At 34.9% G+C, this 72,089-nt stretch overlaps 2 protein-coding genes and 1 pseudogene across 2 annotated transcripts; all 3 read left to right on the forward strand.

Annotated features, from left to right (window-relative positions):
- Positions 1–22,892: 22,892 nt before the first annotated feature.
- On the forward strand, positions 22,893–24,997 carry LOC142531911 (caffeic acid 3-O-methyltransferase 2-like; annotated as a pseudogene).
- A 19,884-nt stretch (positions 24,998–44,881) lies between these two features.
- LOC142530484 (caffeic acid 3-O-methyltransferase 1-like) lies at positions 44,882–45,655 on the forward strand. Its single transcript, XM_075636318.1, has 2 exons — positions 44,882–45,285; positions 45,364–45,655. The coding sequence occupies exons 1-2, from the start codon at positions 44,882–44,884 to the stop codon at positions 45,653–45,655; spliced, it is 696 nt and encodes a 231-aa protein (XP_075492433.1).
- Positions 45,656–63,960: 18,305 nt separating this feature from the next.
- On the forward strand, positions 63,961–65,931 carry LOC142531910 (caffeic acid 3-O-methyltransferase 2-like). Its single transcript, XM_075638181.1, has 4 exons — positions 63,961–64,427; positions 64,504–64,814; positions 64,957–65,021; positions 65,504–65,931. The coding sequence occupies exons 1-4, from the start codon at positions 64,024–64,026 to the stop codon at positions 65,792–65,794; spliced, it is 1,071 nt and encodes a 356-aa protein (XP_075494296.1). The 5' UTR covers positions 63,961–64,023; the 3' UTR covers positions 65,795–65,931.
- Positions 65,932–72,089: the final 6,158 nt, after the last annotated feature.

The following is a 72,089-nucleotide window of genomic DNA, read 5'->3' on the forward strand; positions in this document are numbered from 1 at the left end:
TTAAATTTAAGTTAGAATCTTTCATGGCATTCATGACCTCAAATTTAAATATTCAAATGCTATGATTAATTTCTTGAATGTATTATAATTAGATTAATTTATCCCCTTTTGTTTACATATTTTAATTTAAGCTTTAATTAATATAACCTAAAGAAATTATTTACCAACTTAGCTCTAATTAATTTATTAAATCCCAAGGACATTCTTTTTCTTTAAATTAAATTATTCCTTGACTTAGATTAAATTTAGAGATATTTTTCTTATTAATAATCTTATTTCTAATTTTCAAACTCCGGTCCGTCCTCGCGTATTTAACTGAAAAAATAAAACTAAACTTTTCTTTTAACAATAACTAGTTATGACTTGCAAATATCAAATGAATTAGACACTTCATATATATATATATTAAAATGGGAGTTACAAGTGAAGAAGGAGTTGAAGGAATTTGAATTGTTTCTCATCCTTGGCTGCAGCTTTTCTTATTCTTATTCTTGCTGTACGTTTCAAGCTAATTTCCTAGGCTAGTGGTTGAGGAGGAATTAAGTGGATAATAGTATTTGAATTAGTGAATTAAAGGTAAAGGAATGTATACACTATAAAGCCATTTAGAAGTGCCTTGAATGGGGGGTTAGTAACCATTTGAATTTGTCTAGAGAAGTTGACCGAAAGTTGATGCTATTGCATGGTATAATATTGTTTAATCCTTGTATCTTAATGTTTAAGCTTTTTAATACCACTATGTTTATTTTAGTGAATTAAACCCATTAATTTAGGATAACTCTTGCATGACATTGCATGTTTTTAAAATATTTAATTATTTAAATGCTATGTAAATTTCTTGAATATATTATATTTAAATTAATTCATCCTCCATTGTTTACACATTTTACTTTAAGCTTTAATTAAATATTCACCTAAAGAACTTCTTTAACAACCTAGCTCTAATTAATTTAATAAATCCTAAAACATTCTTTTTGAATTGTTAATCTTATCTCTAATCTCCAAACTCCGGTCTGGCCTCGCGTATTTATCTTGAAAAGATAAACTAAACATCTATCTTTAAAATGAATAATCATGACTTAAAATTATTAAAATAATCAACCACTTCATATTTATATAACTATTCATTTTTAATTTAAATAGTAGCAATTATGCATGGTTTATACGTAATCTGTTTTTCGGGTTCACAACTCTCCCCCCCTTAAAAGAATTCGTCCCCGAAATTAAAAAACTTACCGAATAACCCGGGATATCGACTCTTCATCTCTGGCTCAGATTCCCATGTAGCTTCCTCCTCCGAATGATTGAGCCATTTGACTTTCACTAGCTTGACCATTTGTTCCGAAGCTTTTTTTCCTGCCGGGTCTAAGATTTGCACTGTTCTTTCCTCATAAGACAAGTTCGGGAGTGAGCTGCAAAGGTTCAAAGTTCAAGACATGCGATGGATTCGCCATATACTTCCTCAACATGGAGACGTGAACACACGTTGTGTACTCCGGCCAGATTCGGCGGAAAGAGCAACACGATAAGCTAAAGTCCCAACTCTGTCGAGGATCTCAAATGGTCCAATGAATCTCGGACTGAGCTTTCCTTTCTTTCCGAACCGCAAGACACCTTTCATCGGTGCTATCTCACGAAACACTGGTCACCAACAGCAAACTCCAGATCTCTCCTCCTCTGATCCGCATAACTCTTCTGTCTACTCTGAGCAGTCCTCATCCTATCACGATCTTGACCACTACATCAGCAGGCCTACAGCACAATCTCCGGACCCAATTCTGCTCTCTCCCATACTTCATCCCAATGAATAGGCGATCTACACTTACGACCGTACAGTGCTTCATATGGAGCCCATACCTATAGACGACTGAAAACTGTTGTTATAGGTAAACTCCACCAATGGTAATTTGATTCCCAACTCCCGGAGAAATCAAGAACACATGCACGAAGAAGATCCTCCAAAAATCTGGATAACTCTCTCGGACTGACCATCTATCTGTGGATGAAAAGCCGTGCTAAACAACAACTTCGTACCCATAGCTGAATGTAGACTCTTCCAAAATGATGAAGTGAATCTAGGATCTCGGTCAGACACGATAGAAACGGGAATACCATGAAGCCTGACGATCTCTCGGATATATACATCTGCATACTGGATCATGGAGAAAGTCGTCTTAATAGGCAAGAAGTGAGCTGACTTCGTAAGACGATCAACAATCACCCATAATACATTCGACCCTCTGACTGACTTCGGCAGACCGACAACGAAGTCCATGGTGACATTCTCCACTTCCACTCGGGAATAGGAAGAGGCTTGAGCAAACCTGCTGGTCTCTGATGTTCCGCTTTCACTAGCTGACACGTCAGACACTCGGATACAAAACGTCTGATATCCCTCTTCATTCCTGGCCACCAATATAATAACTACAGGTCTTTGTACATCTTCGTACTCCTGGATGAATAGAGTACGACGACATATGGGCCTCAGATAAAATATCTGCTCAAATAGAATCGCTGTTAGGAACCCATATTCTGTCTCGATATCTGACAATACCGTCTCTAACTGGTACAAGATACTGCCCTTGGCTTCATCTCTCTGTCTCCACTTAGCCAACTGCTCGTCTGCTAACTGTCCACTGCGAATACGGTCTAGGAGAGAAGACTGGATCATCAAAGTAGATAGACGAGGAACTCTACCTCGAGGATATGTCTCTAAATCAAACCTCTGCATCTCAAACTGAGGAGGTCTCGAAACCACCAAATGAGCCATCCCTGCGACTTTCCTGCTCAACGCGTCTGCAACTACATAGCTTTGCCAGGATGATAGCTAATGTCACAGCCATAGTCCTTCACTAGCTCCAACCAACGCCTCTGCCGCATATTCAACTCTTTCTGTGTAAAGAAGTATTTGAGACTTTTGTGGTCGGTGAAGATCTGACACTTCTCTCCGTACAAATAGTGCCTCCAAATCTTCAATGCAAATACTACGGCTGCCAACTCTAGATCATGGGTAGGATAATTCTTTTCATGAATCTTCAACTGACGGGAAGCATATGCTATCACCTTCCCATGTTGCATCAATACTGCGCCTAACCCGAGTTTCGAAGCATCGGTATACAGAACAAAATCTCCGGGTCCTGAAGGCATGGCCTACACTGGTGCTGAAATAAGAGCTTGCTTCAATGTATCGAAGCTCTTCTGACATTCCTCGCTCCACACATACTTAACATTCTTCTTCGTCAATGATGTGAGTGGAACTGCGATGGAAGAGAATCCCCGAATAAACTTCCGATAGTATCCTGCTAATCCAAGGAAACTACGGATCTCTGATGCATTTTGCGGCACAACCCAATCTCTGATGCTGCAACTTTCGTCGGGTCTACCTCAATACCACTGCTAGAAACGACGTGGCCAAAGAACGCCACTTTCTCTGGCCAGAACTCGCATTTGCTGAACTTCACGAATAGCTTATGCTTTTGTAAAGTCTTCAGTACTGTGGTTAGATGTCGGCTGTGATCCTCTTGATTCTTTAAGTAGATGAGAATATCATCTATGAATACTATCACGAACTGATCAAGATATGGCTGAAATACACGATTCATGAGATCCATGAAAATCGCTGGCGCATTCGTCAAACCGAACGGCATCACAAGAAACTCGAAGTGGCCATACCGAGTCCTAAAAGCAGTCTTGAGAACATTGGCATCTTTCACTCTCAGCTGATGATAACCAGAACGAAGATCAATCTTGGAGAATACTGAAGCTCCCTGGAACTGGTCAAATAAATCTTCAATCCTCGGGAGTGGGTATTTGTTCTTCACTGTAACACTGTTCAACTCCCGTAGGAACATCGGATGCTGACTATTGGGCGTCTCGGGAACAGATACAAGAGTAGCTAAAATGCTCGGCAACCCCTATTAATGAGCTTCCTAGCCTGGACACAAGATATCATACGCGGTAAATTAAAATACCTGTCTGGCTCGAATAAGAATTGTTCCATTCCAGGCGGTCGGAATAGAACAGATCTCCGCTGGAAGTCAATCAAAACTCTATTCCTCAATAGCCAGTCCATCCCTAGAATGATATCAAATTCTGGCATCGGCAGAACGATAAGATCCGCATACACAAGATTACCATGAAGTTCAAGGTCTATATCTCGGATCACATTAGTAGCTGTCATCTCCTCTCCAGAAGGAAATGCTACTGAATACGCTATGTCTAGCCCAATTGATTTGATCTTGAGAGAATTTGCAAAGGTTCTGAAATCAACGAATGAGTAGCCCCTGAATCTATCAAAGCTTTCGTAGCTGAACCGGCTATAAAGATTTCTCCCTGAAAGATTGGAATATCATGATAAACCCAATAGTTTTACAAGAACTATGCTTATAGACATGCAAAGGTCGAAGTTCTTCTATCCTAAATTCCCGTAAATAACACTGATTAGAACATGCAATCCTATCATAAATTCTAAGTTCAAAATCTTAACCCAAAACATTAAACTTCGAATAAAACTTAAGGATTTAGGATACCTATAATGAGCATCATCTCCGGATTAGTCTCCGCAGCACGGAGAGCAAAAACTCTGCCTTGGGTAGGCAGATTCTTCTGAGGACAATTCTTCAATATGTTGTCAGTACTACCACATTTGTAACACTTTCCCGAACCTTACATACAAGTCCAGCATGAAGACGTGAACACTTGGCACAGACTGGGTACTCCACGTCCTCGGGACTGCTCGTCCTTGCTGTTGCTGCTGCGGCCCTCTGTTCTTGGGTGGATCGTGGAACTGTCTCTTATTCTGGTGCTGCGGTTGAGGGGGACGGTGTGGTGCCTGAAATGGTCGTTCACCCTGGCGATCGCGCTCAATATCATTCTGGTCTTGCTCTGCCGCTAGCGCTCTGGAAACAGCAACATCATAGGTAGTAGGGCCAGCCACCCTAACATCACGGCGTAAGATCGGCCGTAGACCATTTAGGAAATGCCTCAATTTGGCTCCAGCATCGTTAGCAATTAGGGGTACAAAATGACATCACCTCTCGAACTTACGGATGAACTCCGTAACAGTCAAGTCTCCCTGCCTCTGGTCATGAACTCCGTGGTCAACCACGAACGCACCTCTTCAGTAAAATATTTAGAGTAGAATACCTCTGTGAAGCGTGCCCAGCTAAAAGTAATCAAATCCAAAGCCACGGATGCTCCTTCCCACCATAGGCGAGCGTCTTCTCCGAACAGATAGGTTGCACATCGAACCCTATCTCCATCTTCAAGCCCCATAAACTCGAAAATAACCTCAAGGGACTTAATCCAGCCCTCGGCAGCCATTTGATCGGACGTCCCTAAGAACTCCTTTGGTCGCATCTTCATGAACCGCTCATAGATAGCCTCCGGTCCCGTCTGTCTGGCTCCCACTGCATTGTTCCCCGCAAACTGTGCGAAGAACTGAGTCATCCCAGCTAGCATCTGAGCATTCATGTCTGGTGGAGGGGGTGGTGGTAAATCTCTCTTCTCGTTCTCCCCTTGTCTCTGATCCTCACCCGCCCTCATGACGGCGCTCATCATCACCTCTCGGGCGTCCAACACGGCGTCTAGGAGGCATGTTGTTCCATAATTATAACCCATACGTAACCAATATGCATAATTCCACTATTTCTTTAAATTTAATAAATAATGCATAATCGTATTCTTGACATAAAATCTTTCATGCAATCATGATGTAAAAATATTTCAAGCTTTAAAATAAATGCGTAATCGTAAAACTTACAGACCGAAGACGTGCCTTTTATGAGCTTCTCGAGAGCAGTAGTAGTACAACCCTTTACAAGATCATATGCTCAGATACCAACTGTAAAGGCCCGTATTTCGTATTCATAATTTTTCGGAATTATTAAAATTTTTCTAAATAAATAAATAACTCGCCCAATTTATAAAATAAACATGTAAATAACTTAACTTTAAAATAACAGCGGTAGTCAACACAGTATTTCAAACAGAAATTTAAAAATAATCCAACATGTTAAAATAGAGTTTGAATGATAAAAGGTGCATAAACTAAATCATGAGGTCCTCGGGTTTACTACTGCTGTCCCAAGCCAACTCACTGGTCTCCGCCCTCGGCCTCGACCTCATCAGTGCCTACAACAATCAAGTCTAGTGAGTCTAAAGACTCAACATGTATATATCATGAATAACAAGTAAATATAACATAAAATCGCATGCAACGTAAAAATAAAGTAACGTAAAGCGTACTGTGAAAATCGTATCATGAATAGTTATAACTACGTGCATATCTGAAAATCATACGTAAAAGCTTTGCTCAATAGGGCTCTGTCAAACATATCATAATTTTCTGGTAGAGATAATGTTTCTAAGCAAGTGGCCCATAACATAGCGTAAGCGCCTGATCAGACTAAACCACAGTATACTGGGCGGTAGAATCAATCACAGCCCTTAGACTGGATGTTCGTACCCATACATAATCATAACCGGTCGTAAGTCACTGGGCGGAGAGGTCCTCGGTTGCGCCTACCGACTTCCAAACCCATAAACATAAGGTGGCCACAATACATATAGCATATATCTCAAAAATAAACATTTTATATTTTTATGCACGTAATATAATTATAACCTTATTTTTACCGGATGAGTTGGATCGCTCCCAGGCTTGCTGCGACTTAATTCTAATATGTGACACATGCAATAAATCTTAACTTGACAAAAACTTAACAATCGAACTAAAAAGAGACGAATAGAACCAATAACTTGATTTTTAATCATGGCTTCGTACCAACCCGAACCAACATTAAACCGACGTTTAACCATGATTAAAAATACCCCAAACATACTGAAAAACATGCATAATGACTGTAAAACACGAAAATGGGTGAAAGAAATCCAAAAACATAAAACACTCTTTCGATAGTCATTTTGGCACCTTTCACCGTAAATTCTCGTATGACCTCTAAACTCGATCAAATCACAAACGGCCAAAAACACGACTTTCCTAACTCATTAAGGTACTGTCCAGTCCAAGGCCATTGGCAAAAAGCCAACCAAGAACTCAAACAATCACCCAAAACCGTGACTCAAAGTTGCTGTCAAAAGTGCAGCAGTAGAAGCTTGCTTGTTTTGCTCAATTTATGAATCTCCTGGCCATTGGGGCTTGAACCACCGAGCAGAGACCCTTACCAACATCCTAAGGTATGGTTTGAACCATGGCTAAGGGCTGAAAGACAACCACAACCCAAGTAGCCACCTAGAACAACTCAAAGTTGCTGCCGAGACAACCCTTTATGCGTAGTATGCTGTAATAATTTGTTTTAATGTCTTGTGTCGTTCCAGTGGTCATTTGATCAAACATGGCTTGATCTAGACATGATGGAGTGTTGTATGAACCATGGCTATGGGCTAGAAACCAACCATAATCCAAACAACACCCAAAAACCGAAAGTGTACACACACAGAAAATGGAGAACACCGAAATGCACTTATGTTGTATTGGTGAACTTTTGATGGACCCATGAACCAATCTTTGAAATGATGATTTGGTCACGTCCTAGACATGTTAAGGTAGGGTTCTAACCATGGCTACAGACCATAGGACAGCCAGGGTTTGAACACTCCTTAAACAACTCAATGACAAAAAAAAAATCGTAAACCAAATATGTAGTTGGTAGAAAACGTTTGTTGTCATGCCTTTGTTTAAAATGTTTGGACTCAACCTGTGGCGCCCCAAACCTCGCCACGTAATCATGCAACATGTGACGTCATATGCATAAAATTTTTTCTTTTCGACGACGTAATAATATAATGCATATACGACAAAATAGTGCAATCACCACACTATCTACGTCAGTGTAGCAGAAACAGTATAATAAATACACACATACAACTCAAATAAGACAATAAGCTATACTGCCTCTATCTACTATCAACTACAAGACTGTTTGACTAGACACACCTAGTCCTTCACCACTATCATATCTCACGCATAGTCCTGTAACCTGCCCAACAGAAACAGCCCTCAAAGGGTGAGCATATACAACAATCATCATCACAATACATAAAAGTTATATTAACAACATAAAATATAACTGAAATCATAATAGAAATACCCCATTTGCCGTTTCTGGACAATCAGCCACAACAACCTCAACAACATCACAATGCAACAACATCGACGATACGTCGCACCCCAACACCGGCGACAGCAATATCGTCGAAAGAACAACAACATCGACGATACGTCGCACCCCAACATCGGTGACAGCAATATCGTCGAACGAACAACAACATCGACGATACGTCGCACCCCAACACCGGCGACAGCAATATCGCCGAACGGATAACAACATCAACGATACGTCTCACCCCAACACCGACGACAGCAATATCGTTGAACGAACAACATCAACGTGACAACATCAATGAGACGTCTCCCAACAACGATAGTCAACAATATCAACAATAATAAACAACAACAAATATAATACCAAATCACCCAATTCCGGTGATTTATCATCGTTCAACACAATAGTATTCATCAATACTAAACAATAACAACATATGCTCGTACGTCAACACGTACCTGATAATCGAGTATATATACAATCTGGCTATTTCTTTGATCCTGAGGCTTGTGATGTATCTAAATAATTCAACAATAATTATCAGATCATTGTCATCGTATCAACACAGTTATAACAGCCTCAATATATAACATCAAATAGCCCAACAACAATTAATTCAAAGAAACATAAAACTCGATTATAAATTTGTATTGTTCAATAATTTAATATTCTGGTGTATTTAATTCACAATACTACCATCAAATACACCCTAATTAATTAACTTCAAATAATAGGCTATTTACAACATCCGTCAAATTACGAAAACTTTATATCAACGTGTAGCCTATACTTCGTAGACTCCGAATATATAATCAGAATTAATAACAACTGACAAACAACTCTCAAATCTCAATCCAACGATTAAAAATCCCTAATTATAATAAATTGGGAATAATTCAAAATAACACCACTATAATCTTCTCTTCTTCGTTAAAATCATACACTACTCAACAATCTTCAATATCAGTATGATTTAACAATTTATCAGATTTATTCCAAAAATCGACGAATTTCAAACATCACCAAAACTATAAAATTTATACCTCAAATCGAAGACCTCGTGTCAACGATCTCAAAACTGAAGTCGGTTCGTCGATTGGATAAACCGATAAGTCACAAGATCGAAAAGAAAATCTCAAAATATTATTTCCTCTCTCCTTCTCACCTGTTCGTGCGTCTGTTGGTTTTGGTGGATTGATTCATTTCAATCCACCGCCTCAACTGAGAATTGGGATCAAGATGAGGAATCTGATATGTGGCTTTGTTTTAACAAACTTTTCCATATACCATATTCAACACTGATTGAGCTAATAAATGAAAAATTTAAATCTCAGAATAATAATGAATATAAGATTCATATTTGGAACTTTTACAAAACATAAAAGGATTTATAAAAGATATACCAAAGAAATTAAACAACAGAGGATTTTACCGAGGTCCAGTCAAACGACCAAATTTTCCAAAACTCAAAACATGCAACTTCTATATATTTCGGTGTTCTACGTTCTATCCAAATTTCAAATTATTTGGACTTCATATGACCAAGATATCACATATTTCTATCGTTAAAAATCATTAATTATTTAGTAATATCCTATTACTAAATCCATAACTTCTGATATTTACTTCAGGCATTATATTTCTACCCCCCTTAAATGAATTTCGACCCCGAAATTAATCAACAACAGTAATAACATGCATAAATAAAGATACGTCATACCATCAAAATAAGTAGGGGTAGAGCTCTCTCATATGCCGCTCTTTCTCCCAAGTGGCCTCTTCGACACCTCTATGCTCCCACTGAACCTTCACCATCGGTATAAGCTTACTACGAAGCTTTCGTTCAGATCGATTCAAATACAAACTGGTCTCTCAACATAAGACACGTCAGGATCTAACTGAACCTCAGAAATATCCAACACATGTGAAGGATCCGGCTCATACTTCCGCAACATCGATACATGAAACACATCATGAATACCAGATAAAGATGGAGGTAGAGCCAATCGGTAAGCCAAAGTGCCTATCCGCTGCAATATCTCATACGGGCCAACATACCTCGGTGCCAACTTTCCTTTCATGCCAAATCGCACTGTGCCACGAAAAGGAGAAACTTTCAAAAATACTCGATCGCCCTGCTGAAACTCTAAAGGTCTTCGTCTTTTATTGGCATAGGCGGCCTGTCTATCTTGAGCTGCTTTCAATCGTTGCTGTATCAACTTTACTTTCTGTTCCATCTCATGAATCATATCAGGACTGGTAACTGCAGCTCGATCAACATCATCCCAGTATAACGGAGATCTACAACGTCTCCCGTACAATGCCTCAAATGGAGCCATCTGAATACTACTCTGATAACTATTGTTATACGCAAACTCTACCAATGGAATAGATGACTGCCAAACAGATTTAAAATCCATAACATACGCACGCAACATATCCTCCAGCGTCTGAATAGTACGCTCAGTTTGACCATCTGTCTGGGGATGATAAGCCGTACTCAATCTCAACTCTGTCCCCATCGCAGTCTGCAATCCTTCCCAAAAATGAGAAGTAAATCGAGGATCTCTATCAGAAATAATAGACACTGGAATCCCATGCAACCGTACAATCTCTCGTATATACAACTGTGCCATCGTCAAGTACGTACTACTCATGCTATAGGGTATAAAATGTGCAACTTTCGTCAATCGATCAACAATCACCCAAATAGCATCAATAGTTCCAGTGCTTCTTGGCAAATGAGTCACAAAATCTATCGATATGTGCTCCCATTTCCAAGTCGGCACTTCTAAACTCCTCAATTCACCTCCCGACCTTCTCCTCTCAGCTTTGATCTGTTGACAATTAAGACATCGACGTACAAAATCAATCACATCACGTTTCATTCCCTTCCACCAAAACTGAGATCGTAGATCCTTATACATCTTCTTGCCACCAGGGTGGATAGAATATCGACTACAATGTGCACGCCGCAACAGGCTCTGGCGCAACTCAGATATATCAAGAACTACCCATCTATCATTCATCCTCAAACTGCCATCATCAGCCACTCTAAAACGAGTATCTTGTTTCTGAGAAACTAACTCCCTCCATCGCTGAACTCTCTCGTCTGTCATCTGTGCATCACGAATACAACCATATATATCAGGTTCAGCTAATAAGGTAGATACCTGGATAGGAGTCGTCGAGATATCAAAATCATATCCCAAGGAACAACAAGACATCATCATAGCTGATAAACGACTCACATCCTCTGCAGTACAACTCACTCTACGGCTCAATGCATCTGCTGTAAGATTGGCTCGACCAGGATGATATTCAATCTCACAATCATAATCCTTCAGCAAATCTAACCATCGTCTCTGTCTCATATTCAACTCTGTCTGGGTAAACAAAAATCTCAAGCTCTTATGATCAGTATAAATCGTAAACGAGGTACCATATAAATAGTGTCACCATATCTTCAAGGAAAAGATAATCGCTGCCAACTCCAAGTCATGCACAGGGTACCTTGTTTCGTGTGGTTTCAGCTGTCTCGAGGCATATGCCACAACATGTCGATCCTGCATCAAAACACATCCCAAACCATGTAATGATGCATCAGTATAAACAACAAACCTCTCATTTTCTGTAGGAATTGATAACACCGATGCAGTCATCAGTCGGTGCTTCAACTCCTGAAAACTCCTCTCACATGCTTCAGACCACTGAAATCGCACACCTTTCTGAGTCAACTGTGTCAAAGGCCTAGCAATCTTTGAAAATCCCTCGATAAATCGACGATAATAACCTGCTAAACCCAAGAAACTACGAATCTCAGGTACAGATGTAGGTGCAGACCACTGTAACACGGCTTCGACCTTCGTTGGATCAACAGAAATCCCATCTCTCGATATAACATGACCCAAGAAGACCACTCGATCCAACCAAAACTCACACTTACTGAGTTTGGCATACAACTGTCTATCTCGCAACACCTGTAACACTGAACGCAAGTGCCCTGCATGCTCAGCCTCACTCCTGTATATATCATATATTATCAATAAGCACAATAACAAATCGATCGAGATAAGGCTGAAATACCCTATTAATCAAACTCATGAACACAGCTGGAGCATTCGTCAACCCAAACGGCATAACAAAAAACTCGTAATGCCCATATCTGGTCCTGAATGCTGTCTTCTGAATATCCTCCTCTCTAACTCGTATCTGATGATATCCTGACCTCAAATCAATCTTCGAATATACTGAGGTTCCCTGTAACTGATCAAACAAATCATCAATACGAGGGAGGGGATATTTATTCTTAATCATTACCTTATTCAGCTGTCGATAGTCGATACAAAGCCGCATAGTTCCATCTTTCTTTCTCACAAATAAGACTGGGGCACCCCAAGGCGATACACTAGGGCGAATGTATCCCTTGTCCAGCAAGTCCTGCAACTGGGCTTTCAACTCTCTCAACTCTGCTGGTGCCATTCTATAAGGAGTACGAGAAATAGGGGAAGTATCTGGCATCAACTCGATCCCAAAATCCACCTCACGGGCTGGTGGGAGCCTGGAATCTCATCAGGAAATACATCTGCAAACTCAGCAACTATAGGTATCTCCTCTATTCCCACCTCCTTCTTCTTTTCTGTCACATCTACAGCATAAATAAGATAACTCTCATGCCCATGCTCCAATAACCGAGACATCCGGATGGCAGATACCAACGGAACACGGGGACGAGAACCCTTCCCACAAAATTTCCAACGCTCTTTCTCATCTGTATAAAAATATACCACCCGCTGATAACAATCAACTGTCGCACAATATCTCCTCAGCACATTAATTCCCACAATACAATCAAAATCAGTCATCTCTAGAATAATCGTATCAGATCTCAGCTCATAGCCCTCATAAGAAATAATACCATCTGATATCATAGATACAACTGATATATCAACTCTAGAAGGTGTCGAAACAGAAAGAGGCATAGACAATGGAGACGAGCGCATATGATGCTCAACCACAAACCTCTTCGATATAAAAGTATGCGAGGCACCAGTATCAACAAGAATATAAGCAGGATAAGAACATAAATAACACTTACCCGCTATCATCTCCTCTCGTGCCTCCTCTGCTTGCTCTCGTGTCAAAGCATACACCTGTGCCTGAGGCAGACCAGCTCCCTGCATAGGTGGCTGTCCTCCAGAAAGTCGTGGTGTAAACTGCTGAGGCTGTCGTCCTCCTCTCTCTGAGGATCTACCTCTAGCACTCCTAGGCTCTCGCTGTCCCTCACGACTAGGACACTGTCTCGCCAGATGACCAACACCGCCACACTCAAAACAGGTGATCTCGGTCTGTGTACACTCTCTGATCAGATGAGGAACCCCACAACGATAACATCTCACTGCTCTGGACTCTCTTCTCTGCCCTTGAACAGACTGAGAACTGCCCCCACGACTCTCAACACGTCGTGAATCAAATCGACGCTTGCCAGATGATGCCGAAGAAGAAGATGAACCCTTCTGATATTTTAAAGATTGTCCCTGTGGTCGCAATGACTCCCTAGTCGGCTCTGATAATCGTCCCTGAGCCCCATACTCCTGCATCACCAACTCAGCCATCTCAGCTCTCGTCACTGCATCCTCAAATGATACTAGGTTGTTCGATTGCACACGGTCAAATAACTCTAACTTCAACCCTTTCAAGAAATGCCTCATCTTAGCATGAACATTCGTAGCAATATGTGGCACATATTTCAGCAATGCAGAATATCGAGTCTCATACTCAGCAACAGACATACTACCATGTCTCAAATCCTCAAATTCTTTCTCTTTCTTTTGTCTGGCTGCTATAGAAAAATATTTATCAAGAAAACGAGACCGAAACACATCCCAATCAACAGTACGGCCCTGAGCTCTCAATCCGGCCTCAGTCGTCTGCCACCACAATAATACATTCCTCGAAAGCTGAAATGTAGCCAATCGTTACCAAGCAGACCTAGCACACGGAGCGGTCACAAATATCTGCTCTATCCTTTCAATCTACTCTTCGGCTCGCTCACCAGTCTCAGAACTATCAAATCTCGGCGGAAGATAACTGCTGAACTGTGCCAAAGTCAACTCACCAGGCAATAAAGGCTGATCTGCAGGTGCCTGTCCAATAGGAGGAGGTGGCAATGGATTCATCTGTCCAAACCCACTGTCAACCTCATCTTTTTCCTCGTGTGGATGTACCTGTTCTCTAGCTTCCATCACTAGAAATCAAATTGTTAATCATAACATTTAACAATTACAATCCAGTAATCATCATCACACCTTTGGCACGAAAGTACACGCAACTAAAGAACAATCAATCATATCGAGAAATCATCAATAACAAGTCAAATGCACAGACACACGCAGATAATATCGTCACCCAACTCCCTCATCACAAACTTAACTCTTAACCATCCCAGACATCTAACATATGCTCTGATACCACCAAATGTGGCGCCCCAAACCTCGCCACGTAATCATGCAACATGTGACGTCATATGCATAAAATTTTTTTCTTTTCGACGACTTAATAATATAATGCATATACGACAAAATAGTGCAATCACCACGCTATCTACATCAGTGTAGCAGAAACAGTATAATAAATACACACATACAACTCAAATAAGACAATAAGCTATACTGTCTCTATCTACTATCAACTACAAGACTGTTTGACTAGACACACCTAGTCCTTCAACACTATCATGTCTCACGCATAGTCCTGTAACCTGCCCAACAGAAACAGCCCTCAAAGGGTGAGCATATACAACAATCATCATCGCAATACATAACAGTTATATTAACAACATAAAATATAACTGAAATCATAATAGAAATACCCTTTTTGCCGTTTCTGGACAATCAGCCAACAACAACCTCAACAACATCACAATGCAACAACATCGACGATACGTCGCACCCCAACACCTGCGACAGCAATATCGTCGAACGAACAACAACATCGAGGATACGTCGCACCCCAACACCGGCGACAGCAATATCGTCGAACGAACAACAACATCGACGATACGTCGCACCCCAACACCGACGACAGCAATATCGTCGAACGAATAACAACATCAACGATACGTCTCACCCCAACACCGGCGACAGCAATATCGTTGAACGAACAACATCAACGTGACAACATCAACGAGACGTCTCCCAACAACGATAGTCAACAATATCAACAATAATAAACAACAAATATAATACCAAATCACCCAATTCCGGTGATTTATCATCCTTCAACACAATAGTATTCATCAATACTAAACAATAACAACATATGCTCGTACGTCAACACGTACCTGATAATCGAGTATATATACAATCTGGCTATTTCTTTGATCCTTAGGCTTGTGATGTATCTAAATAATTCAACAATAATTATCAGATCATTGTCATTGTATCAACACATTTATAACAGCCTCAATATATAACATCAAATAGCCCAACAACAATTAATTCAACAAAACATAAAACTCGATTATAAATTTGTATTGTTCAACAATTTAATATTCTGGTGTATTTAATTCACAATACTACCATCAAATACACCCTAATTAATTAACTTCAAATAATAGGCTATTTTACAACATCCGTCAAATTACGAAAACTTTATATCAACGTGTAGCCTATACTTCGTAGACTCCGAATATATAATCAGAATTAATAACAACTGACAAACAACTCTCAAATCTCAATCCAACGATTAAAAATCCCTAATTATAATAAATTGGGAATAATTCAAAATAACAGCACTATAATCTTCTCTTCTTCGTTAAAATCATACACTACTCAACAATCTTCAATATCAGTATGATTTAACAATTTATCAGATTTATTCCAAAAATCGACGAATTTCAAACATCACCAAAACTATAAAATTTATACCTCAAATCGAAGACCTCGTGTCAACGATCTCAAAACTGAAGTCGGTTCGTCGATTGGATAAACCGATAAGTCACAAGATCGAAAGGAAAATCTCAAAATATTATTTCCTCTCTCCTTCTCACCTGTTCGTGCGTCTGTTGGTTTTGGTGGATGGATTGATTCATTTCAATCCACCGCCTCAACTGAGACTTGGGATCAAGATGAGGAATCTGATATGTGGCTTTGTTTTAACAAACTTTTCCATATACCATATTCAACTCTGATTGAGCTAATAAAATGAAAAATTTAAATCTCAGAATAATAATGAATATAAGATTCATATTTGGAACTTTTACAAAACATAAAAGGATTTATAAAAGATATACCAAAGAAATTAAACAACAGAGGATTTTACCGAGGTCGAGTCAAACGACCAAATTTTCCAAAACTCAAAACATGCAACTTCTAATCTTTCGGTGTTCTACGTTCTATCCAAATTTCAAGTCATTTGGACTTCATAATACCAAAACTATAAAATTTATACCTCAAATCGAAGAACTCGTGTCAACGATCTCAAAACTGAAGTCGGTTCGTCGATTGGATAAACGGATAAGTCACAAGATCGAAAAGAAAATCTCAAAATATTATTTCCTCTCTCCTTCTCACCTGTTCGTGCGTCTATTGGTTTTGGTGGATTGATTCATTTCAATCCACCGCCTCAATTTTCTCTTTTTTTTTTATTTTTTTTAATAAATATTATATTATATTAATAAAATAATATAATATAATATTTAAAATTTTAACACCGGTATATCTTTTGAACCAGTCAAACGACCAAATTTTCCAAAACTCAAAACATGCAACTTCTATATCTTTCGGTGTTCTACGTTCTATCCAAATTTCAAATCATTTGGACTTCATATGACCAAGATATCACATATTTCTATCGTTAAAAATCATTAATTATTTAGTAATATCACATTACTAAATCCATAACTTGTGATATTTACTTCAGGCATTACACAACCAATGAACCGACAACTCTCTAACACATGGTAAAACATTCCTAGGAGCAGCCTTGAGTGCCTGGAAAACGAGCCAACCTCCTGAACCACAAAGCAAGCCAACCAAAACCGTGAGACACAAAGTGGAAACATAAAAATTCTGTACAGAAATTCTTGGGTAGTTGCTGCTATATTTCGTTTTTCCTCCCAAACCTTGATCACATATTGATTTAAAATATCTATTATAACTTTATTGAAGAGCAAAGAACTAATATATACATGCCTGGAATTTGTTTTGACAAAAACAAATCAAAACGACAATACGACGCGACGGAACGGAGTTGTTTTCTCTTCTTTGATTCAACTGCTGATCTCGATTTTTAAGCTGCTGTTTTCTCCTAATTTTCGAAGGTGAGGTTGTGGGGAATGTAGGTGATGAAGGTGAATAATATAATAGGTGTTAAATGTGCCATTATATGCCTTTAGTTTGGGAGTTACAAGTCAAGAATTTGAGTGGTTTTTTATTCACTTTTCTCCTCCTGGTTGCCGAGACTTTAGCTGCTGTACTTCTGATATTTTCGAGTATATAGGATGTAGGATATGTAGGTAAGGAAGATGAATGTTAATAGTGGTGTTAAAGGGTCCATAATATACATTAAAATGGGAGTTACAAGTGAAGGAGTTGAAGGAATTTGAATTGTTTCTCATCCTTGGCTGTAGCTTTTCTTATTCTTATTCTTTCTGTACGTTTCAAGCTAATTTCCTAGGCTAGTGGTTGACGAGGAATTAAGTGGATAATAGTATTTGAATTAGTGAATTAAAGGTAAAGGAATGTATACACATAAAGTCCATTTAGAAGTTCCTTGAATGGGGGGTTAGTAACCATTTGAATTTGTCTAGAGAGGTTGACCGAAAGTTGATGCTATTGCATGGTATAATATTGTTTAATCCTTGTATCTTAAATGTTTAAGGTTTTTAAATACCACTATGTTTATTTTAGTGAATTAACTCATTAATTTAGGATAACTCTTGCATGGCATTGCATGTTTTTAAAATATTTAATTATTTAAATGCTATGTTAAATTTCTTGAATATATTATTTTTAGATTAATTCACCCTCCATTGTTTACACATTTTACTTTAAGCTTTAATTAAATATTCACCTAAAGAACTTATTTAACAACCTAGCTCTAATTAATTTAATAAATCCTAAAACATTCTTTTTCTTTAAATTAAATCATTCTTTGACTTAAATTAAATTTAAGAATATTTTTCTTATTATTAATCTTATCTCTAATCTCCAAACTCCGGTCCGGCCTCGCGTATTTATCTTGAAAAGATAAAACTAAACATCTATCTCTAAAATGAATAATCATGACTTAAAATTATTAAAATAAATCAAACACTTCATATTTATATAAAATATTCATTTTTAATTTAAATAGTAGCAATTATGCATGGCTTATACGTAATCTGATTTTCGGGTTCTACAACTGTGAGGCCCGGGGCCGAAGAGGGCGGGGGGTGATCGCCGGTGCCATCAGTTGCACGGACAATGAGCGGCTCCTGGCAGGCTTCTAGGTGGAGGGAACATGAATGAACCGACCCACACGGGAATGAGAGGGATTCCGAGACTGTTCAATGTAATGGACTGTACAGTTAAAAGGGGCTTAAAAGATTTGATTTGTACTACTCATATCACGAAGGTGCATCTTCTTTTCGGTAGCCCATCACATAAGAACTCCAAAGTTAAGCGTGCTTGACTTTGGGCAATTTTGGGATGGGTGACCTCATGGGAAGTTTCCCAGGATGCGTGTGAGTGAGGATATAAGCACGCTGGAAAGACTCGTCTTGATAAAGTGAGGACAGTCGTCGAATCTGGGACGTTACAGTTGGAATCAGAGCCGGCCTCTCTTAGTACGATGTGGTTCGGGGACGAACCAAGCGGAAACTGGTGGGCATGTGAGGCCCGGGGCCGAAGAGGGCGGGGGGTGATCGCCGTTGCCATCAGTTGCACGGACAATGAGCGGCTCCTGGTAGGCCTCTAGGTGGAGGGAACATGAATGAACACGGGAATGAAAGGGATTCCGAGACTGTTCAATGTTAAGCGTGCTTGACTTTGGGCAATTTTGGGATGGGTGACCTTCTGGGAAGTTTCCCAGGGTGCGTGTGAGTGAGGACATAATCACGCTGGAAAGATTCGTCTTGGTACAGTGAGGACAGTCGTCGAATCTGGGGCGTTACAAGCTTCCTCTATCTTGGTGTATATTTGAAAGATATTGGCTTGAATTTTCCCGCCAAGATGAGTTGAAATGGTTTCCTGGGCCTTTTTGAGCTACTCCAGTCGAAATAATTTGTCGATCATGCCTCTTGATAAATCTGACACTTCTTTGAGAATTTTTCTTTGAAAGATTCTAAGACTTCTTTAGTATTCAGATTGCTTATTTTAAGAAGTGTTATAGATGAGGAGATGACAACGAGAATTGAACTTATCTGATCCAGAGTTGTTTCATTAGTTACGTCCAAATTAGTAGATGATGGCTCTATTATTGGTATTTATTTGGATGCAATAACTGTCAGTCCAAGAGCTTGACTTTTAGAAGGCCCTTCTTGTTTGACAATTAGGACTCTTGACTCAGTTTGGCTGATATGAACCTTAGAATATTCCTCTATAGTCTAACTGATTCGTTCTTCCGGTTTCGGATCATATTGTTCAGTCATAGCTTTTTCAACTACTTATTGTACAATTTCTTGAACAGAAGAAGCTTCATCAGATTCAATCGTAGGTACATCCTTAGATAGGATGACTTCTGCATTAGAGATCAAGTTGGTCAAGGGAGATGTGGAAAGTAGTTTGCTTAGTAAAAATTCATCTTCAATATCATCTTGTTGTTGTTTTGCAATGGATTGCACAACATCCTCAATACTGGCTAAAGTAATCTGCCTCAAAGGTGGAAAGGTGATATGATCTGACTGATTGGGCAGTTTGGCTTCCTTGGAGTCATCGTCAGTCGGCTTCTCAGAGACATACTGAAATGAAGAGCCACTCACTCTCTGCTCCTTGGAATCCACTAGCTCAAACAATTTGTGATCATTCTCCTAGAATTTGACCTTAATCTGCAGGGAGACCATGTCCATATCTAGTTGATTTATCACAGCTATATCATCAAATGCGGTTAGGCATGAAAGATCATAATTGGATCTTTGTTTGGCACAAACTGTAGTCAAATTTGGAATTTTTAGAAGATCTAGAAGATAATTTTGTCGTTAAAGAGCTCCAGCTCTGACACCAGTTTTGACTTGATGTAGAGCACCTTTTCTAGTGCTACCTACCTTTTCAGGATATCATTTTTCTTCAATTTCATTGCAAAGATGATTGTTCTCAATTCCACCCATTCATCAAAGAACATTATCTTTTCTGCAAAAAAAATCATTAAATTCATCCTTCAACAGGTATATTTGAGTTTGGATTGCTGATATTGGTTCCGACACTTGAGCTTCATCCAACTTAGCTTTTCCTTTCCCTGTGGCTATGAAGAAGGCAGAGACCACTCCCGACCAGGTGGATTGGATGGGATCTCGGATGCTTTCTCTTTTTTTTGGTCTTGCGGCGGGAGAGCCATTGTCTTATTGATTTTTCTGGGTGGAGCTGCCACCACTATCAGTTTCAAATTTTCTGTCGGATGGTCAGTAGGCTTGTTTTTAGTATACTTGACAACTTGTATCTGAGATATAGATATTGTCTTGATTGGTGTAGACTGATCTGGTTTTTGTAGTTCTGGCATTTTCCGGAAGAGGTGAATGAGTTAATACCTCAGAGTCACTGGATTGCGGAATCAGTTTTCACATTGTCTTGGTCCATTTAACTTGCTTCCCTTCTTTTCAACCAGTTTCCTTTCAGTAGCCAGTTCTTCTCCAATTTCCTTCTTGATGAACAATATCCTAGCAGGAGAGACACTCAGTGCATGTCCTTTAGGCTTGAGAGAAATGATATTTGGTGCAGTGAGAGCCTTGAACTTGTGCAAAGTTATAGAGTTTCTCAGTAAGGCTCTTGAGTCTTCAAATAATCAGATCAAGAGGATGGCGAATCCAACTAATTAGTTCTAAATTTGAATAATCTCCTTTAGAATCTGGAACATGATGATCGACTAGTTAACTTTGAGTCACGTGGCAATGGTTGTTATCACCAAAAAAATTTCTGAATTGTAGGCATCAAAAGAGTCTATCTTTGTTAGAATTGGCTCAGCCACAACATCAGCCCGAAGTTGATAATGCAACTTCATCTCTTTCTTCTTTCCAAAATTTTTGATAATATCACCAGATGCAGAAAACTCCACCTTTATCTTTTCAACTTCTTGTTGAGGTAATAGAGAGAAGTCAGCTAGTCTTTCAATGGGCAATTGAAACAATGCATGCAGAGAAATAATCTTTCTCGATTAACAGACTGTCCTCTCCCAAATGCAACAATATCTTTTCGTCTTCAGTTATTATCTCTCTCGTGTAGAAACTTTTCAGCTCATCCATATAGATGTCCAAAGATGAACTGAGAAAAGCCCCAAGTCCAGATGACTCAACAATTTTAAAGACTTGAGAGACAACATTTTCCATAGAATAAATTGATTCGAAATTGATTACAAGAGCCTTTATGATACAGGAACGCTGAAAATATCTTTAGATTCAAATGAGAGACAACAACTTCTTTGGAATGAGATTCAAATTTATTTGCGGCGTCCGTCATTAGTGGTGGAGTTTTACAAAAATAACTTAGAAAGATGCACGTTTGGGAAGTTTTAAATATCTTGAAGGTATTATTAATTTCTTGGTGTTTCATTATTAAAGTTGGGAATTATTTTCTTCGCTTCAATTTGTTCTCATTTGTGCATCTCAGTCTATTGTCAACTTTGATTTCCTCAGCATATACGTACTGGACTAGGATCAAAGCTAGCAATTGCATGCAAGTATGAGTGAGAATTGATGTATGCTATATGGGGAAAATATATGTATGCTTTATAGATTCAAATCAAAATATTCATTAATTTGATAAGAAAAATATAATTTCCACCTGTGAAAATAGTATCCTTCTTTCTATTTCCTGGTTTTATAATAATTGAAATTTTTAAACATAAAATTTTTCTATAGACCAGATATATAAATTAATGGGGATCGTAGTATCCAGTAATTTATAATAAATTAGTGTTCAATGGCACATGATACATGTCATATTAATTTTTTTTCTTTGATAATTTTGGGGTAAAATACATAAATTATTTTATTAGAATATGATATTTATAGATTACTGATTACATAAAATTTACTGAGATAGTTTGAATTTTTAGATAAATAATAGATAAATTGGTGAAAAATTGGAAAAGAATAGAGAGACATATAAAAATTACTAATAAAATTATTCCAACAAAGTTAAGTAATAAATATTACGAAGAAAAAAATGTAAAAAAACTTTTGCACCGCATCAACATATCAAATTTAGTTAATATGATGTGTTATTATATATAATATAGATACAGCAAAATGCATGTAGCTCTCTTGAGTGGCGTGGATTTCAAGGAATGTGTCCTAACTAATACGTAATTTGACCATCCATTAATGATATACGGCCTATTCTATAACAAATAAACAAATATATACATAATTCATACATATATGTTAATTGCCATGATGCAACAATTATATATATTAATGCAAATATAAATTAATTTTGATTCAAGCAATATGGATTAATTTTATTCATTTTATAACAAAAAAAATCAATTTATAAAAATTATTACGAGCTAAGCTACTATAAATATGTTTGTCTCTGCATATGCACAATCCTACCCAAATTATTGCTTCTTGTTCTCAATCTTTTCAGGAAAAATGAATACAAACATGGAGATTGCACAAGGGGACGAGGCTTCTTTTTTATTCGCCATGCAACTAGCCTCTGCTTCAGTGCTACCTAATGTCCTCAAAGTGGCGCTGGAGCTCGACCTCCTTGAACTCATGAAGAATAAGGGGCCCGACGCCTTTATTTCACCAAGAGAACTCGCCGCGGAAATTCCCACCAACAATCCAGAGGCGCATAACATGGTGGACAGAATCCTCCGCCTGCTCGCGAGCTATTCTATTTTAAACTGCCGAGTGAAAACCCTGCCTGATGGCAGCATTGAGCGGCTGTATTCCTTGGCTCCGGTCTGCAAGTTCTACACCAAGAATGGTGATGGAGTTTCTCTAGCCCCTTTGTTGATCATGTACCAAGACAGGGTTCATTTGGAGACTTGGCAAGTATCAACTACATATAAACCTCTACACATACTATTTGTGTGCGTGTGTAATTAATCATTAATAATTGTATGTGCAGGTACCACTTGAAAGATGCAATTCTCGAAGGGGGAGTTCCTTTTGAAAAAGTATATAAAATGAGCACATTCGAGTATCACGGCACAGATCCTAGATTTAACATAGTTTTTAATAGAGCAATGTCCAATTATTCGACAATTATGATGAAAAAAATTGTAGATACGTACGATGGATTCAAGGGTTTGAGGACATTGGTCGATGTTGGAGGTGGAATCGGATTCCCTGCACATGATCCTATCTAAGCATCCAACTATAAAGGCCATTAATTTGATTTGCCCCATGTTATTAAAGATGCACCATCTTTTGCAAGTATGTGAAATATTTGTGTTAGTTCTTTGTAATGTATTTTAAAGCGGTTCCATGGAAATATTTGTGTTTGAATGTCACTTTTTAATTTAATTTGATGGTTTACGTGAAATTTAAACTTGGCCGACCTTTTTGTATTGATTAGGCATGGAGCACTTGGGTGGAGACATGTTCGTTAGTGTTCCGAAAGGCGATGCCATTATCATGAAGGTAAAATTGTTTTCATCTTATAGTATATGTGTGCGTGTGTGTTTGTGTGTGTGTGTGTATATATATATATATATTATTTATTGGCAGCCAACTTCCCCCATCTTCACCTTTTTCTTAGCCTTCTTAATTGTTTTCATCATATAATATATGTGTGCGTGTGTGTGTTTATATATATATATATATATTTATATATGTATGTATGTATGTATGTATGTGTATATTTATACTTTTTATTGGCAGCTAACTTCCCCTGTTTTCACCAATTTGTTAGCCTTCTAAATTGTTCTGCCATAAGAATAATAATTATAATTATAATTATAATAATATATGTCACACACACACACAAATATATATTATTTATAGGCAGCCAACTTACCTATTTTCTCCATTTGTTAGCCTTCTAAATTGTTCTGCCATAATAATAATAATAATAATAAATGTCACACATGGGTCATGTATGTGGAAGACTGACTGCAAAATAAACATTTGTCTTACAAAATAATTAACTGATGCTACTACATAAGTTCATTGTAAACATCGCAAGCTCTTTTAATTTTTTTTTCTTTTCAATGTGGGATTATAGGGACATCATAAGAAATGTATATTTTATTCAATACATATAATTAAATAGTTGTTTACATTAATTTTCCACCGGTTTTTTAAAAAAATTTACTTTTTCATAATTTTTTTATTCCCATTTGTTTTTTACAACTTTGTAATAATATTTTTATAATTATTTTCTTATTAGACCGATTCAAATCTTTTTTTTATCATATCTACAGGGGGTTCTTCACGACTGGAGTAATACACAATGCTTAAAAATATTGAAGAGATGCCATGAAGCACTTCCAAATAACGGAAAAATCATCGTTGTGGAGCGTATCCTTTCAGAGACCCCAAAAGAAGATTTTATACGTAATTTACATACTGACATGTTATGCTAGCATATAGTCCTTGTGGGAAGGAGAGGACAGAAAATTAATTTCATGCATTGGCAAAGCAAGTAGGATTCAAAGAATCTCGAGCAGTTTGTTGTGTTCTCCCACTCTCGGTCATGGAGTTTTTTAAATAAATATATAAAGAAGTATTGAGTAGCTAAAGATAATTACTGTTTTATAATAAAAAACTTTGGGCTTGCTATGACCCTTTTATCTTTTACTCTTGTTAACATGCAAAAACTAATGGATAAATAATGGACGGCGTGTACATCATGCTGGTGTTAAATAATGATCAAGCTTAATTATCTCCCCCTAAATTCATTATGTATTTTGAATCGCATGCATATTGACGATAAGTTCAACTCTAAGAATAAAATATTTAGCTTCACCTAAAGCCCGCCAATTGTTTATTTATGCAATATATTAAAACCAATATCTTTTTTTTGTTACTACCTCGACTCACCATTTTTTACTTGTATTTTTATCATCTTTTACGAAAAAATTTTGGTTTTTCAATAAAATCCAGGGTATTTGATTATTTTTAAACAAAATTTAAAATTTCTAAACTAGCTAATATAATTATATAAATACCAATATGAATATATATATATATATTAATCACTTAACATTGTAATGTATGATAACATCATTACAAATATCATACAAAAATAGATAAATATCAATATGTACACCTATATTTAACTAGATCTTGATATGATACAAACGAAAAATAAAATAATATATACATATGTGTAATAAAAAACAATGTACATATGAAATTGGTTTAGTTAGGATTTTTTCAGCAAAACTTTGAACCAAACTAATTTTTTGACTTGGTGAATTTTAAATCAATCTAAAATGTGATCGATTAAATATCAAACTGATTTGGTTTGGTTTGATTTCTACTTACCTATACTTTGAACACAAACAATATTTTTAGCATATATATATTTGCGTTATATAACATGTATGACATAATTTTTTAACATATAATAATTAAGTGGGTAATAAAAGAATATAAAATATAACTCCTTGGAAGATTAGCTACCATTGAATATGGAAAATGAACAAACAAATATTTTCTAACCAATTTTTTTAAAAAATAAATTAAAATTTATCGATCATTAAAAATTCAAAAATATATGAGCAAGCATAAAATAAAAAATCTGAAATGTTATGAAACAAAATGAAAAACTGAAATCTATATGTTGGGTTGAGATACACAAGTAATCTTGGTTTCAGTGATAACCAAATTTGTTATTATGTGTTTTAGCATATTTACTCAAGTGTGAAGTTGTTAGCTCAAGTTGGAAGTTGAAACTCGAAATCAACAAAGATAAAAATCTGGCGGGCTGAAGTGTTTTGATGATATCTCTCAGCTCACTAATGAAAATGACAAGTCGCCAAAACGACTGAATAGAAAACTCAATATTCCACAAGTCATATGTCACAAAATCTCAATTAGTTCGGATGCTATCAAGACGAAATATTAGTCGTAAGATCGAGTTGACAGAAACAGAAACAACAATCAGCTCAATCTGACCAGTTATGGTATATTGGTAATATCTCTAAGCTCGGTTATTCAAATATAACTATTCAGTATGAGTTATGAAGATAAGAGAATGGATAAAAATCATCTTAACAAGTCAGTATAAAAAAAAAAGATGTTAAACCATAATGAAGTTGATAATTTTGCACTGAATGAAGAACATGTTCTACTTGCTAACTGTCTGATGTGTTGTGAATATCTATCTCATACGAACATGGAATTCTGTGATTCTTGATTCCATGGAAAGTAATAGAAATGCTACAACTTTCATATTTACCATTTTGCTCAGAAATCGATAAATCAAGAGTTATATTCAAAAGAACAGAACAGCTCGACTTGATCAGCTTGACTTGGTTCAGCTCAAGTTAGACCAAACAGATCGGATGAGACCAAACCAATCTGATTTGATGGTAGATCAGATCAGACCATCAACAGACTAGTTTCGCAAAATGCCCAGAAATACGAATTTGACTATTGCAATATCTAAATTTGTACACAACATTTCCAAACGATCATATTCTTGTATCTAAAATCTATATCACATATATTGGAGATCAAATACAAGTTTTGGAAAGGGATTGAAATCATGGACAACCTATATAAAAAAATTAGTTAAAATAAGAACAAAAAAAAAGTATGATGATACATTTGATATATACATACACTTTAAAATTCCTCACACAATCACTAGCACATACACATGAGAGTTGAGCATCAAAGCTTAGTATAATGAATCTTCACAAAAAGACATCAAAGATTGTGTTTGTAGTCTTGACACAAAACATGTTAAACATTATGTGTATTATGAGTTTACGACCATCACTAGAGTATGCTAGGTGTTTTAATTAGACAATAGATTAGTACTAAGTTGAAATGAGTTTGTACAAAGAGTTGTATAAATCAAAGTCATCTAGTAGATCGTTTCTAAGTGGAATAAGGGGTGACGTAAGAGTTGTTAATCTCCGAATATCCATAAAAAAAATTTGGTTTAATTATTTATTACATTTAAATATTGTTATTAGCTTTAAGATGCATTGTTGAAGCATTTTTTGTATTATTCAAATACCTAAAATTTTGCATATCAAGTGTTTTATAAAATGCTTCAACCAAAAATATTTTTACATATTCAACTTGCATTTCTTTTAACGATTTTCAAAATGTGAAAGATTATTTTGAGTGTCTTCTGCTTGGTATGTAAATCAAACTCGATTTAATTTCTCAGTGTTCAAGATTTAAAGAACCGAGCTATTACAGCTCAACAATTATCTCACAATTGATTCTATCAAATGGTATCAGAAATGGTTGTTCTTGAAAGAGCATTTTAAACTGATCCCGATCATTAAAATTCGAAATTTCATATTTTGTAACATGTATATGCCAAGTTGAATTTTAAAGCAGCTTGCAGCAACCGTGGAAAAATGGCATAACTCCGTGCTCAAGTGTCGAAATGAAAAACCATTTTTTGTATTGTAAACTAGACTTGTAGAGGATTTTAGTGGTATAAATTTGCAGATTGATCATGGAGAAATTTGGTTAGTTATGACTGCGATACCCTTGTCCCACATCTGAAAAATGAAAGATTTAAAATGAGTTTATAATGGCTTACAATGGACTTCTATAGCAACTTGGATTAATCATTTTCGTAAAGCGAGGACGAATACGAAGTAGTTGCTATAGAGGCTCATTGTGCAATCACGCAGCCGCGGGCCAGGGTTCAGGGCTTGACAGAATGGTATCAGAGCCGGTCACTGGCATGGAACACCGAGAAATAAGTGCTATGCGGGGCAAAGTGCTACGTGCATGGGAGCCACCTCTTGAACCTGCGGGGCAAAGTGCTACATGATGGGAGCCACCTCTTGAACCTGTAGGAGCCACCTCTAGATTCTCGGTGCTGGTGGATCGAGGGGTCAGGCCGCGACGAGGACGTCGCATTCTGAAGGAGGGGTGATTGTGATACCCTTGTCCCACATCTGAAAAATGAAAGATTTAAAATGAGTTTATAATGGCTTACAATGGACTTCTAAAGCAACTTGGATTAATCATTTTCGTAAAGCGAGAACGAATACGAAGTAGTTGCTATAAGGGCTCATTGTGCAGTCACGCAGCCGCGGGCCAGGGTTTGGGGCGTGTACTTTTGTAATTTTGAACTACAAAAAATATAATAGGGTATCTAATTATATTTTTAAGGGGGGTATTGATTTTAAATATTGAGGGGGAAAAAAATTTTGCGAGAGATTTTTGGTTGAGAAACACAAGCAATCTTAATTTTGATGATAACAAAACTTATTATTGTGTTTCAAATATATTTACTCAAGTGTGAAGTTGCTAGCTCAAGTTAAAAGCTAAAACTCGAAATCAAACGAGTTGAAAATCTGGCGAGATGTGGTGTTATGTAGATATCTCAGAGCTCGTGACAAGCCGCCAAAATGACTGAATAAAACAATTAATTTTTCACAAGTAATATTTCACAATAGCTTAGTTAGTTCGGATGTTATTTAGACGAAATATTAGTCGCAAAATCGAGCAGAGGAAAAAAACATCAATAAGCTCAGTCTAACTAGTTCTAATTTTTTGGTCATATCTCAGCTCGATTATGAAAATAGAATGATTCAATATGAGTTACAAATATAAGAGAATGATCTAGAAATCATTTTCACAAGTCAAATTGTAAATCAGTTCAGAAGAATCATATAATGACTTATCAGCATGTGCTGGCTATTTTAGTTTGGCTCTCGGAAACCTTCTACAGAGAAGATCAGTTTGTTTGTTAGTAATAATCCAAAGATATATGTAACTGTCTAATATTTAGAGCTTGTTCAAATTATCTATTTATAACTTAATCTGCAACGATAATCTTTTCAAAATACATTCGTTTCCAAATGTAGATATCGTTGTTGCCATATCATTGTCCTTTCTGACATGTTCTAGTAGTGTGCCGAAACCTGACATTCTGTTAAGGTTTAGTGACTATTAGTAGGTAAAACTTTATCCGCTATTTCTGTTGGGCACGGATCCTTAATCACTGAATATACTGATTTTTTAGGGAATATATGGACTTAATAAACTAGATAGACTATCAGTTGTGCTTCATCAGTTAACCTTGAATCGGTTTGGCTATCAGTATCCTTCCTATCTTTTATAAGTCTGGTTTTGTAATCAGTTATGCTTCTTAAGAAACTTCTTCTTATGAAAGTTCAGTTTTCCTCATTTAATTCAGTTCGGTTAGGTTATGTAATTATCTGTTAGATCAGCAACCTTGTTCGATTACTAAAACTTAAAATATTCCAACAATTTCCTCTTTTTTAATGTTTGACAAAATTATACCAAAAATACCAAATCCATTTATTTTCAACAGTGCAAACAACTGAATTATCTAACTTATTATATAGGCATTGTTTTTCATGTATAATCATCTAAACTGACCAGAGTATTTATCAGTAGGTTTCTTCTGTGCATCAGTAGATTTAGGCTGACTGGAACTAGTTGACTTATTCTCTTCCCCCTTTTTTGTTAACATCAGATTATGGCTTTATGTAAGCAAGAACAGAAGCTATCAGAGAACTGACGCCGTCAATCCTGTCATTAAAATTTTCTTGAGTTTCCTTTATCTTGGTGTAGATTTAAAAGTTATTGGCTTGAATTTGCCCACAAAGATGAGTAGAAGTGGTAGACTGGGCCTTTTTTAGCTGCTCCAGTCGAAAAAATTTGTCGATCATGCCTCTTGATAGATCTGACACTTCTTTGAGCATTTTATCTTTGAAATATTCTAATACTTCTTTAGTATTCAGATTTCTTCTTTTCAGAACTGTTACAGAGGAGGAGATGACAGCGAGACTCGAACTTCTCTGATCCAGAGTTGACTTTATTAGTTAAGTCCAAATCAGTAGATGATGGCTCTATTCTTGGAATTTTTTTGGATGTAATAACTGTCATTCCAAGAGCCTGACTGTTGGAAGGCCTGCTTGTTCGATCATTAGGACTCTTCATTCAGTTTGGCTGATAGTTATCTCAGCATATTCCTCTATAGTCTGACTGATTTGTTCTTCCGATTTTGAACATCTTGTTCATTCATAGCTATCTCAACTAATTCTTGTATAAAATTCTCGAACAAAAGCAGCTTCGTAAGATTCAATCATAAGTATGTCCTCAGATAGGATGACTTCTGCATTAGAGATCCGCTTGGTCAAGGGAGATGTGGAAAGTACGTAGTTTGCTTAGTAAAAATTCATCATCTTGTTGTTTTGCAATGGACTGAACGACTTCCTCAATTTTGAATAGAGTAATCTGTCTCAAAGGTGGAGAGGTGATAGGATATGACTGATTGGGCAGTTTGGCTTCCTTTGAGTCATTGTCAATCGGCTTCTCACAGACAACTAAAATGAAGGACTACCCACTCTCTGCTCCTTGGAATCCACTGGCTCAAACAATTTGTGATCATTCTCCTAGAATTTCACCCTCATCTACAGGGAGACCGTGTCCATATCTAGTTGATTTATCACAGCTGTATCATCAAATGCGGTTAGGCATGACGGATCATAATTGGATCGAAAATGAGGTTGCGGCCTACAATCGAGTGTTGTTAGGATCGAAAATAAATTTTGAAGGTGTGTTGAATAAATTTATCTCAAAATAGTTCGGTTAGATTGGTAACACTGAAATTTTGTTCTTTTCAATTATGTTCTCAATAAGTCAAAGTTTGAACTATGTGGAAGTTGACTTACTGAAATTGGTTAAACAAATGGCTTGTTAAGAAAATCAGTTGGAGTTTTCTGAAGAGTAGTAAGGTAGGTAGACTGAGAGTAAATAAACACGATGTTGTGTCTGGATGTTCGGAGATTTCAAAACTCCTAAGTCACTCTTTCTTATGTTTTATCAGTCCGGTTTTGTAATAAGTTAGGCTTCTTAAGAAACTTCTTCTTATGAAAGTTCAGTTTTCCTCATTGAATTCAGTTCGGTTAGGTTATGTAATTATCTGTTAGATCAGCAACCTTGTTCGATTACTAAAACTTAAAATATTCCAACAATTTCCTCTTTTTTGGTGTTTGACAAAATTATACCAAAAATACCAAATCCATTTATTTTCAACAGTGCAAACAACTGAATTATCTAACTTATTATATAGGCATTGTTTTTCATGTATAATCATCTAAACTGACCAGAGTATTTAACAGTAGGTTTCTTCTGTGCATCAGTAGATTTAGGCTGACTGGAACTAGTTGACTTCTTCTCTTCCCCATTTTTTGTTAACATCAGAATGTGGCTTTATGTAAGCAAGAACAGAAGCTATCTAAGAACTGACGCCGTCAATCCTGTCATTAAAATTTTCTTGAGGTTCCTTTATCTTGGTGTAGATTTGAAAGTTATTGGCTTGAATTTGCCCACCAAGATGAGTAGAAGTGGTAGACTGGGCCATTTTTAGCTGCTCCAATCGAAAAAATTTGTCGATCATGCCTCTTGATAGATCCGACACTTCTTTGAGCATTTTACCTTTGAAATATTCTAATACTTCTTTAGTATTCAGATTTCTTCTTTTCAGAACTGTTACAGAGGAGGAGATGACAGCGAGAATTGAACTTTTCTGATCCAGAGTTGACTTTATTAGTTAAGTCCAAATCAATAGATGATGGCTTTATTCTTGGAATTTTTTTGGATGTAATAACTGTCATTCCAAGAGCCTGACTGTTGGAAGGCATGCTTGTTCGATCATTAGGACTCTTCATTCAGTTTGGCTGATAGTTATCTCAGCCTATTCCTCTATAGTCTGACTGATTTGTTCTTCCGATTTTGTACATCTTGTTCAGTCATAGCTATCTCAACTAATTCTTGTATAAAATTCTCGAACAAAAGCAGCTTCGTAAGATTCAATCATAAGTATGTCCTTAGATAGGATGACTTCTGCATTAGAGATCCGCTTGGTCAAGGGAGATGTGGAAAGTACGTAGTTTTCTTCGTAAAAATTCATCATCTTGTTGTTTTGCAATGGACTGCACGACTTCCTCAATTTTGAATAGAGTAATCTGTCTCAAAGGTGGAGAGGTGATAGGATATTACTGATTGGGCAGTTTGGCTTCCTTTGAATCATTGTCAATCGGCTTCTCACAGACAACTAAAATGAAGGACTACCCACTCTCTGCTCCTTGGAATCCACTGGCTCAAACAATTTGTGATCATTCTCCTAGAATTTCACCCTCATCTGCAGGGAGACCGTGTCCATATCTAGTTGATTTATCACAGCTGTATCATCAAATGCGGTTAGGCATGACGGATCATAATTGGATCGAAAATGAGGTTGCGGCCTACAATCGAGTGTTGTTAGGATCGAAAATAAATTTTGAAGGTGTGTTGAATAAATTTATCTCAAAATAGTTCGGTTAGATTGGTAACACTGAAATTTTGTTCTTTTCAATTATGTTCTCAATAAGTCAAAGTTTGAACTATGTGGAAGTTGACTTACTGAAATTGGTTAAACAAATGGCTTGTTAAGAAAATCAGTTGGAGTTTTCTGAAGAGTAGTAAGGTAGGTAGACTGAGAGTAAATAAACACGATGTTGTGTCTGGATGTTCGGAGATTTCAAAACTCCTAAGTCACTCTTTCTTATGTTTTATCAGTCCGGTTTTGTAATAAGTTAGGCTTCTTAAGAAACTTCTTCTTATGAAAGTTCAGTTTTCCTCATTGAATTCAGTTCGGTTAGGTTATGTAATTATCTGTTAGATCAGCAACCTTGTTCGATTACTAAAACTTAAAATATTCCAACAATTTCCTCTTTTTTGGTGTTTGACAAAATTATACCAAAAAATACCAAATCCATTTATTTTCAACAGTGCAAACAACTGAATTATCTAACTTATTATATAGGCATTGTTTTTCATGTATAATCATCTAAACTGACCAGAGTATTTATCAGTAGGTTTCTTCTGTGCATCAGTAGATTTTGGCTGACTGGAACTAGTTGACTTCTTCTCTTCCCCCTTTTTTTTCAACACCAGATGGTGGCTTGTAGGCAAGAACAGAAGCTAACTGAGAACTGACGTCGTCAATCTTGTCATTAAAATTTGCTTGAGTTTCCTTTATCTTGGTGTAGATTTTAAAGTTATTGGCTTGAATTTGCCCACGTAGATGAGTAGAAGTGGTAGACTGGGTCTTTTTAAGCTGCTCCAGTCAATAAAATTTGTCGATCATGCCTCTTGATAGATCTGACACTTCTTTGAGCATTTTATCTTTGAAAGATTCTAAGACTTCTTTAGTATTCAGATTTCTTCTTTTCAGAACTGTTACAGAGGAGGAGATGACAGTGAGACTTGAAATTTTATGATATAGAGTTGTTTTCATTAGTTAAGTCCAAATCAGTAGATGATGGCTCTATTCTTGGAATTTATTTGGATGTAATAACTGTCAGTCCAAGAGCCTGACTGTTAGAAGGCCTGCTTGTTCGATCATCAGGACTCTTGATTCAGTTTGGCTGATAGTTACCTCAACCTATTCCTCTATAGTCTGACTGATTTGTTCTTCCGATTTTGATCATCTTGTTCAATCATAGGTATCTCAACTACTTCTTGTATAAATTTCTTGAACAAAAGCAACTTCGTAATGCTCAATCATAAGTACACTAAAAAAAATATTGAATACACAACACATTAAAGACAACGGTTTTACAAAAAAACCATTGTCTTTGCGCGTTTTTTTAAGCAAAGACAACTAAAAACCGTTTTCTTTTAGCTTACTATTTAGGCCAAAGACAACGGTTTTGAAAACTGTTGTCTATGAGCTTGTTTTTTTGTGTCAACGACAACGGTTTTTGTAAAACTGTTGTGGATTAGTGTGTTTTTTTTACAAACCACAACAGTTTTAGAAAATCGTTGTGGATTAGCGTGTTTTTTGGACAAACCACAATGATTTTAGCGAACCATTGTTAATTAGCGACGATTTTAGAGAATTTGGCTATAGTTTTATTAAAACCATCGCAATTTTTAAATTATCGACGGTTTAAACAAAAACTGTCACCAATAGCAATGATTTAAACAAAAACCGTCGCCATTCACGACGATTATTTATTAAACCATCGCTATTCATGATGGTTTTTGCTTAACCGTCGCTAATCTTAACCGTCGTTATTTGCGACGGTTTAATAAGCATTTTGCTTTACCGTCGCTATTTGCGACGGTTTAATAAGCAACTGTCGCTAATAGCGATGATTTAATAAACAACCAGCGCTAATAGCGATTGTTTTACCAAAAACCGTCGCAAATTGTCTATAAATACCCGTGTTTTCTGTCTATTTTCCTCCACACCGTCCACATCTACGATAAATTTTTCTCTCAGACGATTTTAGTTTCGATTTAGGGTAAATTTTTTCACTTCAATTCTTGGTAAATTTCTTAGTGTTAGTTAAGATCATGAATATTATTAGCTTAGCCAGATTGCAAGTTTTTTTGGTAGATTTATTTAATTATAAAGTAATTTTTTTATTTTTCTTAATAAATTAGCGATAGATTATGTCTAAACCGTCGCTAATTACGACGGCTTAGTAAAAAATCGTCGCTAATTTTAGCGACGATATGTCATAAACCTTCGCAATATGTTGTCGTTGAACGCCCTTTCAACAACACTATCAATTACAACTGTTTTCTGGCAGCTATTATCCGCTGTCGTTTGGCGTTTTTGTTTTAGTGGTATGTCCTCAGATAGAATGACTTCTGCATTAGAGATAAGCTTGGTCAAGGGAGATGTGGAAAGTAGTTTGCTTAGTAAAAATTCATCTTCATCATCATCTTGTTGTTTTGCAATGGATTGCACAACTTCCTCAACTTTGACTAGAGTAATCTTCCTCAAAGGAGGAGAGGTGATAGGATATGACTGATTGGGCAGTTTGGCTTCCTTGGAGTCAATGTCAATCGGCTTCTCGTAGACATACTGAAATGAAGAACTACCCACTCTCTGCTCCTTGGAATCCACTGGCTCAAACAATTTGTGATCATTCTCCTAGAATTTCACCTTCATTTGCAGGGAGACCATGTCCATATCTAATTGATTTATCACAGCTATATCATCAAATGCGGGTTAGGCATGAAGGATCAAAATTGGATCGAAAATGAAGTTGCGGCCTACAATCGACTGTTGTTAGAATCCAAAATAAATTTTGAAGGGGATGAATAAATTTATCTGAAAATAGTTCGGTTAGATTGGCAACACTGAAATTTTGTTCTTTTCAATTAGGTTCTCAATAAGTCAAAGTGTGAACAATGCGGAAGTTGACTTACTGAAATTGGTGGAACAAATGACTTATCAAGAAAATCAGTTGGAGTTTTCTGAAGAGTAGTAAGGTAGGTAGACTGAGATTAAATAAACACAAGGTTGTTTCTGGATGTTCAGAGATTTCAAAATTTTTACGTCACTTTTTTTATCTTTTATCAGTCCGATTTTGTAATTAGTTAAGCTTCTTAGAAAACTTCTTCTTATGAAAGTTCAGTTTTCCTCCTTGAATTCAATTAAGTTAAGTTATTAATTATCCATTGGATAAGCAACTTTGTTCAATCACCAAAACTTAAAATATTCCAACAATTTCCTCTTTTTTGGTGTTTGACAAAATTATGCCAAAAAGTTCCAAATTCATTTATTTTCAATAGTGCAAACAACTAAATTATCTAACTGATTATATATGCACTGTTTTTCATGTATCATCATCTAAACTGACTAGAGTATCTATTAGTAGGTTTCTTTTGCGTATCAGTAGATTTAGGCTGACAGGAACTAGTTTACTTCTTCTTCTCTTCCCTTTTTTGTCAACACCAGATGGTGGCTTTAGGTAGGAACTGACAGAAGCTAACTAAAAACTGACGTCGTCAATCTTATCATTAAAATTTGCTTGAGCTTCCTCTATCTTGTTGTAGATTTGAAAGTTATTGGCTTGAGTTTGCTCACCAAGATGAGTAGAAGTGGTTGCCTTGGCCTTTTTGATCTACTGCAGTCGAAAAAATTTGTCGATCATGCCTCTTGATTGATCTGACACTTCTTTGAGAATTTTATCTTTGAAAGATTCTAAGACTTATTTATTGTTCAGATTGCTTCTTTTCAGAACTGTTGTAGAGGAGGAGATGACACCGAGACTAGAACTTATCTGATCCAGAGTTGTTTCATTGGTTAAGTCCAAATTAGTAGATGATGGCTCTATTCTTGGTATTTATTTGGATGCAATAACTGTCAGTCCAAGAGCTTGACTTTTAGAAGGCCCTTCTTGTTTGACAATTAGGACTCTTGACTCAGTTTGGCTGATATGAACCTTAGAATATTCCTCTATAGTCTAACTGATTCGTTCTTCCGGTTTCGGATCATCTTGTTCAGTCATAGCTTTTTCAACTATTTATTGTACAATTTCTCGAACAGAAGAAGCTTCATCAGATTCAATCGTAGGTACATCCTTAGATAGGATGACTTCTGCATTAGAGATCAAGTTGGTCAAGGGAGATGTGGAAAGTAGTTTGCTTAGTAAAAATTCATCTTCAATATCATCTTGTTGTTGTTTTGCAATGGATTGCAGAACTTCCTCAATACTGGCTAGAGTAATATGCCTCAAAGGTGAAAAGGTGATAGGATCCGACTGATTGGGCAGTTTGGCTTCCTTGGAGTCATCGTCAGTCGGCTACTCAGAGACATACTGAAATGAAGAACCACCCACTCTCTGCTCCTTGGAATCCACTGGCTCAAACAATTTGTGATCATTCTCCTATAATTTGACCTTCATCTGCAAGGATAGCATGTCCATATCTAGTTGATTTATCACAGCTATATTATCAAGTGCGGTTAGGAATGAAGGATCATAATTGGATCTTTGTTTGACACAAACTGTGGTCAAATTTTGAATTTTTATAAGGTTTAGAAGATAATCTCGTCCTTGAAGAGCTTTAGCTATGACCACAGTTTTCACTTGATGTAGAACACCTTTTCTAGTGCTATGTACCTTATCAACATATCCCTTTTCTTCAATTTTGTTGCCATGATGATTGTTCTAAATTACACACATTCATCAAAAAACTTTATCTTTTCTGCAAAAAAAATCATTAAATGCATCCATCAGTAGGTATATTTGAGTCTGGATTGCTTATATTGGTTCCTAGATATGAGATTCATCCACCTTAGCTTTTACTTTTCTCGTTTCCGTTGGTAAGGTAGAGACCAGTCCTGACCTGGTGGATTGGATGGGATATCGGATGCTTTCTCTTTTTGTTGGTCTTGGAGGAAGGAGAGCTGTTTTCATATTGATTTTTCTAGGCAGAGCTGCTGCCACTATCAGTTTCAAATTTTATGTCGGATGGTCAGTAGCCTTGTTTTCAGTATACTAGACCACTTAGGGGTGATCAAATTTTTTTATTAACCGCCCAAACCGCCCGAACCGAATTGCACCGCACCGTTTTTCATAATATTTTTATAAAAACCGCGATTAAAAATATTAGTCATAAACCGCACCGCATAATCAGTTCGGTTATTTTTTTTTACCAAGAACCGCACCACTTAAACTGCTTACCATAATATTGGGCCTAGAATTATAATAATTTGTAAACAACATATTAAAATAAAGAAGTCATCATTCATTATATCTCAACTCTCTTCAAAATTATTATTATTACAAATTAAACTTATATGTTTATTAATTATTATTAATATTAGTTTTTTTATTAAAGTATTTATTTCTTTTGCTACAATATTTTGTTTGAAGTTTGAAAGTTAAAAAATATAATATAGTGTAAATGTCATTTTTGTTGTGAATGTGTTGTATTGTTAAATTATTAACTTAGTTTTGAATCTTGATTATTATTTTATCTATTTTGATCTTTATATGCTTTGAATTATATTTTATATTTGAAGATAATATATTGTTGTTGTTTTCAAATAAATTAGAATATGTGTTCTAATATTTTTTATTAAAAAAACCATAAACCAACCGCAACCGCTCAAAACCGTAAGGTTAATTTTTTTTTATGTAAAACCGCGATTAATTTTTCAAAATACTAAGCGACCGCATATAGCAATTCGGTTTGAATTTTTTTTAAAAAATCGCAAAACTGCACCATGATCACCCCTAAGACCACTTGTATCTGATATATAGATATTGTCTTGATTGGTGGTCTGGTCTGGTTTTTGTAGTTCTGGCATTTTCCGGAAGAGGTGAATGAGTTAATACCTCAGAGTCACTGGATTGCGGAATCAGTTTTCACATTGTCTTGGTCCATTTAACTTGCTTCCCTTATTTTCAACCAGTTTCCTTTCAGTAGCCAGTTCTTCTCCAATTTCCTTCTTGATGAACAATATCCTAGCAGGAGAGACACTCAGTGCATGTCCTTTAGGCTTGAGAGAAATGATATTTGGTGCAGTGAGAGCCTTGAACTTGTGCAAAGTTATAGAGTTTCTCAGTAAGGCTCTTGAGTCTTCAAATAATCAGATCAAGAGGATGGCGAATCCAACTGATTGCTTCTAATTTTGAATAATCTCCTTTAGAATCTGAAACATGATGACTGACTAGTTAACTTTGAGTCATGTGGCTGTGGTTGTTGTAACGTCTCGAAAATTTGAATGTCCACGTGAACCAGATGCATGTAAGTTATCAAATTTCTTATGTATTTTAATTAAATTATTTTAATTGCATGAATTGATTATGATAGGCATGTTAACATGTTTAAAATGTAGTTTTATTTTAGAGTGCATAAAAATGTGTTTTAAAATGTTAGACGTGATCGAGGAACGGAGACCGGAGAGCATATAAGGGAAAATATTTTTATTAAATAATAATTTTTAATTGTTTAATGTGTGGTGTATTTTAAATGAAATTTTGGAAAATGGGGTGTTTTGAGGTGTTTCTATACGCCGAGTCGTATTTTTAAACGGTATTTGATTTTCGACGAAAATATGAATTTTTCGAGAACTTGGCTAATAATTTCACAAACATTCCTAAACAAAATATTTTAAATAATAACTAATGGGCTTATGGGTCTATTATACTTGGATAATAGGCCCAAGCTTGCACCATGAGTTTTAATTAAAATAAAAGCAAAAAACCCTCCCCAAAACCCCACACAACTCACGCCCCTTCACCTAAAATAATAATAGGACTCTTTTTCTCCATCAGCAACACACACCACACGAATTGGAAGGAAATTTATGCAAGGTTTGAAGAAAAATTCAGCAAGCTCCTTCCCCCGTCTCTCCGTCAACGTCTCTCGCATCTTCAAGCCGTTTTTGGTGCTTAATAAACTTAAAAACACACCTTAATTCTTTTTTTCTCATCTATTACACCATATTACTTGATTGAAGCATGATTGCATGTAAAATATGTTATTCGTGTATTATTTTCGTTTTTGGGTCATATTATGCCATGAACATGTGTTTTTATAATGCAAAACTATTGTAATATAGCACCAAGGGGGCTGCCATGTTAGGGACGTAAAAAGGGGCCAAATTCAGATTGTTTTAGGGGCCTTAAGGGTCACGGTTTGGGGCTAGATCAGAAGAATCCAAGGCACGCACGACTCGAAGGTTTAAAGTATGGTAGGGGATCGACTTTGGGATATTAGGAAGGGAGGTTGTGTGAGGCTCTTTCAGGGTGAAGGGATGGACTCGTGAGGGTCCTGGTCTCGAGGAAAGAAGGTCCACACGAAGCTGGAAGGGCTGAAGGAGAAGAGGCGCATGGCAAGGCTCTTCCTAGCCGCGGCCGCATGAGGGAGATGATCCATGCACGTTTTAAATGCATGGGCCGTGGGGGCTGGGCCATGGGGACTCTAAAGAGGTTAGTCATGGTCCTAGGAGGGTGGCTCAGTGGTGGCTCGGGTAGTAGAGTCCTAGTCGAGTAAAAGACTCCTAGTCAAGGAGCGTAACTCGCACGGATAGGTTTTGATAGAGGGGCTAGGTGTGTGGGTTAGGGCGAGTCTTGAGGGTTCAATAGGGTTCCTAGGAGGTCTGGTTAGGGGTTGGCTCAAGGTGGCTCGGGTTTGGCTCGAGTAAATCGTGAGGTGGCTCGAGGGATACAAGTTAGGGTTCAAATTAGGATAATAATGGCTAAGGGATTCGAACCATGAGCCACGGGGGTTGATTCATGGTTCACAAGGGTAATTTAGGCATAAAAAGTCTATGTTTAAAATTGGGGATTAAAATATCAAGGTTTGAATTAATCAGAGAATTTAACACTTTACGAGTTAATAAATAGGAAATTAAATTAAAAGCCTCGAATTTAATCTAAATAAAAATATGAAAAATTTAATTTAAGCTTAAATAATTATTTGGGATGGTCTAGAGTTAACGAAAGTAAAAAAATGTCAAGATCGAGAAATTCTAAGTCTAGGGGTAAAACGGTCATTTTACACCTAAAAATAGTTGATGTCGTGGCAGTGCCCTGAATGTTGTAAAAAATTTTAATGTGTTTATTTTAAATATTTATGAAATTTTATGATGAAACGTTAATGCTAAAATACGTGTTGTATGCTTGGTTTAAAAGAAAAATGATTTCTATATGCATGAATTTTTATAAATGATGAAAATATGAAACGTTAAAGGGGGTGAAGTGATTATGAATAATACGGTGATAGGATTTGAGATATCGGGAGGGAAAAGGCCCCAGAGAAAGTCCGTTTACGAGAGATGGCCCTAGAGGGAGCCCGACAATTATATTTCCATCGACATGGTATGATGATATGAAGGCCAATGCTCAGTTGACGGGTGAGAGTGTCTCTGATGTCCCCGCCGCCCAGTACTGTGTTACACGTATAATTGTGACTTTCGTTTCAGCTGAAGGTCGAATAAACGATCCGAGTTTAATAAAAAGAAAAATGTATATGTATATGATGAAAAAGAAAATGTATATGATGTAAGGAAAAATATTTAAGTTTATGCATATTCATGAAAAGATATTTTAAGTAAAAGTATTTTCACTGTTGCATTTAATTGTATATGTACTACTTGTTATCATGGTTAAGGTTTGCTGAGTCAATAACTCACTGGGTGTGATTGATGCAGGTGAGCATGATGTTGATGTTAATGAGGGACTTGATGGTTGATCTTGCTTGACTGAAGGTTCACACAACCAGAGGACCAGCGCTATTTTTCCGCAAATAAATTGCGTTTATGATTTATGCTAAATGATTTGAGTTACTTTTAGGATTTCATGACTTATGATGTTTTTGAGAGGATGTTAGAGTTAAGGTTATTTTTGAAAATGTTAAAGTTAGGTTGGTTGATGATTTTCAATTTTATGCTTAAATTTCTTTCATTCGGATTTTCAAATAATAGTTGGTGAATTTATTTTAAATGGTTCAAAGGTATTTTTAAAATATATATGTATGTGTATGGTAGTTCGGCCGAATAGTGTAGGAAGGGATAAAAATTCTTGTATATTTTAAAGAAAAACGAATAGTAAACGTTTCAGTTATTATCGCCAAAAAAATTTCTTCTGTGTAGCAATTAAAAGAATCTATCCCCATTAGAATTGACTTGGCCGCAACATCAGCCAGAAGTTGATATTCCAACTTCATCTCTTTCTTCTTTCCAGAAGTATTGATAATATCACCAGATGCTAAAAAATTCACCTTTATCTCTTCAACTGCTTGTTGAGGTATGAGAGAAAAGTCAGTTAGCCCTTCAATGGGCAACGGAAACAATGCAGAGAAACAAACTTGCTCGATTAATAGACTATCATCTCCCAAAGGCAACAATATCTTTCCGTCTTCAGTTATTATCTCTCTCGTGTAGAAACTTTTCAGCTCATCCATGTAGATGTCCAAAGATGAACTGAGAAAGCCCCGAGTCCAGATGACTCAACAACTTTAAAGACTTAAGAGACAACATCTTCCAAAGAATAAATTGATTTGAAATCGATTTCAAGAGCGTTCATGATACATGAACGGTGCAAATATCTTGAGATTCAAATGAGAGACAACAACATCTTTGGAATGAGATTCAATCTTATTTGTGGCGTCCGTCAATAGTGGTGGAGTTTTTCATTATTTTTGTAAAACTCCATCACATACATTAATTTTGAACTTTTATATTTAAAAAAAATTATTTATAAAAAAACTTAGTGACATGATCGATTAGGGGGGTCATCGTTGAGCTACTATAGCTTGATTTTTGAAATATTGAATACCGATGAATTAAATCGAGTTTGGTTTTCAAACAAAGCAGAAGACACTCGAAATAATCATTCGTAGAAACTGATTAAATATTTTGTAAATCATTTAAAATAAATGCAAGTTGAATGAGAAAAAAATATTTTGGTTGAAGCATTTTATCAAACACTTGATATGCAATAATTTTGGTATTTGTAGAACACATAAAATTTTTCAACAATGCATCTTTAAAACTATGAAAATGATAAGTAAATGCAATAAACAAATATACACGAATTTGTATATGGATTTTCGAAGACTTCAAATGCTCTTACGTCACCCATTCTTCCCCTTAAGAAGAATTTACTAGAAGACTTTGATTTATACAACTACTTGTATAAACCCGATCCGGAAGGGCAGCACCTAACTAGAACTCCTAGCACTCAAGATTGTAGGCAGCACTTCACAATCAGCATATTGTTTAATGTCTCATATGCAAAGACTACATACACAAGTTTATTGTCTTTGTGCAAGACTCACTCAACAATATTTGAAGTTCAACTCTCTTGTATATGTGTGAATGATTGTGTGTGAGGAATTTATCCTTTATAGTGTACATCTCAAATGTATCATCACACAAGGGCTTGTGCTCTCAACTAGCTGATTTTTTCATGCTAACTGCTCATGCTTTGAATCATCTTCAAAAGCTCTTGTTTGATATGCTAGATGTTATATTTATAGGCCCCAACAATGATATATATGTTAGACACAAGAATATGACCGTTTGGAAAGTTTCTGTACTTTTTCTGAAATTGCAACGGTCAAATTCGCCTTGCTGGGCATTTTCTCGAATGGTCAACTCTGGTCAACTGGACAACTTGTTCTGTTCAACTGGTCTTCAGCGGTCTGGTTCAGTCTCAGCTGGTCTGGTTCAACTGGTCTTCGGCTGGTCTGGTTCAGTTTCAGCTGGTTCAGTTCAACTGGTCTTCGGCTGGTCTTGTTCAATTTCAGTTCAGTTGGTCAATTGAAATCAGCGTTGATTTCAATTTGTGCAGAACCACTAGCTTAATCGTCATTTATTAGCATCTTAAGCTTCGATTCAGACTTTAACTTCTGAAGATGATTTGTAGATCATTGTCTTACCTTTTCAACGCATACTGAATCGATTGATTCTAATAATCGAGCTGAGAGATATGAACAAAATACCTCAACTGCTCATACCAAACCGATTGTTGTTTTCTTGCAATCCGTTTGATAATTCAGCGATCAGTTAGACCTTGATAACATCCGAATTTGCCCAACTGACGTGAAATACGACTTGTCCCAAATTGCGTTTTCTAAACAGACCAGTTGACGGATTGTCATTTGAATCATCCAGTTGAGAGATATCATAAAAATACCAAAAATTGCCAGAAATTTAGTTTGTGCAGAATTTAGTTTCAGTCTGCTTCTTGTTTTAATAACTTCACACTTAAGTAAATATGTTAGAAACACAATAACAAATTTTGTTAACATCAAAATCAAGATTGAGAATATGAAATGTTCCAACACTTAGAAAGATGCACATTTGAGATGTTATAAATATCTTGAGAGGACTATTGATTTCTTGGTGTTTCGCTATTAAAGTTGAAATTATTTTCTTTCTTTCAATTTGTTGTCTCATTTGTGCATCTCAGACTATTGTCAACTTTGATTTCCTCAGCATATACGTATTGGATTAGATTTACATTCTAGGATCAAAGGTAGCAATTGCATGCGTAATAAATCTCAGAAATAAGTATATATAAATGTTTTTTCTAAATTTATGCAATAAATGAGAAAACGTATATAAATAATGCATTTGACAAGATCAGAAAATACATTTGAAGTAATGGAGTTGTGTGTTTATGTTATTGTATTTAATTAATTAACATCGAGTATTAGTGAGAAATGTATGCTATATCGCGAATATATATATATATATATATATATATATATGCTTTATAGATTCAAATGAAAATATTCATTAGTTTGATAATAAAAATATAATTTCCACCTATTAAAATAGTATCCTTATTTCCGTTTCCTGATTTTATAATAATTGAAATTTTTATATTTTAAAAATTTACATAAACTATTGTACCATATTAACATACCAAATTTAGTTAAATTTGTTTGATGTGTAAGTCTATATGCATCATTCATACATATATGTTAATTTCCATGATGCAACGATTATGTATATTAATGCAAAAATAAATTAATTTTGATTAAAGCAATATGGATTAATTTTATTCATATTATATCAAAAAAATCAATTTATAACAATTATTACAAGCTACTATAAATATGTTTGTCTCCGCATATGCACACACCTACCCACAGTACTGCTTCCATGTTCTCAATCTCTTTAGGAAAAATGAGGCTGAAAATGGAGGTTGCACAAGGGGACGAGGCTTCTTTCTTATTCTCCATGAAACTAGCCTCTGCTTCAGTGCTGCCTAATGTCCTCAAAGTGGCGTTGGATCTTGACCTCTTTGAAATCATGAATAATAAGGGGCCCGACGCCTTTATTTCACCAGTAGAACTCGTCGCAGAAATTCCCACCAACAATCCAGAGGAGCATAACATGGTGGACAGAATCCTCCGCCTGCTCGCGAGCTATTCTTTTTTAAATTGCCGAGTGAAAACTCTGCCTGATGGCGGCGTTGAGCGGGTTTATTCCTTGACTCCGGTCTGCAAGTTCTACACCAAGAATGATGATGGAGTTTCTCTAGCCCCTATGTTGATCATGAATCTAGACAAGGATCACTTGGAGACTTGGCAAATATCAACTACATATCAACCTCTACAAGTAATATATATTTGTGTGTAATTAATCCTTAATAATTGTATGTGTAGGTACCACCTGAAAGATGCAATTCTCAAGGGGGGAGTTCCTTTTGAAAAAGTATATAAAATGAGCGCATTCGAGTATCACGGCACAAATCCTAAATTTAGCAAGGTTTTTAATAGTGCAATGTCCAATTCTTCGACAATTTTGATGAAAATAATTCTAGATACCTATGAAGGATTCAAGGGTATGGGAACTTTGGTCGATGTTGGAGGTGGATTCAGTGATTCCCTGAAAATGATCATATCCAAGCATCCAACTATGAAGGCCATTAATTTTTATTTGCCCCATTTTATTTGAGACGCACCATCTTATGCAAGTACATGAAATATTTGTGTTGGTTCTTTATCATGTATTTTAAAGTGGTTCCATTGAAATATTTGTGTTTTGAGACCACCTTTTAATTTAATTAGATGGTTTATGTGAAACTCGAAGTTGGTCGACCTTTTTGTATTGACCAGGCATGGAGCACATAGGTGGCTAGACATGTTCGTTAGTGTTCCGAAAGGCGATGCCATTATCATGAAGGTAAAATTGTTTTCATCATATAATTTATATATATATATAATAATATAATTATATATATATATATATTTTATTGGCAGCCAACTTCCCCTATTTTCACCATTTTGTTAGTCTTCTAAATTGTTCAATAATAATAATAAATGTCACACCTGGGTCATGTATGTGGAAGCATGACTGCAAAATAGCCTTTATAACAACTACTTTATATATGTCATTGTTTTTACGAAATACTTAAATGATATTACTATGGAAGTTCATTGTAAAATCGAAAGCTCTTTTAAATTTTTTTCTTTTCAACGTGAGAATACAGGGGAATCATAAGAAAAGTATATTTTATTCAAGACATATAATTAAACAGTTGTTCACATTAACTATCCACCCAATTTTAAAAAATAGTTTTTTCATAATTCTTCTTCCCAATTGTTTCTTACAACTTTATAATAATATTTTTATGATTATTTTCTGATTAGACCGATTCAATTCTTTTTTTAATTATATCCACCGTGGGTTTCTTCATGACTGGAACGATACACTTTGCTTAAAAATACTGAAGAGGTGCCATGAAGAAATTCCAAATAACGAAAAAATAATCGTTGGGAGTGATGTGAAATCCCGATTTTTTTTTTCCGAAGATAAGTATATCAAGAATTTAAATAATGAGATAATTTATATATTTGATATATATTTATTAATTTAATAAACTAGAGAAATATTGTAAAATCCAGCAAATTCTAAATCATTTATTTATTTGTACTCAAGATGGTATTAATTTATCAAGGATTTAGTTATTTTAAACTCTTCAATAATTTATTTAAGAAGTAGTTAATATAAATAAATATATATACCTCTGTATATGTATATGTATCTTGGGATTTAGATTTAGTTAAAAGGATAATTAATATAGATATATGTATTAGATGAATAAATATTGATATATGAATAGGAGATAATATAATTTTGGAAAATATATGTATGCATGATTCTCGAATTGAGTATATAAGTATATATAATTTCGATTCTTTTAATATAGGAGTAAATGATATTTTCAAAAGTAAAAGTATACATGCATATATGCATGGATTTTATTAATAAGGGATTTTATTAATAATGGAAGAAATATCTTTGGAATTATTGAACAAGTATCAACCCGATTACGGTAAGATTTTTATTCACTCACATATAAATAAGAGGGCATATGCATTCAAAATTTACACCTTCCAAGCTCAAAATTTCGAGCTCATCTCTCTCTAATTTTCGAGAATTTCGTCCCCCGAGGTGCTGCGAATAGACTAAAAATCTGCCGACATTCTGGAATTTCGTCCAATAACTTCAAGCCTCAGAATCCAATCTCCACCGTTCAAAAATTACTTTCATATGTTTTGAACAACATATCAAACTTTCAGTCAAATCCAACAGTTAGTTTTTTTAGATACAGTCATTTCAAAATTACTGCTCAGATTCTACGTCGAAACAGCATATCTACGGTTTCTTGTCCATAATCTGGTACAAAAGAAGTCCAAACGCAATCTCCACCATTCATATTTTAAATAACATATTTGAGAACGTGCTGTACAAGTTCGAGCTTGATCCAACAGTTCATTAAATCGAAAACGTGCATGAAAGTTGGCTGATTTTTTGGGAGACAAATTTCATCTTGTTCCTTCAACTTTTTCTTCAAGCAAGATCTAAGGTAAGTGAGTTTTTGCTATATTATAATTTGCACACTTGTCCTTCGTAAGTGTGTTTTTGTTATATTACAATTTGCAGACTTGACCTTTGTAAGTGCGCTTTTGTTATGTATATATTATTTCGTAAGTGAGTTTTTGTTTGTCAGACTTGTTCTTCGTAAGTGTACTTGTTTTAAAATATGTTGCGTATGAATTATTTCGTTTTTGAAAGTTTGTTCGAGCATAATTCCTTGTTCATTATATGTTTTCTTCAAGATTTGTCAAATTATATGTTCAAAGCATTGTTAGGATTCGATTGAATATGGGAAAGGATTTCCGAACTATGACCCTTATACGGTGGGATGGTAAACGTTGTACGGCCTCACTCCATAGAGGATTAACATATTGGACATGGCCTCACTCCTTAGAGGATTAACATATAGGAGACTGATATCAGGAAATCATGGAAATGAGATGAATTTCAGTGCTATACAAATATGCTATACGAGATGATATGTGATGACATGTTATGATTATGAAGTATGAATATTCGTTATTATTCAAGTTAGGATATGCTATGTAAAATTTGAATTCAAGTATATGTATATGTTGCTTCATGTCTCGAACCGCCCCCGCTTCCTGAGTATTTTCTCAAAATACTCACCCCTTACTTCCGCCCCACCAAGATAAGAACGAAGAGCAAATAGATGAAGATATGCAAGAAAAATTTTGGGGATGGTAGAAGATCTCGAGTTATCCCAAAATTTTTAAAGCTTAGTTTATGTTTATTGCTTCCGCACTATTAAAACATTTTAATCAGTGTATTTTGGGTATTTAAGTTGTAAAGACGATTTTTGTTGATTATGAGAAATATACTGGTTTTGGTATATACTGTACTACGAGCCTTGTTGTTTGATGATTATGTGATTATTGAGCAACGCCGGTGTCGACTAACCCCGATCTCAGGGCGTGACAAAGTGTATTAAATATTTAAGTTTTATAACAAATTGTATAAAAAAATATTTGTTTTATAATTGCATTATTCTTGTTATTTTTACATGTTTGGAAAAACAAGAACAACTTTGGATAGAAAAATGAGAATGAGATGATACTTAAACTTGTATAAAGTTGATTTCAATGTTCAAAATATTGATGAAAAGCTTGAGATAAAATTCTTATCACAATTATGGTCAAATTGAGCAACAAGTGAAAATAGTACCAATGGAATTACAATTTTACCAAACTTGAGTATTTTTACCATATCTGTCCAAATACTTGGTAAAAAAAATATAAAATTTTTACCAAACTTGAGTATTTCTGACTATTCTGGTCAAATTTCTGACATGATACAAGACATAGCAGCATTTTCTGACATCAAATACAGAAAATTTCAATGTCATGTTAGCATTTTCTCACGTCATATTAATATTTTCCTGTATCATATCAGCAATCCGACGAAACAAGATTTAAAAAAACCAAAATTATTTTACCAAAACCAAAATTATTTTCCCATAAAGTTAATTTATACAACTATTGTGGCTAAACCTACAACTTAGGTGGTGTGTTTCCATTATTTTCCTTGCACGAAGATACCAAAGAAGGATGTGAAACAAATAGCAGAATTTTACCGGCCCACGTACAAGTGAAGCTTATCGCCATCCCCAAGAATCAACTAAATGGCATATCTCAAACGGAGGCACAATGCTCGGTTAATCGTGGGAGAGAAGAAAAACCGGAAGTCATGGAGATGAAATAGACTCAATAAAGTTTTAAGTTATGGAAACTTGGAGCCATAGTTGTAATTATTGCACAATTAATTAATTTTGAATCATGTAAAATTAATTTACACAATTTAAAGTTATGTGCAATGCCCGAATTTTGAAAAATGTGGCAGTAGAATGGAATAGATAATGGAGGGGTAGAATCAAAGGTGGAATTTGAGCTAAATAGGTAATGGAAGTGCAGAAATGGTATGAAAAATGTGGCAGTTGTTGTGGTTTTTAGCATAATGTTTTGTATATTGATCCATTTGATGTGAGGCTACTTCCATTAGAAAGATAAGACATAAGGCTATAACTTTCCTGTTTTAAGTTTTGTTCAAATCATTAGGGAAGACGAGCCAAAAGCGCCCCGAAGTGTGTCATGCGTATCGTCGTTCCTACAATGACACATGTTGGGAGATTGAGCATAACTTTTTACTCAGACCTCCAAATGACATGAGGCCAATTGAAGATGCAAGCCAAGACATAGGGCTACAACTTTCCAGTTTACCACTTTTCCTAATTTCTAAGGAAAGAGGCGTTTCGGAATCAATCTTTGACGTAGCTGTGCGCAAAGCGCGCCCGAGCGGAAAAAGATGTCCGCCCGGGCGGGACTTATTCGAAAATTTTATATTTATGGCCGAGAGTTCCGCGCTCGAGCGGAAAAAGATGTCCGCCCGAGCGCCCAGCAAGTTAAGAAAACGTTTTTGGTGTTTGGGAAGGCATAAAATCGAATGGGATCATCTTTTTACTCATTTCCCTTCTCTTTATTTTCTCTTTATTGGTCTAGAGCTAGGGTTCTTCATTCTCCTTCAATCCAATTTCTTCCAAGACATTAATATTTGATCGAAGCCTTAATATTTGCTTGGAGATTAGAAGTTCTTCTCCTCAAGAGTTTATAAGCAAGGTAAGAAAGCTTATTTCCTTGGTTTAGTGATTGAAGGGAAAACAATGTGTTGTTTTGTTTGAGTGTTGAGGTAACGTTGTTAATATAATGATTGATGGTATTATTATAGTATGTATTGATATTTTGAAAAGAAATGGAATTGTAGAGGAGTTAACTCTTTAGCACGCACGTCACGTGTTTGACAAAATGATTCAATGAATGTTTTTATGTCATATTACGGTTAAGAAATGATATGGATTCCTTCTTTACACTATTGTTGGGATTTGAGTTTTCTTGAATATCCAAATTGCGGATCTTGATTCGAAGCATTATTGAATTAATTATGAATTTTGTACAGAAATTGCTATGTTTTGATAAATGATCCGAGTTCTTGAGTTATAATAGAATTTAGAGGTTCAAGACTTCTCACCTACACATTTCGATCTTCTTTTGGTAATATTTGAAAGATATGTTACGGTCGGTAACATACGAGGTAAAAGTATCATTTTTATTTTAAATTGAAAACTCTATGGCTCGATGAACTATTGGTGATTTGATGATGATTGTTGTATTGAGATTAGTTGATTATGATATCGAAATGATGATATTGATTTGCATCATTACATTGCATATTGAGCCACTTTTTGATTCAGATTTGATATGGCGGAGGTCGCCTGGATTTATTGATTTGTTGGACGTATGGGGCTATAGTTGAGTTGGCATAGTGTATGCGGAGGTCGCTGCTATGGCCTGAACACTCTCTATAGGCGCACCATAGTCCTGGGATTGTAGAACACAGCACCCCACCCCGAGCGGATGAGTCGGTGGATGTTGTTGGGTGATTCTATTCCCTTGGGTACCCTATGACCAGATGATTCACTTGATCTTGAGATTTATTGATAGCCCACAACTTCTGATCATGCATTGCATTATATTGCATCTTTATGAATTTTATATGAGATATTTGAAATGTTAATTCTCATATGTTATTGATTGTATCATACTGGGTTTATACTCACCGGCACATCGGCTACCTCTTGTTTTCATGTGCTTGACGGTAGGTGAGGCGAGGTTGGGGAGGCCAGAGTCCAGCTCCAGGTGAGGAGATACGAGTTAGAGTGGGATTCTCGGGTCTTTGGAGCTATGTGATGATGTTTGGATTTCTTTGATTTACTACTTTTTGTTGGCATGTTGAAAATTATATTTCAAACCTTTGAGACCATTAAATTATTTTGACGATGTTTATGTGAATTTGTGAACCACAAATTACGTATTTATTAAATCATTTGGTTTGTTACAATTATAATTATTAGTATTAGATATCGGACCCGGGGCCCACATTATGGAAACTTGGAGCCATAGTTGTAATTATTACACAATTAATTAATTTTGACTCTAATTCAAGAGAGAGAAAAAATAATCTAGATTTGAAATATCCATACATGTTCTCCTCATGGTAAAATTTTACATATGTAATGTCTTTTGATTTATACTGGCGAGGTGATAATTTATAGATAATTTCACAATTGTGAATAAATGCCCATTATCCATCCGTATACATATGGGTGGGCGTTTTTTTTCGGGTATCGAATACCCGATCCGACCCGATTGGGTAAAAACCGACCGGGTCGGGTATTTTTTTAAAAAAAATGGGTTCGTCGGGTACCCGATACCCGAAACTAATTTTCGGGTTCGGATTCGGGTATTTTATCGATATCCGATCGGGTATCGGGTACCCGAAATGTTTTATTTAAAAAAAATTTATGGGTCTATCCATCTAAACGTGGTTGGACTGGGGAACCTTTCGGTCTTGAAAAAAAAGAATGAAGGTAAAATTTTTGTTTCTCTGAAGTTACATGAACCAGAACCAAAGCGAAGGAAGTAATCAAATTCTGTGGGTGGGCACTAAAATTTCAAGTTAAAAACGCTTCATTCCATCTAATATTATCCAAGTTTTTCTTTATTTCATGGCATTTTTGGAACCATGCCTTTTTTTGGAATTAATGTTATTCTTTTACCCATTTTTTGTTTCAAAGTTGTTACCTTACCAAATATAATTTCTAAAAAGGATGCGGTTTGTACGAATAACAATAATGATTTTTTAACATGTTATGCATTTGTTAATCGTTTTGATCCATATAAATATTTATTTATAATCAGTTCTATTTTTTAAATCTGTTTTTAGTATAAAGAATAAGCTAAATATAAGGATTAGTTTGTTTTTTTGTGACTAGTCATAACCCGATATAATGACAAATGACTAATCATAAAATGATATAATGACATGATATTTTGTGAAATGTGAAAAATACATGTGTTTTTTTAATTTACTAGTCATAATATGATATAATGACTAGCCATAACTCGATATAATGACGTGACTTTTTGTGGAATGTGAAAAATATATATATTTTTTTAAAAAAAAAACAAAAACAAAAACAAAAATTTCAATCGGGTACCCGAAAATATCCGATCATTTTGGGTACCCGTTAGTCGGGTATCCGACATGATCCAAACATTTTTTCAAAAAAATTCTTTATTTATAAAATCTGATGTAATTTACCTTTTAAAAAATGTATCTGTAAATAATTTGTTAGACTTAATTTAATTATGATGATGAGAGCCAAAACCAGTAGGACATGATAGTAAAAACAGAAGACAACATAAATAGCAGATGTACTCGTATCGCTAAAACAGAAGCAGTACTTATCGACTACTGAATGGCTTGTAAAAGCAGAAGCAGAACTTAACGTCTTTCGTTTGAACGATACAAGTTTTAAATGTTACCGTTACTTTATCTAGTACTGGTATTACTTACACAATTTAATGCTGTACGAAGTCATTTAACACACCTTACTAGTTTTGGTATAAAACAAAGACTGATTATTCTGAAACTTTCCAGTATATTCTGTTATGAACTTGCATACGTATTAGTCTACTCTCATGGGTGTATTCGTTGCAGAGAATTGCTGACTTTTTTAAATAACAGACTTCTGTGGAGTTGATAGATTTCTACTTAATATTGCAGAATCTCACATATTTTTAAAGATTTTCACAGAATTTTGTAGATTTATTTTGCAGGACTTTTATTGACATTTGTATATTTTTCATAGAACCCTATGGATTTTGTAATTTATTATTATGATTTTTTAAAATTTATTTGAACTAACAATTTAACGTGAATAAATTTTTATTTATTTCAAATATTTCTCTCTCTCAATATAATATTTTTTACATATTGATTTTACAAAAGAAAATAAATAACTCAGTACTAAATTTATTGCAATTAAACTTCAACTATTCAAATCAACATGTTTATTTAAATAATTAATATTTTTTAAAAATACATAACAATAATTTTCAATATTAATAAATAATCAAACTTAAAATAATTTCATTCATTTTAAATAAATATTCGTATAAAAATATATCAATTTTGTTTTTGACAATATGTCAAACAAAAAAAACAACAAGACAATTATTTGTAACTGAAAATAAATAATAAGTATGTTAAAATATTTGTAATTAGGGTAACTTAAAAAAATTTTAATATATTTAATTTATTATAGTTATTCTTATATATGTGTGTTGATAAAATTCTAAAATTATGTATCAATCACACACACACATATATATCATTCAAGTTAATGAAAAATATCATGAATAATTAACTATCAAATGTTATATAATAATTAATAAAAAAATTAATTTTATTCATTAAAAATAATTATTATTTTCAATTTATATCAATAAAATAGTATATTATTTTCAATTTATAGATCAATAAAATATTATAAATTTTTTATTATGCAGTGTAATAATTTTTTAATAAATATAATTTAAAATTTTATGAGTTTTCGTAGCTGAAACTCCAAAAATAAAATGAACGATATTAATAATTTTGATTTTTAACTATTGTTAACAATAAAAAAATATGTTTTTAAAAAGCACAAATAAAGGAAAAATAAATGGAAGAGAAAATAATGCAAATTTTAGTATTTGTATTGTATGTGAATTTGAGAAATTTCTCAATTAAATGTACATCTAAATCTTTAGGTTGATAAAAAATACATTGTTGACAATTTATTGTTGTACCTTAGGCTTTAGTTATTGTAATTAATAGAATTCCATGAAGTCATTAAAAGTCTACTGACATTTTGAATACTATAGACTTTAGTAAAATTTTTAAAAGTTAAGCTTGAATACCACACGACTTTCTAAAATTATATAAAAGTTTACATTGAATACCATTAAACTTTTATAGAGTATATATAAAAGTTTAGATTGAATATCTCTAGACTTTTAAACTCCATAAAAGTTATTGAAAGTCTAGAACCAACACCCCCTCAGTGTCAACTTGGATATCCTCAAAATGTTGTTCGGAAGTGATCTACAGAGCAATTTATTCATCACCTTTAGCTTGAAGCTCATGTGGAGTAGTCGGGGGATTCATCAATGGAGTGTACATGTGGCAGAGAGGAATTGATATGATGGTTTGATTCCTGATTCGGTGGATGATCTAGAGAGGATGCATTTGGAGCAGATTCTCCTTCAATTGGTTGAAACAGAGGAATAGAAGCAGTGACTAGAGATTAAGTTGGTTCAATAACTGAATTTTGAACAATCTCAGGAGCCAAAGATCTGTCCAATGATTTCCACATATCAACAATAGAAGTTAGAAGAACTTCAGAGAGCATAACCATTGTGGTTGGAACAGAAACATGTTGTGATTCCTGAATTTTCTCTGTTTGAGTAGCAATCTGAATTCTATCTAGTGGATTCTTCTCGAGAATCTAGCTTTTGTTTGAGATAGATAAACATTAGTTTTTGATTACTGAATAGGACAGAATAGGAGAGACTGGTTTGTCTGACTGATCGAGCTGATTGATCTGTTATTCTAAATCCAATTGTTCTGATTTTTATAATATCTGCTACCAAAGGTAGAGGCAGTTTAAGATCCCGACTCATGACTTAAACATTCATGAACAGCCCGAGAGAATCCATTTCCAATTGACTAATCACGACATCATCGTCGCATGATGTTGGTCCATGTGGATTGGAATCCTCTCTCTTCATGTTTAGCATGATCCGCAATGTGCTTGTTCTTAGCATCATCACGATGAAATCTTTTCTTTCCAAGGATTCTGATATCATATTAGTTTAAATTCATTCTAGTATCTGATTCTTATTTTAGACAAGTGAAATACTATTATATGGTCCACCAATTTATCGAACTTTTTCAACTTGATCTGAACTCTTTTTCATGTCGTCTGGGCTGATGAGAGGGGTTTAGTTGGTTCAATCAAAAAACTTTCCCTTAGATATCAGATCAATATGAGGCAGACCATATATGTCACGCCCCGGAACCGAGACGTGCCATCGGCATTGTTTAACAATTTAAAATCGTGTAACAACAAGCCACGTAGTACATCAAATAGCCAAAAGCCAGTCTATTACATAAATCAATAATCATCTTTACAATGCGATTACAACGAAATGCGGAAGCGTAAAATAACTAAAAAATAGAATGATAAGATTGGTCATGAATGGGTTTAGCTTCATCACCATCCCCATAAATATTCTTGTTCTTTATCTTCGATTTGTTCCTCGTTCGTATCTGAGGTGGGAATGTAAGGGATGAGTATTTGGGAAATACTCAATAAATGGGGGTCGATCGGGCATAACAAATATCAAGGTTATAAATATACGAATATATTATCATAATTTCAATCATAAGGACGTTGAATCGAATACGAACAAGATACAAAAATAGCACTGAAAATCATCTCATTTCAATGGTTTACTTATCAGTCCCCTATATGTTATTCCTCTAAGGGGCGAGGCCAAAAGAATGGTTATTATATCCCACCGGATCACGGCCTTAAACAAAACATATCAAATATCTGAATTTCCTTGCCATTTCTAATTCGAATCATTACAGTGCATTTCAAATATTTCAAACATGTTTTAAAATATTATACTAATATCAACAACAAATTTTCAAGGACTTTCATAACAAATAGGAACGAATATATATCATGCCGATCGAATTTCAAGAAACATACAAAATGTATTTTTAAGCAAATGTGGACATACTTACAAAGAACAAGTATGTTGATATATATATATATATATATATCGAGTAGTACACTTATGAAATGCAAGTGTACGTAAAAGTATAGCAAAAGCCCACTTACTTGATGATAATCTTCAAAGATTTGAGGGAAAGACAACTAAAATTCGGACACGAAAGCTGCTGACTGCGTCGAACCGGACAAGAATTCGGCTGCTGCGGTGCTTCGAAAATGGACAAGAATGAGTTGCTGAAATGCTGCTGGAAGGTGTGATTTCTCCTACCCTTTGGTCACTATTTATAGGCTCATGGAAGGGAGGTGAAAAGGCTACCATTACAACCATGTTTATGGCCTTCTTAATGGCCTTAAACACCATTACCATGTTTTATGACTCTTCAAATTCCTCTTTGAATTCATGACTTTAATGTGTTTTTAATTCATGGCTTTGTGTGTTAATTCTTTGGGTCTTCACATCCTTCCCACCTTATAAGGAGTTTCGTCCTCGAAACTTTGCTATACTCGATCCTCAAAGAGATAAGGGTATTGTTCTCGCATCTTTTCTTCCAATTCCCAAGTAACTTCTTTTTCGGTGTGATTTGGCCATTGTACTTTGACGATGTCATGTCCGCATTTTCTCGCGCCATATCAATATTTTTAGGTATCATATTAGCACTCCGACGAAATAAGATTTTAAAAAAAAATTATTGTACCAAAATCAAAATTAGAATATTTAATGGACCAAAATTGTTTTCCCAAAAATTTAATATATACAACTGTTGTGGCTAAACCTACAACTCAGTTGGTGTGTTTCCATTATTTTCTTTGCACGAAGATACCAAAAAAGGATGTGAAACAAATAGCAGAATTTTACCTGCCCACGTACAAGTGAAGCTTATCGCCATCCCCAAGAATCAACTAAATGGGATATCTCAAACGGAGGCGCAATGCTCGGTTAATCGTGGGAGAGAAGAAAAACCGGAAGTCATGGAGATGAAATAGACTCAATAAAGTTTTAAGTTATTGATGGAAACATAATAAACACGTATTGATGAAAATTAATCCAGATTTGAAATATCCATACATGTCCTCCTCATGGTAAAATTTTACGTATGTAATGTCTTTTGATTTATACTGGCAACGTGACAATTATAGATAATTTCACAATTGTGAAAAAATGCCCATTTCCCATCCGTATACATTTATAGATATATCTATAGATAGAAAGATGTTTTTTTTTGAAATATTAATTTTTTTAATATTTCAAAATTAATATATGTGATGGAGTTTTGCCAAACTCCACCAATCTTGGCTGATGTTGCAAATTAATTTGCACCGTTTGCCAAAATGGACAGAGGACGCTAGCCTTTTAATTTTTTAATCATTATTATTTTATATAAAACTTTGAAACATCTCTCGTTTTTTTAAAAAAGGACTTATGACAACAACAAAAAAATGAGAGTTGAAGATTTCGATAATTTAAAAGATATCCTTAAAATAGTGGATCAATCATTTTTTTAAAAATTCTTTAATTATAAAATCTGATGTAATTTACCTTTTTTAAAAGAATTATTTTTAAACAATTTTAAATATACGTTGATTTATTTTTAAAAAATAAAAAATTTGTGCATGTGTGTCCATCACCTTTAAAAAAATAAAATAAAGTTAACCAACACATATTTAAATAAATAAAGATACTTTGATTCATAAAACATTCCATCATTTTAAGGCGATCTATCTTTCAAATTATCGAACTTAAACTTCAACTCTCATTTTTGGTATGTGGTCTCATGTTTCATGTTTTTAAATAAGAGATGTGTCCAAGTTCTAAAAGAATAAATGAAAAAAGTTTTAAAAAAATTTGTTAGTTTAGTTTTCAAAAAAATAAATAAAGGTGCATGTGTATTGGTCCGATTATTTTTATTTTATTTTTACTAGTAATGTTGTTAATAAAAAAATAATTATATTTGGAATATGCAAATTCTTGAATTTTCGTATGAAAAATCTTGAATTTGTGCTCTTTTTATTTTTGTAAAACAAATTATTTATTCATTTTAATATACGTTGATTTAGTTTTCAAAATAATTAAAGGAAGTGTGTGTTTCGATCAACTTATTATTTTATTTTTTAAAATTAATGAATTTGAGTTCAAACTTCCAATTTTTGCATGTGGATTAATTTGAAACATAGATCATCTTAAAATGGTGAACCAGTAAAATATTTAAAAAAAATCCATATTTTTAAAATATTAAGCTATTTATCTTCCGAAAAAATTTATATTCTTTCAATTTTTTTAAATTTCTTTTATTTATTTTAATATTTGTTGGTTTAATTTTCAAAACATTAAAAGAAAGTATGTGTGTGTAGGTCAACTTATTTTTTATTTTAATTTTTTTCTAATAATAATAATAATAATAATAATTGTAGGACCCGTTAAATCATACTACATATAAGCCATGTATAATTTCTAGCATTTTAAATTAAAATGATTTTTATTGCATGGGTATTTAAATTTTTTTCTTTAAATTTATTTATTTTACGCAGTAGTTTGATTGTTACCTTTTCAGTTAAATAAGTGAGAGCGGACTGGAGTTGGAGTTTTGAGATAAAATTTAATATCAAGAAAACATTCCTAGAATTTATTCAAGATAAATAATAAGTTAATTTAATGTAAAAATAATGTTTAAGGAAAGTTTAAGAATTTAATTAATTAATTAGAGATAAGTAGTAAATAAATTCTTTTGGGTTCAATAATTAATTAAAAAGCCTCAATTAAAATATGTGACCAATTGAGATAAGTTAATCTAGATTTATTTTAATGAAGAAATTTCAACTCAACATGTTAGCAATTTAATTTAAAGATTTAGCCATGCATGCAAGATAATGTAATTCCTTAATTAATTTATTAATTCACTAAAATATTTAATGGGTAGATAAAACTCTAAAGAATTAAAATACAAGATTTAAGAAATATTTTCCCTACCATTAATTTTCGGCCATTTCACTTTAAAAGGTTTAAAAATATTTTAGCAACTCCATCTTTGATATCTTTCCCTATCTCTTCATGGTAGAATAATTCCCACAATTTTAAATCCCCAATAATTAATAATTTAGCAATATTCCTTACCCTCATTCCTATAAGAAAATCGGCCACTTCATGTTTAAAGGATTTAATTTTTGGCAACTCACCATTCTAATATCTTTCCTTATCCTTTTTCTTGGTAGGTAATTCCCTAAATTTTATTCACCACTAATTAATATTTAAGCAATATTTCTACTATGAATATCTAGCAATATTTTCCCTCCATTTTTATTTGCAATTTTAGGCCACCTTATTTTAAAAGATTTAGTTGTTGATTTACACGCACCATTATTTGATTCATTTCCTTATCCTTTCTTGTTAAATAATTCCTTCAATTTTTAAATCCTCATTAATTATTAAATAAGCAATTTTCCTACCCCTTTTTAATAAGCAAAAATCGGCCCCTCCTTAGTAGACTTGAAAATATTTGACAACTCATTCCCTTGATTTTCTTCCTTATCCATTCTTGGTAAATAATTCACTCACCATTTAATCCTCAATAATTAAACAATTAAGCAATTTTCTACCCTTATTTGTTAGCTAATAATCAGCCATCTCACCCCATTTATCCCTCAACTATCTAGCAAACAACTCAAGGATGATTTGATCTAGCCATTCTACCCCATTTTATTTGTAGCCTTTCCCTTCATTTCCTAAACACTTTCTCCCTCCCCATTTTCGAAAATTCAGAGCCTAAACTTCAGTAAAAATCGTGAGGTAGCTAGAGAATAACAAGAGAAAAAACAAGAAAGAAAAGCGCTCCGTCTCCTCCGCGTCGCGTCGTTGCGTTTCTTTGTTTTTCTTCAAAACAAAATATCCAGGCATGTTTATACCATTCTTTTACTCTTCAATCAAGTCATATTAACATTTTTAAACATTACATGATCATGATTTCCATGGCAAAAACCGAATTTGGAAAGCAACTTTCAAGGAAAATTCTGCACCGATTTTTCTGTGCTCTTCATGCTTCACGTTTCTGTTTGTTGGATGGTTTCAGGTGGTTGGCTCGCTCCAAGGGCTCGGGGCTGCGTATAGAAACGTACTAGGGTGTGTCAAGACCATGTTGGTCCATTCGTTCAGTCCCATACACGCTGGAAACGCGCATGTGACAGCAACCTCCCCATGAGTGCAGAATTTTGTTTCGAAAATTCTGTTGTGCTGTCAAAGGGGAAGTTTTCTGGTCTTAGCTGCCCTAGGGGCTATAGCCATGATCGGAACCTCTCCTTGACACGTCTAGGACGTGACCAAGATGCCCTTTCATGGCTTGGTTCACGGCCCCCTCGGTTTTAAAACAAAATAAGCACAGCCCCTTCGGTTTCACATTTTCTGGTTTCGGGTGTGTGAGTTGGTGTTCGCCTTTGTGGTGTTGCTTGGATCTTGGTTGGCTTCTAGCCCTTAACCATGGTTCACTCAATAGCCCTGGATGTCTAGATCGAGCCATGGTCAATCAAATGGCCACTGGAACGACGAAAGGCAGCAAGTGAACCGATGCACGACAGTACAGATTTTTGGTGCTCTCGGATGCAAGTTTCGGGTGTCACAGGGTTGGCTCGAATTGTGGCTGGCCTAGGGCCCTTAGCCATGGTTCAAATCATTCCCTAGGATGTTGGTAAGAGCCTCTGGTCGGTGGTTCAAGCCCCAATGGCCGGTAGTCTCGAAAACGACACAAGAAAAGCGAAGGCACAGCTGCTGTAATTTTGACAGCAAGCGTGCTGCGGTTCAGAGGCGTGTTCCGGGTTCTTGGTTGGCTTTTAGCCTATGGCCTTGGACTGGACAGTGCCTCATCGAGTTAGGAAGGTCATGTCTTTGGCCGTTTGTAATTCGGATAATTTTAGAGGTCGTACGAGAATTTACGGTGCAATGTGCCAAAATGACTCTCGAAAGAGCGTTTTATGTTTTTGGTCCCCATTCACTAAATTTCGAGTACTGTAAATTTAGGAGCATTATTTCATCATTTTAGGCGTATTTTAATCATGACTATATGCTGGTTCGGGTTGGTTCGGAGTCATGATTAAATACGAAGTCGTTAGGCGCAATTGTCACAGTTTTCGAATTTAATTGCATATTTGGGTCATGTCTTTGGCCGTTCGTAATTCGGATCATTTTAGAGGTCGTACGAGAATTTACGGTGCAATGTGCCAAAATGACTCTCGAAAGAGCGTTTTATGTTTTTGGTCCCCATTCACAAAATTCATGATTAAATACGAAGTCGTTAGGCGCAATTGTCACAGTTTTCGAATTTAATTGCATAGTTGGGTCAAATAAATCAATTGCATATTTTTCATGTTAGATTTAAGTCGCAGCGAGCCTGGGAGCGATCCAACCCAATCAGTAAAATTATTACAGGATATTTAATTATGTTGTTTAATTATATTACGTGCAAAATATTCATTTTTGAGATTTATGCAATATTGCTTGTCGTCACTTTACTACCATGGGATTATTACTTCACCCGATCGCCAGTTACCGGTTAGTTCAGTTGTACCACCCAGTATACTGTGGCATGAGTCTGATCAGATGATTATTATTTCACCCGATCGTCAGTTACCAGTCCCGGTCGCCAGTTATCGGACAGTTCAGTTCAATTCAGGGACCACTTGCGTAGACCATAATCTCACCAGAAAATTTTTACAAGTTATTTCATTACAGGGCTCCAAGGAGCAAACATTTCCACTCAGGATATTTTCAGTTCAGTTATGCACGTACTATAATTAATCATGACACAATATTTCACGTTATGCCTCGTGACACGATATTTTCACTTGCACGCGATTTTATTATTTAATTACTTACTATCTACGATATATGCATGCTGAGTCTTTAGACTCACTAGACTTGATTGTTGTAGGTACTGATGATGTCGGGATCGAGGGCGGGGACCAGTGAGCTAGCTCGAGTCGACAGTAGTGGAACCCGATGACCTCATTTTCCAGCATTTATTATCTTATGATCAGATATTTTTATCTATCGTTGGATTATTTTTAAATGGTTATTTTGCAAACATTAAATACTTCAGCTGCCATTTTGAACATCAAATATTATTTATCAGTTTATTTATGAATGAGACATTTTATTTAATGAAAAAGAAAATTTTTAAATTTTCCGCAAATTTTCAAGTAAGAATTATAATAATAATAATAATAAATATTTTTAAAAAAATAAAAAGAACACAAATTTAAGAGTTTTTCGTAAAAAATTCAAGAATTTGTATATTCCAACTATTATTATTATGATAATTATTACTAAAATAAAATTAAAATAAGCGGATCCATACACATACACTTTTCTTTACTTTTTCGAAAACTAACCAACGCATTTTTTAAGAGTAAGTCTCTTATGAGACGGTTTTATAAATCTTTATCTGTGAGACTGGTCAACCCTACCGATATTCAAAATAAAAAGTAATACTCTTAGCATAAAAAATAATACTTTCTCATGGATGACCCAAATAAAAGATCCGTCTCACAAAATACGATCCGTAAGACTGTCTCACACAAGTTTTTGTTTTTTTTCAATTGCTCTTCATCATTATTATTGTTTTTTTTAGAACTAACGTCAAACGTCTCTTATTTTAAAAAATAACATGTCAGGATCAAGATAGGAAATTTAGAGGAAGTGAATAAATTTTCTTTCATAGCTTTATTGTGTTAACAATGCTGAAACTTTCTTCGTATCATACGAGTCTATTAGTATCAACTGTGCCGAAGAAGACTTATTGAAACTGATTTGAACAAAAGCCTATTTAGTTGGATGGTTAATAAAAGGTAGACTGAATGATAAACGAACGCATGGATTTTTGTGGATGTTCGGAGAATTTAATACTCCTACGTCTTCTTTCCATTTCTTGATTTTATAATAATTGGAATTTTAATATTTTAAAAATTTAACATAAACTTTTCTTATAAACCAGATATATAAATTAATGGGGACCGTAGTAGCCAGTAATCCATAATAAATAAGTGTTCCATGGCACATGATACATGTCATATTAATTTTTTTGCTTTGATAATTTGGTGTAAAATACATATATTATTTTATTAGAATATGATATTTATAGATTACTGATTAGATAAAATTTACAAAGATAGTTTGAATTTTTAGATAAATTATAGATAAATTGGAGAAAAATCCGAAAAAAATAGAGAGACATATAAAAATTACTAATAAACGTACACCAACAAAATTAACTAACAAATATTACGAAGAAAAAAATGTAAAAAAAACTTTTGTACCACATCAACATATCAAATTTAGTTAATATGATACGTTAAAGTATAATAATATATATAATATAGATTATGACTTAGACAGCAAAAGGCATGCAGCTCTCTTGGGTGGCATGGATTTCAGGGAATGTGTCCTAACTAAAACGTAATTTGACCAACAATTAATGATATCCGGCCTATTCTATAACAAATAAACAAATATATACACCATTCATACATATATGTTAATTGCCATGATGCAACGATTATATATTTATATATATATATATATATATTAATCCAAAAAAAATTAATTTTGATTAAAACAATATGGCTTAATTTTATTTATATTATATCAAAAAAACAATTTATAGCAATTACTACAAACTAAGCTACTATAAATATGTTTGTCTCTGCATATGCACACTCCTACCCAAAGTGTTGCTTCTTGTTCTCAATCTTTTCAGGAAAAATGAATACAAAAATGGAGGTTGCACAAGGGGACGAGGCTTCTTTCTTATTCGCCATGCAACTAGCCTCTGCTTCAGTGCTACCTAATGTCCTCAAAGTGGCGCTGGAGCTCGACCTCCTTGAACTCATGAAGAATAAGGGGCCCGACGCCTTTATTTCACCAAGAGAACTCGCCGCGGAAATTTCCACCAACAATCCAGAGGCGCATAACATGGTGGACAGAATCCTCCGCCTGCTCGCGAGCTATTCTATTTTAAATTGTCGAGTGAAAACCTTGCCTGATGGCGGCATTGAGCGGCTGTATTCCTTGGCTCCGATCTGCAAGTTCTACACCAAGAATGATGATGGAGTTTCTCTAGCCCCTTTTTTGATCATGAGCTTAGACAGGGTTTACTTGGAGACTTGGCAAGTATCAACTACATGCCAACCTCTACACGTACTATATGTGTGCATGTGTAATCATTAATAATTGTATGTGTAGGTTCCACCTGAAAGATGCAATTCTCGAGGGGGGACTTCCTTTTGAAAAAGTATATAAAATGAGCAAATTCGAGTATCACGGCACAGATCCAAGATTTAACAAGGGTTTTAATATAGCAATGTCCAATTTTTCGACGATGTTGATGAAAAGAGTTGTAGATACGTACGAGGGATTCAAGGGTCTGAGGACTTTGGTCGATGTTGGAGGTGGAATCGGTGTTTCCCTGCGCATGATCCTATCCAAGCATCCAACTATAAAGGGCATTAATTTTGATTTGCCCCACGTTATTCGAGACGCACCATCTTTTGCAAGTATTTGAAATATTTGTGTTGGTTCTTTGTAATGTATTTTAAATCGGTTCCATTGAAATATTTGTGTTTGGAGGTCGCTTTTTAATTTAATTTGATGGTTTACGTGAAACTTAAACTTGGCCGACCTTTTTGTATTGATCAGGCATGGAGCACATGGGTGGAGACATGTTCGTTAGTGTTCCGAAAGGCGAAGCCATTATCATGAAGGTGAAATTGTTTTCATCATATAATATATGTGCGTATGTGTGTATGTATATGTATATATTTATTCATCATTTTGTTAGCCTTCTAAATTGTTCAGCAATAATGATAATAATAATAAAAGCTACACCTAAGTCATGTATGTGGAAGCGTGACTATAAAAGAAAACCTTTATAACAACTACTTTATATATGTTATTGTCTTTACGAAATGCTTAACTGATGCTATTATAGAAGTTCATTGTAAACATCGCCAGCTCTTTTTTTTTTCCTTTTCAATGTGGCAATATAGTGGCATCATAAGAAAAATATATTTTATTCAATACATATAATTAAACCGTTGTTCACATTAGTTTTCCACCTGTTTTTAAAAAAGGAATGCTTTTTCATAATTTTTGATTCCCAATTGTTTCTTACAACTTTCTAATAATATTTTTATGATTATTTTCTTATTAGACTGATTCAATTCTTTTTTTATCGTATCCACAGTGGATTCTTCATGACTGGAGCGATACAAATTGCATAAAAATACTGAAGAGATGCCATGAAGCACTTCCAAATAACGGAAAAATCATCGTTGTGGAGCATATCCTTTCAGAGACCCCAGGAGAAGATCTTAAATGTAATTTACAATCTGACATGGTTATGCTAGCATTTAGTCCCGGTGGGAAGGAGAGGACAGAAAATGAATTTCATGCATTGGCAAAGCAAGCAGGATTCAAAGAATCTCGAACAGTTTGTTGTGTTCTCCCACTCTGGATCATGGAGTTTTATAAATAAATATAAAAAGAAATATGAGTAGCTAAAGATAATTACCGTTTTATAATAAAACTTTAGGCTTGCTATGACTTTTCTCCTAAAGATAATTACCGTTTTATAATAAAACTTTAGGCGTGCTACGACCCTTTTCTCTTTTACTCTTGTTAACATGCAAAAACTAATGGATAAATAATTGACGGCGTGTACACTGTGCTGGTGTTAAATAATGATCAATCTAGCTTATTGATCTCCCCTTAAATTCATTATGTATTTTGAATCGCATGCATATCGACGATAAGTTCAACTTGAAGAATAAATTATATTTAGCTTCAACTAATGCCCGCCAATTGATTATTTATGCAATAAATTAAGACCAATATCTTTTTATTTTCCTAATAACAAAAATAATGTAAACAAAAAATTCTTACTAATTTCAACTGCATATATAACTTAAAATCGGATTTAAGTTATTGCAATTGCATAAAAGCGTCCACGGTAAGTAGGCGTCTCTTCCTTACTTACACATATTAGGATAATATATTATTTCAAATTATTGCAATAATAATTATTATTCTTTAACAAGTGTTTGTTCCTAGACCGAAAAGTCATGGACTCTCTCGCCTTTATGGTATGACTCCCCTGACCAATTTTCCTTTTATACAGATTCTACTTCATAACAATAGCATAATCAGACATTTTCTCACTTCAAATATTTTTCCTTATGGATCTAGCATCTCTTTAATTTATCTTTTGATTATATGCTTCCTCAATTTCTTTGCTGATCCAATAATGGTTTTAAATCTGAGAAATTCGCATTCATAAAGACTATAAGGTGAAACAAATCTTTACCAATAACCATGATTTTTTATTTTTTTTGGCATGTGAGAATCATCTTGTTGATTTTCTCTTGAAAAATATTCTTAAAAATACAATAAACTAGAGTGACGTGATTAAACGAATCATAATGCTTATATTATATTTTTCTTTTCGACTCCTCTTTGAATATTTGTACCCCATGCCATATGTTTCAGTATTTACTCTATGAAAGCCGGCCACTATTAGTCACATCTTTGTATAATCCAGGATGATAAAGACGATTAGCAACAACATGCATATGGTTCCTTGATTGCTTTTCATTTCCAATGTCGTTCCCTAGCACATTGATTGATTCCTCTTACCAGGCATCTCATCCCTTCTTTCATTGTGTTGTGAATCCTTCCTCTTGTTTGAGGAACATAAATTTTTTGGTTGTGAAGTACACCAACCTTTAAAATCTTTGAACATGGTTATATATGGATCTTTTTTTGTTACGCCCTCGACTCACCTCTTTGTTAATTGTATTATTACCATTTTTTACGAAATCATTTTGGTGTTTCAATAAATTCAGGGTATTTTGAATATTTTTAAACATAATTTAAATTTTCTAAACTAGCTAATATAATTAGATAAATACCAATATGAATATAGATATTAATCACTTCACATTGTAAAGTATGATAACATCATTACAAATATCACATAAAAATAGATAAATATCAATATGTACAGATATATTTAACTAGATTTGATATAATACAAACACAAAATCAAATAATATATACATATGTATAATAAAAAATAATATATTTATGAAATTGGTTTACTTAGGATTTTTTCTGCAAAACTTTGAAACAAACTAATTTTTTGATTTGGTGAATTTTATATAATGTGATCGATTAAATATCAAACCGATTTGGATTGGTTTGATTTCTGCTTACCCCTACTTTAAAAACAAACAATATTTTTAGCAAATGGCATATCTATGTGCGTTATATAACATGTATGACATAATTTTTTAACATATAATAATTAAGTGGGCAATAAAAGAATATGAAATATAAATCCTAGGAAGATTGGCTACCTTTGAGTATGAAAAATGAACAAACAAATATTTACCAACCAAAAGTTTTTCTAAAAATAAAATAAAATTTATCGATCTTTAAAAATTCAAAAATATATGCAAGTATAAAATCAAAATCTGAAAAAGTATCAAACAAAATGAAAAACTGAAATGTATCTGTTGGGTTGAGAAACACAAGCAATCATGATTTCGATGATAACAAAATTTGTTATTTGACTTTTTAATATATTACTCAAGTGTGAAGTTGTTAGTTCGAGTGGGAAGGTGAAATTTGAAATCAAAAGATAAAAATTGGTAAGCTGCAGTGTTTTGATGATATCTCACAGCTCAGTGATAAAAATGACAAACCACTAAAACGACCGAATAGAAAACTCAATTTTCCACAAGTCATACTTCACAAAATCTAAGTAAGTTCAGATATTATCAAGGCGAAATATTAGTCGTAAGATCGAGCTGACAGAAATAGAAACAACAATCAGCTCAGTCTGACCAGTTATGGTACATTGGTAATATCTCTAAGCTCAGTTATTCAAATGGAACTATTCAGTATGAGTTATGAAGATAAGAAAATGAATAAAATTCATCTTAACAAGTCAAAGTATAAATCAAATAAAAAAAATGATAAACCATAATGAATTTGATGATTCTGCACTGAATAAAGAACATGTTCTAGATTACTAACTGTCTGATCTATTGTGAATATCTATCTCATAAGAACTTGAAATTGTGTGATTCTTGATTCCATGGAAAGCTAAGAGAAATGCTACAACTTTTATGTTTTTCACTTTGCCCAAAAATCGATGAATCAAGAGTTTTATTCAAAAGAACAGAACATCTCGACTTAATCAGCTTGACTTGGTTCAGCGCAAGTCAAAGCAAAGAGATCGGACCAGGTCAAACCAAACTGATCTGATGGCATATCAGATCAGACCATCAACAACCTAGTTTCGCAAAATGGCCAAAAATACGAATTTGACTGTTGCAATATCTGAATCTGTACACAACATTTCCAAACGGTCATATTCTTTTATCTAAAATCTATATCACTATTGGAGGCCGTGAATAAAACATATTGGAGATCAAATACAAATTTTGGAATGAGATTCAAATCATGGGCATACTACATTAGCTAAAATGAGAGCAAACATAAGTGTGACTATACATTTGATATATACATACAATGAAAAATTCCTCACACACAATCACTAACACATACACATGAGAGTGGAGCATCAAAGTTTAGATGAATGAATATTAACAAAAAGACATTAAAGATTGTATTTGTAGTCTTGACATAAAAAACGTTAAATATTATGCGGATTGTGAGTTTACGACCTGCAATCGAGTGTGCTAGGAGTTTTAATTAAACAATAGATAAGTCTTAAGTTGAAATGAGTATGTATAAAGAGTTGTATTGTCGCGTATTTTCCGCTGACAACCGCACGGTTGTCAAGTTTTAATACAAGAGAGTAAGTATCGTTCGCCGGAGGAGTGCATATATAAAAATATATCAGTGCTTGTAGTTAAAATAGTCAGGACTTTATCTAGAAGAATAAATTAAAGGTTTGGTTTACTGAAAACCAATTAATTGTAAATAAATAGTAATCGAATAACCGAAGTGAGAAAATATCAATGATAGAAAATATCTAGAGGAGCGATTTCACTTAGTTTCCACGATAACTATTCCCGGTTGACTTTATATTCATGAATTCCATTCGTTCAATAGCCAAGAACATTTAATTATTTTATTCCCTTTTCCCAAGTGACGAATAAATTGTATCATTTAAACTTAGACCCAAGCATTCCTAAAAAAATATAATTTTAGATGATATAAGCAAACGATGATCTTATCTAGGCCTCGCTAAAGTTATACGCCTTCCAAACAATATAAACATTTAACGATGTCTCCCTAATGATCCATAATTCTAGTCCCTCTACCAAGTTTTAGAATTAATAAGAAAACAAACAATTTACGGCTAGTAAATTGAAATCAATAAGAACTAGGAAACACAATTAAACCAAAAGGAATTCAATCATATAAACAACCAAGTAAAAATTATCGTGTCAACAAAGCTACATCGTCCTCTAGAATTGAAAAGTTAGTGCATAATGAAATCGAAAAAAACAAAGCATGTTTGAAGATTTAGACATCTCAACACAAGAATTAAAAAGGGTGAAAGATTAGATAACAAATCAGAAGTGGCGTCTTTGTCCCCAGATTCGTCGTTGAGATCAATCCTCGCGTTCCAATTTGTCTCCAATGTGTGCTCTCGTCTCTCATGTCCTTTCTCTCCCAAAAAAGGGTTGCCCTCTCTCTGAAACCCTATTCTTATTTTTATCCTTCTCTCGAGCCCGTCAAATAAAGCCCAATTCTCCATTTTTCGCGTATGCTAGTGCCGCGTTGCTGCTCGTTTGTGAAGTCTAGGGGTAGAGCCGCAACGCTTGAGGTGTAGCGCCTAGGCGCTTGTGGTTGAGTGATCCTGGCGTTGCGGCACTGGGTTGCAGCACCTCGGCACTTTCCCTTCGACACTCCTGGCGTTACGGCGTTGCATATATGGCGCCTAGGCGCTTGTTTTCCCCCTTCAAGCCTTAGCTCTGTGGCGCTTCTTCCTTGTCGCTACGGCGCTTTGTTGGAATATTTAATGTTCAGAATCTTGATTTTTATGTTAACAAAACTTGTTATTTTGTTTCTAATGAATTTACCTAAGTACGCAGAAGCTGAAACTGATCAAGATTCAAACGTATCAGTTATCGAGCCAAAACTGATGCTATCCAGACGCAAAATTGAAAGCGCCAACTGATTGCCCAAATTGAATCAGTTCAACTGATATATCAAACACCAGTTCAAATGATTGTCCGGCTGATAGGTGGTTAAGCAGAAGACCTTCAGAAGCCCGACCAGCTGATTAAGAGCTCAACTGATGTGGGGCCCTTAGCTCCTAATCGTTATTACAATGCACTTTGATTATGGTTAACTAATTACAGCGGAAAACGAGTTTTAAAATTTCTTTACAATGAGCCCAAATCTTTTTATTTGAATACTAAATATAGTATTTCATCTCACATCATAAACACACCCACACGTAATCAACACCAATCACATACAAACAACTCATATCCTCGGGACATGCCCCGGTATATAGATACATATACATATATACTGGGAACAAGACCAAACATAAAACCTTAGCCCAAGCTGTGGCTCCCTCCAGAAGTACCCTCTCCGGTCTCCTGATATCCTAGAGTACCTGCCATTGTCCACACACAAAGACAAAAACAGCCCCCCTTGGGGGTGAGCAAAGCTCCGTATGAAACAACCAATCATATATATCACAGATATCTAAACAATGATATATGGTATGCAATTCATGTATGTCGTGGAGGTATCAGGTCAAATGCCCATCCACTGAGCACATGTAAGAATCAATCGAATCGCTATCAAATCAATGCTCGAGCTGGCACACCGGCCAATATGGGATACTCGTATGATAGCGTCGGCAAAGTGCCATCAAATCCCAAATCTCATATCCAATCATATGGGGCCACAATTATCTATGCTTTACGGGTCATATAATATCGGCATAGCGATTGTGTTCACAAACCCCGGAATCCAATCAAATCATATCAGGGTATTCAAGGATCATAGCTTAACGTGCATGTCATGTATCGATGTATGCATAAAATGATGTGTGTTAACAAAAAATTTATTTTATACATCGATATCTCAATCTCAATGTCATGTATGCCACATCAATCAATAATTGAGGCATATAGACACATAATCTCATTCCAATCAATCAAATCAATCCGACATATATCATATAATACAGATACCTGTCGTATGTTACCCAGTCGCTACATACCTCAATTCTTCGATTCCAGTTGATGTAGCCTGAAGATATTGATATTACACTTTATCTACATCAATAACATACTAATTCCAATCACTAACATACTCAAAAATCATTAATATGAGTTTCAAATATCATTTGAAACTTCAAAAATTCATATCAAATCAAATTCATATCATAATTCAATTCCGACTTCCATTATGAGTTTATTGTCGGTTATTCTACTACATATAAGAAATTCAACTTCAAATACATGCTATTCCAGCACTTTGATATTTAGAGCTGCTGGAACTAGAAGAAAATTACCTCAGTCAGAAGCCCTCGACGCGAAGATCACAAATATATAATTTGTTTCGTGTTTAGACAGCGTTTCGAAGTCGATTCGGATAAAAGAAATCACTTTCTCTCGTATTCTCTCGAAGTTGTCGAAGGATAAATGAAGAAAACGAACAAAAGAACTTATTCTTATCCTCCACCGCTTCGGCGCTCGGGCGGTAGAATTCTCGCGCCCGAGCGCGAGAGGTTCTGCCCCCGAGTTTCAAATGAACCGCGCTCGTGCGGTCAA

The sequence above is a fragment of the Primulina tabacum genome, chromosome 17, assembly GCF_025594145.1.
Source record: "Primulina tabacum isolate GXHZ01 chromosome 17, ASM2559414v2, whole genome shotgun sequence".
NCBI classification, from domain to species: Eukaryota; Viridiplantae; Streptophyta; class Magnoliopsida; order Lamiales; family Gesneriaceae; genus Primulina; species Primulina tabacum.

Coding starts and splice junctions, on each gene's coding strand:
- LOC142530484 (XM_075636318.1), top strand. CDS start 44,882: ATGAGGCTGAAAATGGAGGTTGCACAAGGGGACGAGGCTTCTTTCTTA. Junction 45,286..45,363: donor AAGGATCACTTGGAGACTTG/GCAAATATCAAC, acceptor TTGTATGTGTAG/GTACCACCTGAAAGATGCAA.
- LOC142531910 (XM_075638181.1), top strand. CDS start 64,024: ATGAATACAAAAATGGAGGTTGCACAAGGGGACGAGGCTTCTTTCTTA. Junction 64,428..64,503: donor AGGGTTTACTTGGAGACTTG/GCAAGTATCAAC, acceptor TTGTATGTGTAG/GTTCCACCTGAAAGATGCAA. Junction 64,815..64,956: donor AGACGCACCATCTTTTGCAA/GTATTTGAAATA, acceptor TGTATTGATCAG/GCATGGAGCACATGGGTGGA.